The sequence below is a fragment of the Aegilops tauschii genome, chromosome 1 (assembly GCF_002575655.3).
Source record: "Aegilops tauschii subsp. strangulata cultivar AL8/78 chromosome 1, Aet v6.0, whole genome shotgun sequence".
NCBI classification, from domain to species: Eukaryota; Viridiplantae; Streptophyta; class Magnoliopsida; order Poales; family Poaceae; genus Aegilops; species Aegilops tauschii.
In genome coordinates, this window is record NC_053035.3 from 421,221,186 (window position 1) to 421,292,896 (window position 71,711).

The following is a 71,711-nucleotide window of genomic DNA, read 5'->3' on the forward strand; positions in this document are numbered from 1 at the left end:
GTGATGACACAAGTAATGATATAGTTTTGCATCTTAATTTATTTCTATGGCTGGAACGAGCAATTGTTTTGCCACTAATTTGATGCCACTCTTAATGTAATATGTAATTATAGCTACTTGTGCAAACAGGGATCTTCTTTGGAGATACCATATATTTTAGTGGAACTGCACAAGAAGATGTTGGAAACATTAAACTAATCGAGGAGTATATAGTAAGCATGGCCACCACCGTAGATAGCAACAGATGGTTCCGGAGAAGTGCTTCATCTGTATGCTCTACACAATAAGCCTCCTGACAAAGGTTGGTACTCGCCCACTGATTTCATCCATATGATTGAGCTTTGTCATCTCTATTGGTGTTGTGCTACTGTTTAGATACTGTCATGAAAAAGTGGTATTGTCCTTGAGAAGTGCTTCATCTGTGTTGTTTTAAATATTTCCTTTCCTTTTTTTCGAGCAAACAGGGATGCTAGCATTTAGTTGTCCTCTTGTCTTTGCACAACAGGATCATCTTCCTCTGAAGAAGAATATGGAGTACGTGAAGTGACTAGTTCTGATTATGCCAGGATGAAGAAGCCTGTCTATCTTCTCATCAGAAGGAGCAGTTGAAGGATGGTTACATTACTCCCCACAAGACCAAACTAACTTCAGCTCAGAAGGACTGACAAATCTCCATTTTTTCGATGTGATGCACGAGTACAATGTTGTTCTAGGATTCTTTCTGGTGAGTTCCATTTTTCTAAAAGTGTGCTCTACATGGACCATGTATGTGCCTTTTGAAACTGTCAATTCATAGTACAGTTTGCTTTATACTAATCACTTTTTTGCATTTGTGCAAACAGGGGTGCTCAGCTTGATTTTAATGGGAACTGCACAAAATGTTCATGAATACATCGAATCATTCATTTCCACCACAAGAAAGGAGGTGCCGATAAGTTCAAGGCGTTGCAACATATAAGGGCGAAATCATACAAGCTACGCGTGAATTTGGTTGATTTTGGTGGAACTGCACAAAGAGAACAGCTGGTTTATTTAGCACGAGGTGACATGTCAATGTCCAAACTAATGGCAAACCCTGCCCATTCCACAATCGTAGGCATTTGATATTTTGGAATGGGACAACCTTGTCAAATTTTGCCCATTGATTTTAGCAAGACATGCGTTTGATATTTTCGAATGGGACGCCCTTTGCTGTCAGCAGCGTCGATCAATTTTTTCTTTATTCTTTAGTTGTGAAGTAAATATTGCCTCTGACATGTGAGTCGCTGAGATGCATAATCATCGATTGTTTTGAATGTTCTCTATGAATTGCCAGGCCTGTGTGTTTGATTGCAATGTACAGAAACGCTAAAAAGCTGCTCAAACTCTTTGTACTCCTTCTGTTCCTTTTTACTTCGCACATTGTGAAAGTGCATACTTTTTTGTATAAGATTGGTCAAAGTAGAGATACTTTGACTGCTGACAAAACTTGTATGCACGACTAGAAAGGGCCGGAGGGAGTACATGTGAAACTGTTGCAAACGAGGTGATCACCCTAGGAATAATGCTAGTACTTATTGTTTTGCATGTTCATCCAATGCCAGTGATACAGGAATTCGAACTAATCGAAATAAATTCATTCATACACGGTCGGATTTCATATAAACATGTCGGATTTCATTACATTTCATACATTCTTCAACTAAAAAGGGGTGCGCTGGAGGTATAATTAATTAACCGAAGCTACCCACCTGTGTCCCGCTGAGCCGAACAGAAGTTTCAGTGACTTAATTGCAGGTGTAGTTGCGTAACTGACATGTGGCCTGTTGGGCCCACGTGTCAGTCAGCCAACTGCACCAGCAATTAAGTAGAAGCAGCGTTCTTCTCCAGCGCAGCTCTTCGACTCCACGTCGCCGCCAAGAAGCTAATCGACCGTCAATGGTCAACCCGCCTAGCTTGGCTTCAATTGGAGGGTAGCAGTGGTGGCCTTACTTGGACCCGAGCGGCGGCGACCTACCGTGTTCTACTCTTCCTCGTTTTCTGTGTGGCGCGGCCTCGTTGGCAGCGGGGCGGGGCCTCGGCGGAGCCGGCGATGTCCTCTGTCTCGTTGCCGGCGGGCGGCGCCTCAGCGGAGCGGTGGAAATCCTCCCCCACGTTGCCAGCAGGGTGGGGCCTCGGCTGAGTCGGCGATGTCCTCTGCCTCGTTGTTGGCGGGGCGGGGCCTCGGCGGAGCCGGCGGTGTCCTCTGCATCGTTGTTGGCGCCGCGGGGCCTCGGCGGAGCAGGGCCTCGTCGACGCCAGCGGAGCGGGGACTCGTCGGAGCCGGCATTGTCCTCTGCCTCGTCCTCGGTCTCGCCAAACAGCGCCTCGCCCGCTTCATCGCCCTCTTTGCTAGCCTCTTTGTAGGCGGCCGCAGCCTCCGCCACCCGCATGCGGTACCACCAGCGCTCGAGGCGGCCCTTGCGGGCGGAGCGGTATGAGTCGAGCAGCGCCTCCTGCTCCGCCCGCTCCGCGGCGATCTGCTCCTCCGCCTGCAGGTGCTCCTAGAGGAGATGGTGGTTGTAGGCGGCGTCGGCCTGCGCCTCCCGTAACTGCTCCTCACGCAGCTGCCTCACCCTGTCCATATATTGGGCACGGGCCTCGCCGATGGTCATGGTGCAATGCACCAGCGAGGATGGCGCGGATGAGGGGGTTGGCGCCGGATCGTCGACTACCATGTTCTCCATTGGGATGTCGTCGTCCTCCGGCTGCCTGCCGGCCAGCCGGTCGGCAGCAATGGCTGCCATCTCCTTGTGGTCCGTCGTCTGCCCGTCCCGAAGAGCGCTGGAGCGCGAGGAAGCCATGGTGGGCAGTAGTGGTGTGGACAGGAGAAAGGGAACGGATGCGGATGACTGCGGCTATGGCCGGCGCAGCAGTTTATATAGAAATGGTGGGTGGGCGGAGGGACGGATGTGTGGCGCCGGAGTAGCCGCCTCGGCAACCGCGTATCATTAATGTGGGCAACAGATGGACGGACGAACGACACTTGTGTCGTTTGAAGGCGGAGCAATCGCCTGCACCGGGAAGCGGGGCGGGCGGCGCTGATTGTTTCGGACGGAAAGCGCGCGCGAGCGAGGAGATGACTTTACTTGGAGAGGATGACAATGGGGACCCACCAGGTCCATAGCCTCACGTACGCAAGTGCCTCCATATTATATATATATATATAACTATAATTTATTTTGCTTCCTTCTGGTTTCCTGACATCACGGTCCCACACCATTGTCAACCTATGTAGTAGTCAATAAACGAGAGAATTGCACAAGAAGCGGCCGACAGCTGGGACCAAGCAGCTCGAGCAGTATTTGTGTTTTTGAGGTGTGAGCACTGCAGAGTTTTTCGATGTTTAGCCCAGATATTAATTTTTCTCCTCTGAACAACAACGAAAACATCGCTGCAGGTATTAACTGGGCGGGCTGTGGCCCGTCTAGCCCAGGCCAGATATCCAGCCCAGATATTAATTTTTTTCAAGCTGAAAATGGCTAGCCAAGCTATACTATTTTTAGGAATACCCAGGCAAGGTCAAGTTGTATTCTCCGCCCCGCTGGGCTGCAAATCTTTCCTACGAGGGATGCATTGGGCTTAACAAGAAAATGGGCTTTAAGAAATGATAAATGGGATGTAATTATAAAAACTGGGCAGTAACTATAAAAAAATGCACCAAACACGTGATTACTTTATAAAATATTATTTTTGGATATTGAAAATTTTAATTTCATTAATTGTTGCGAGCGCAATGTTTCGTTGGATTTTTACGTAATATAAATTTATATTGAAATTGTAATCTAACTAGAAATTTCGAGATAAAAATATTTCGGATCCCATCAAAATGTGGGAAATTTTATTGAATTCTGTTTTGAACGGTTGGTTGAAATGGGTTGTACTTTTAACAAACTGTAAATGAGCTGTAGTAAATTCCATTAGAATTCAAAAATGGGCTACACATTCTTACAAATCTCAAATGGGCTATAAGTTCTCTGCCACACACTTCTGGCCTTACTAAGTTGACGCGTCCCTAAAAAAACAGAGTTGACGCGTATGCAAGGCTTTCTCAACTTATAGTCAACACACGGTTCTAGCAGCAGTGGCCGTTGTATGTCCATCCAACGGATGCCGTGCTTCTTCTTCAATCTCAGATATTCTAGCTTCACCCGCCCAAAAGATGATTCCTCGCCCTAACATCCCCTGACATCTGGGGCGCACCGTTTCGGAAGCTGACCTATGGGCCTACTAAGTTGACGTACCAAGGGTTTTGTCAACTTAGTCAATATAAACGATTCTAGCTGTAGTGACCGTACGATGTCCATCCAACGGCCGTCGTGCTTCTTCAACCTCTGGTCTTCTTGCTCCAGCCGCCCAAAGCAGCACCGGTCGTGCCGCCTGCTCCTGCCTCCCGTGGCCGGCTGTGCTGCCGCGGAGGCCTCACCGCCCCCTACTACTCCCACCGCTGGCCAGGCCATCCCTCCACTCACCCACACCCCCTAATATTCTGCGGCGACAGCAGCGTAGCCGAACCAGTGAACCCTCGTACTCCTCTCCGCGTGTGCATCCACTGCCGCGTCTTCCCTGGCTCCGCGTCGTCCCCTTCCTAGGCCTCGCCATCGTCCACCGCCCTGGTGCTCTCGGCGCGGCGTGGTCAACGTGGTCAAGGAACGACTTCCATCGGACGTGGACTGTACGTGGAGAGGCTGACAGCTGGGTCCACGGCAACCGGAAGGAAGTGCCTCCTTATTACGCGCAAAATAATTATTCCTCCACCTGACAGCGGGGACCCACCGAACGGGCCACCGTATTTCGTGAAAAAAATGATTCGCCCCCTGACTGCTGCGACCCACGAGCTACATCTTTGCACGCAAGGAAGTGCGTCCGGGAAAAAAAAGATTCGCCTCCTTGACTGCTGAGACCCACCAGCTACATCTTCGCACGCAAAGAAGTGCGTCCGAAAAAAAACGATTCACCCCCCGACTGCTGGGACCCACCAGCTACACCTTCGCACGCAAGGAAGTGCGTCCGGGCAAAAAAACGATTCGCCCCCCTGACTGCTGGGACCCAGCAGCTACACCTTCGCACGCAAGGAAGTGCGTCCGGGCAAAAAAAAATCGATTCGCCCCCCTGACTGCTGGTGATGCGGAGCATCCTACGATCATCCCCATGGACCTACCATCGTCTCATCAAGAGCCAAGAGGACCTATGACACGAGCACGAGCTAGAGCTCTCGAGAACGAGGTGACTTCCTTCCTTAGTGATATCACATATGATCCACTCGAGACATGGCTACTACCTAAGTCCGATATGTTATGCATGATTAGGTTTCAAGAGGAGCCTCCAGAGGATGCACGTGAAGACGGACAAGCCGCCAAGTTCACGGATGAAGAGAACCAACGGAAACGGGCAAGTTCACCTTCCAGGCCCCGGACATCCGGCCATGACCCCGGACATCCGGCCCCTGGAGCATCCACAGCAGCAGCAGCCCAGACGGCCAAGCCTACAGGGCCTGGACATCTGGCGTCCAGCCCGGACATCCGGCGCCACCCTACAGAGCATCCAGAAGTTTTGCCCTCCAGCCCGGACATCCGGCCCCCAGCCCGGACATCCGGCCTCTCCTGAAGCCCCGGACATCCGGCCCCCAGCCCGGACATCCGGCCACTCCTGAAGCCCCGGACATCCGGCCCGTCGCCCGGACATCCGGCCACCACTGTCTGCGCACAGTAAGGGCCGAGGCCCGTGTACCCCTTCGACCCCCTAGACTATATATACTCTTTCTCCTCCATCTTTCTAGGGTTAGCATTGGTTTAGCTCATTTGTGAGATAGAGCATTGCTCATCCATTACGGATCTACTCCACGAGAGAGACCGCGGCCCCTCTACGGAGAAGATCCCCTTGGATTCAAGACCTCCTCACGGAGAAGACCCCCATAAAGACCTCCTCACGGAGAAGAACCGGTTACCCTTTGTATCATCCTTTGTTGATCGTGGATCGTGTATCTCCCTTTGTGTTCTTGGATCTAGCGCATGTGTAATCGAATCTTGTTGGTTTGAGTGATTCTCTTGTGTTTCCCCTCATGTTTCCCCTCGTGTTCTTCGTGTTCTTAGTTGGGATCTGCTCCTTTCATGAAAGGTCGGCCATCTAGGGTTCCACCCTACATCATCTTGGTATCATGAGCCACGTTGATCACGATTTCGGAGCCCCCTCTCTTTGTTTTCTAGCTTGATTTTGTTGTTTTTTCGTCCTAACCCGAAAATTGCCCCACAAAAATACCCCAAATTTTTTTTGTGATTTGTTGGTGTGATGAAGTTTTGTTGGATTTGATCCGCGGATTTCGTGTGTTGCAGGTAGATCTCGCTTTCCCCCATCTTTTTCCCAAATTCCATCCACAAATTCCTCCGAATTTTGCCCCGGATTTGACCTCTCCACGCGGTGTTCATCCACGGAACCCGAGCCCGGACATCCGGCTCGACCAGCCCGGACATCCGGCCCGACCAGCCCGGACATCCGGCCCCTGACAGCATCAACTCCATCCTCCACTCCGTTTACCGCCTAACTTTCGTCCAATTTTGTTCCGGAGCCCACATACACTTCCGCATACCACCACCACTTCCGCATAGCACCACCATATCCTTTCCCGCTACCAACTCCGACAATTTTGACCCGTTTTGTTTTGAGAATTTGAGTTGTGGTTTCCGTGTCCTATTGTGTTTCGGCTATCTAGGTACGGTTTGGCATCAACATCACCACCGCTCATCCTCGCCAAGGACTACTACGAACGGCTACTTTGGTATCACCTTCACCTTCATATCATCTTGGTATAGCGATATCATCATACTCTCTTGCATTTGCATTGATAACCCCATGGCCTTACTTTTGCGTAGCTTACCCATCGAGACTAGCCTTTGAGTATTGCCGGCAACGTGACTTGTGCACATTAGTGTTCATACTTCCCATAGCATACATACCATCATCGTGTTGCATATCTTGGTATCATCTCTTGTGTCACAAAGTTGTCTTCGCATACACAATTGCTATCTTGGTTCGTCAAACATTGCATGAGAAAAGAGCTCAAACAACAAAGAGCCAAACAAGCTTTTAAGCAAAAGGGAAAGATAAGCAAAGAGCTTATAAGCAAGCAGCATAGCATCATACAACATTAAGATTGTCATACTCAATCATCTTGGATCAAAAGCAAAGAAACATCATACCTATAGCATACTTGGGATAGAAGTTGTTGCATTTTTGCTTACTAGGTTGTGCACAAGTTCGTATCCGCCTATTGTGCAATCGTGCTAGCGTCTATCTAGTGTTGTGCAACAAGAGCATCTTGGTGGATTCCACATTTTGGCTCACCCTTGGTTGCCCAACCCCACTTATCTATTTGCGTGTGTGTTTCCGTGTACCATATTTTGCTATTGGTCTACTTGTTGCATTTGCAAATTTGTGAATCTTTTCCAACATTATTGAATCTCACTTACAATTGCATCAAATTTTGTGCCACCATCCTAACCAAGCTCCACCATAAGCTTTTACTTGTGTAGGTGTGAGAACCGACAAGAAACGGTACCAATTGTGCTATTTCTTTGCTACACGTTGGAGTGATCTTTGATCCATTTTCAAGATCGGTCAAGGTACATTTGGTATTGGTTCTTCTCTTTCTCCCACTCACATATGTTTGTTTGGAATGATGGATAGGCCAAGTACTTCTACCAACCCACTCTTCTTGGAGCAAGACGACGACATGTCCTCCTTCGTCACCAAGACTCAACTATTTGGTGCACACCGAGCTTTGCATCAAGAACAACTTGCTTTGGGCGATCGCATCGACAACCTCGCCACCAATCTACGACAATCCGAGCAACGTACAAGAGACTACTTCGACACATCCATGAGTTCCCTCAAAGAATATATCCGAACCATGATGGTCCGCTCTTCTACAACTTCGTCCTCGTCAAGACGGAGCCACGCAAGTCGACACTCCGACGACACCATCTCCGGTTCAAGTACACCGACATCGAACACTCTTCGTCGTGCCGCGCGTCAAGACCGTCAAGCTAACCGCAATCCTCTACACGACACCGACTCTCAAGAGCATTGACATCGTCACACCCAAGCTGCTTTCGCACAAGCACAAGAACGGCAACGCCAACGACAACAAGAACAAGAGGAGCGAGCGCGACAACATCAAGATGCACAAGACACCGAGGCGCAATGTCAAGACCGACAACTACGTGAAGCTCAAGCACTTGAGGCGCAACGTGCTCTTCATGACTCAACTCGTACCGTAGCCAATCGAGGACGACAAGCTCGACTACATCAAGAAGCACTTCGCGACGAAGCTCAAGAAAGGATTTACGAAGCACGCGTGCATCGACAAGCTCCTCGACATGATAGACAAGTTTCTCCTCATGCGAGACAAGAACGTCAAGTCCATCGAGAGCAAGAAGACAATGGACCACCTCCTCACCAAGAGCAACATGAGGAAGACAACCCTCCTCGCCAAGAGCGACATGAGATTGCCAATCCTCACCGACATGGGCGTCATCATCCTCGACCCCAACACAATGAAGAGCAACGATATGGCAAGCTAAAGTTCACCATGCCCAAGTTTACCGGAAGCAATGACCCCGAAGAGTACATATCATGGGCATTGAAGGTTGACAAAATCTTCCGCTTGCACAACTACGAAGAAGAGAAGAAGATCGCAATGGCATCCCTCGAATTCCAAGACTACGTCCTCATTTGGTGGGAACAAGTCATTGAGTGCCATGCGGCAAGAGGTGAACCACCCATCACCACTTGGGCACAAATGAAGGATGTCATGAGAGCACGATTCGTGCCAAACTACTACAACCGCAACCTCTTCAAGAAACTCCAACAACTCAAGCAAGGAACCAAGAGCGTTGAAGAGTACTACAAGGAAATGGAGATTGCCATGATCGAGCCAATGTCAAAGAAGATGATGAGCAAACTATGGCACGTTTCTTGCATGGACTCAATCACCCTATCAAGAAGATTGCCGACTTCCAACCATACTCGAACCTCATCGAGCTAGTGCATCAAGCTACCAAAGCGGAACGGCAAGTACAAGACGACTTCAAGTATGCCAAGTTCTCATCCAAGTCCTATGGCCTCTCCAACAATCAAGCTTCGACGACTCCCACCACGAGCAATGGCGGCAAGTCAAGTTACAAGAAAGCTTCGACAAGCTCAAGTCGTCCTCCTACTACAAGAAACTTCAAGCCGAAAGCTTCATCATCATCTACTCCAACCGATGAGACCATCAAGACAAGTTCCATCAAATGTTTCACATGCGGAGGCTGAGGCCACAAGTCCTTCGAGTGCACAAACAAGCGCACCATGATCCTCAACGACGACAGAACCTACGACTCCATGAGTGAAGGAGAAATGGAAGCTCTTGAGCAAGTGGCCATGCACCGACAAGTGAACAATGAAGAAGAAGATGATCACATCTTTTGTGACGAAGACTCAAGTCCCGCTCTTGTTGTCTCCAAGGTCTTGACTCTTCAACATCAACAAGACGAAGATCAATGATGCCATATCTTCCACACAAATGTCGGCATCAATGGACGGTCCGTCAAGGTCATCATCGATGGAGGGAGTTGCCATAACTTGGCAAGTGAAGAACTATGCTCCAAACTCCAATTGGTCAAGATGAAGCACCCGCACCCCTACAAGGTTCAATGGCTAAGCGACACTGGCACCATACAAGTCGAGCATAGAGTACAAGTCTCTTTCAAGATCAGTGCCTATGAAGACACTTTGGAGTGTGATGTCCTTCCGATGACCATGTGCCACATCCTTCTTGGACGGCCATGGCAATTTGACCGAGGTGTCATTCACAATGGGCGTACAAATCACTATAGCTTCAAGATGAAAGGGAAAGAGTTCGTGCTACGTCCTATGTCTCCAAGCCAAGTGCTCACCGACAAGCAAAACACCCATCGTGGAGAGAATAGCGAGAGAGTGAACCACCAAAAAGAGAGTGAGCGCCACAAGCCCAAATTGAGTGCCTCCACGATGAGCGACAAGAAAAACTTAGTCCTATTTGCCACCAAACGTGAGATGAGAGAAGTGTGTGAGAACCCATCAAGTGTCCTACACTATGTCCTATTGTGCAAGGATGAGGCACCAAAAACTAACAACTCTCACGATCTACCTTTGGTGTTATCTTCTTTATTGCAGGAATTCCAAGATGTTTTCCCCGATGAGCTACCTCCGGGTCTACCTCCACTACGAGGCATTGAGCACCGAATCGATCTCATCCCCGGAGCGCCGCTTCCAAACAAAGCTCCCTACCGCATCAACCCCGAAGAAACCAAAGAAATACAAAGGCAAGTAAAGCATCTCATAGACCATGGTCATGTGCGTGAAAGTTTGAGTCCTTGTACCGTACCGGTCATTCTTGTGCCAAAACGAGACGGTAGCTTTCGCATGTGTTCCGATTGTAGACCTATCAATGCCATCACCGTTCGCTATAGGTACCCCATTCCACGCCTTGATGATATGCTTGATGAACTTTGCGGTGCCACTATCTTTTCCAAAATTGATCTTAAAAGTGGTTACTATCAAATCCGCATACAACAAGGTGATGAATGGAAAACCGCTTTCAAAACAAAGTTTGGTCTATATGAGTGGTTAGTCATGCCTATGGGTTTATCGGAAGCACCCGGTACTTTCATGCGTCTTATGCATTACGTGTTTCGCCCTCACCTTGGTGAATTTGTTGTTGTCTACTTTGATGATATCCTTGTGTTTAGCAAATCTCTCAAAGAGCATGTCACCCACCTTCGCATCGTGCTACAAACTCTTCGAAAAGAGCAACCTTATGCTAATATGGAAAAATGCCTATTTGGTGTTGATAAGCTTGTTTTCTTGGGTTTCGTAGTATCTTATAAGGGTGTTCATGTTGATGAATCTAAGATCAATGCTATTAAAACTTGGCCACAACCAACCAATTTGCAACAAGTGCGTAGTTTTCTTGGTTTAGCCGGTTTCTATCGTAGATTTGTGAAGGATTTTAGCACCATTGCTTCACCTTTGCATGCTTTGAGTAAGAAAAATGCACCGTTTGTTTGGGGAACATCGCAAGATATCGCTTTCAATGAGCTTAAGAATTTGCTTACTCATGCTCCCGTGCTTGCATTACCCAACTTTGACAAACCTTTCGAAATTCATTGCGATGCTAGTGGTAATGGCATAGGAGGTGTGTTAACGCAAGAGAAGCGCCCAATTGCTTATTTTAGTGAGAAACTCTCCGGAGCGCAACTCAATTACCCTATCTATGACAAAGAGCTATATGCTTTGGTGCGAGTTTTGCATGAATGGGAACATTACCTACGCCCTCATGAGTTCATCATCCATACCGACCATGAAACGATTAAATACCTTAAGGGTCAAACTAAGTTGAACAAGCGTCATGCTAAATGGAGTGAGTTCATTGAGTCGTTTCCTTATGTCATCAAGTATATTAAAGGTAAGGAAAATGTTGTGGCGGATGCGCTTTCCCGTATATGCACGCTTGTCACTCAACTTGAGTTAAATGTCATTGGCTTTGAGCATATAAAAGACTTGTATGAGCATGACCCTACATTTGCTATTCCTTATGCAAAGTGTTTGACGCATACTTCTTGGGATCGATACTACATCAAAGATGGATATCTTATGAGAGCTAACAAACTTTGCATCCCCGAGTCCTCTCTTCGCTTGTTGCTTTTGCAGGAATCTCACGGAGGCGGACTCATGGGACACTTCGGACGCGACAAGACATTTGCTATGCTCTCCAAGAACTATTTTTGGCCCAAGATGTTTCGTGACGTCAATCGCGTCACCAACCGATGTTCTACATGTCGCAAAGCTAAGTCTAAAGCTCAATCTCATGGCCTCTATATGCCTCTTCCAATTCCATATCACCCATGGGAAGATATTAGCATGGACTTTGTGCTTGGTTTACCTAGAACTAGGAATGGCAAGGATTTCGTTTTTGTTGTTGTGGACCGATTCTCCAAAATGGCACATTTCATTCCTTGCAACAAGGTAGACGATGCTTCACATGTTGCCAATTTGTTTTGTAGGGAAATCTTGCGCCTTCATGGAGTACCAAAGACGATTGTCTCGGACCGCGACGTCAAGTTCTTGAGTTACTTTTGGAAGACATTGTGCGCCAAGTTCGGAATCAAGCTTTTGTTCTCTTCGGCATACCATCCACAAACCGACGGCCAAACGGAGGTGACCAACCGCACGCTTTCCACTCTACTACGCGTGTTGATAAAGAAGAACATCAAGGAGTGGGAGGAGTGCCTACCTATCGCCGAGTACACCTACAATCGTGCAAGACATTCGACTACCGGCAAGTCCCCCTTCGAGGTCATCTACGGATTCAACCCATTGTCCCCATTGGACATTCTACCTCTACCGCTACAAGAGCGCACAAACATGGACGCGAGTGCCCGAGTCAACTTCCTCAAGAAGATGCATGAAGATACAAGGCACACCATCGAGCGCCAAGTACAACGACTCGCGACCAAGCTCAACCTCAACAAGCAACCCATGATGTTCAATGTTGGAGATCTTGTGTGGCTACACCTTCGCAAGGATCACTTCCCCAAGGAAAGCAAGTCCAAGCTACTACCCCGAGCGGATGGACAATTCAAGGTGCTTGCACGCTACAACAACAACGCATATAATATCGACATCCCACGAGACAAGTACTCCGTGAGCGACATCTTCAACATCAAAGATCTCTACCCGTACCATGGTGATGAGGATTTCGATCCGAGGTCGGATCTTTCCCAAGGGAGGGAAGATGATGCGGAGCATCCTACGATCATCCCCATGGACCTACCATCGTCTCATCAAGAGCCAAGAGGACCTATGACACGAGCACGAGCTAGAGCTCTCGAGAACGAGGTGACTTCCTTCCTTAGTGATATCACATATGATCCACTCGAGACATGGCTACTACCTAAGTCCGATATGCTATGCATGATTAGGTGTCAAGAGGAGCCTCCAGAGGATGCACGTGAATACGGACAAGCCACCAAGTTCACGGACGAAGAGAACCAACGGAAACGGGCAAGTTCACCTTCTAGGCCCCGGACATCCGGCCATGACCCCGGACATCCGGCCCCTGGAGCATCCACAGCAGCAGCAGTCCAGACGGCCAAGCCTACAGGGCCCGGACATCTGGCGTCCAGCCCGGACATCCGGCCCCAGCCCGGAAATCCGGCCAAAAGCCCGGACATCCGGCGCCACGCTACAGAGCATCCAGAAGTTTTGCCCTCCAGCCCGGACATCCGGCCCCCAGCCCGGACATCCGGCCTCTCCTGAAGCCCCGGACATCCGGCCCGTCGCCCGGACATCCGGCCACCACTGTCTACGCACAGTAAGGGTCGAGGCCCGTGTACCCCTTCGACCCCCTAGACTATATATACTCTTTCTCCTCCATCTTTCTAGGGTTAGAATTGGTTTAGCTCATTTGTGAGATAGAGCATTGCTCATCCATTATGGATCTACTCCACGAGAGAGACCGCGGCCCCTCTACGGAGAAGATCCCCTTGGATTCAAGACCTCCTCACGGAGAAGACCCCCATCAAGACCTCCTCACGGAGAAGAACCGGTTACCCTTTGTATCGTCCTTTGTTGATCGTGGATCGTGTATCTCCCTTTGTGTTCTTGGATCTAGCGCATGTGTAATCGAATCTTGTTGGTTTGAGTGATTCTCTTGTGTTTCCCCTCGTGTTCTTCGTGTTCTTAGTTGGGATCTGCTCCTTTCGTGAAAGATCGGCCATCTAGGGTTCCACCCTACATCAGCTGGGACCCACCAGCTACATCTTCGCTGGCAAGGAAGTGCCTGACAGTCGGGACCCACCTAGTCGAAGCGTACGTAGCGTTGTCATTCTGGTCGCGAACGTGTACGTACATACTGGTCGATGTAGAGGCGCGCACGTGTCGTAGTAGAGGCGCGCACGTGTCATAGTAGAGGCGCGCACGTAGCATGTTCACGTACGTACAGTGGCCAGGGTGCAAGAAAGAAAATACGGCAACGTATGTGTACATACGGGCAGGGTCTCGAACGCCTACTCGCGCATACGTACGGCCAGGGCTCGTGTACATGGCTGGGTCGGAACGGAGAAACAGCATCGTCGTCGTGTTCATGGGGAGGCAACGGAATGCGTCGTGTTCATGGGGAGGCAACGGAATGCGTCGTGTTCATGGGGAGGCAACGAAATGCGTCGTGTTCATCGGGAGGCAACGGAATGCGTCGTGTTCATCGGGAGGCAACGAAACGCGTGGGAGCCAACCGGCTGGGTCGGAACGAAATGCGTGGTCGTGTTCATCGGGAGGGCTTGGACGGAACAGGCGATGGAAACGAGGCCTGGCGTACCGCAGAACGGAGGAAACGGACCTCCTACGTTCGGAACGGGGTCCTGTTGATCGGGAGGGGTGTGGCGTACCGCAAAACGGAGGAAACGGACCTCCTACGGTCAAAACGGGGGTCCTGTTGATCGGGAGGGGTGTGGCGTACCGCAAAACGGAGGAAACGGACCTCCTACGGTCGAAACGGGGGTCCTGTTGATCGGGAGAGGTGTGGCGTACCACAAAACGGACGAAACGGACCTCCTACGGTCTAAACGGGGGTCCTGTTGATCGGAGGGGTGTGGCGTACCGCAAAACGGACGAAACGGACCTCCTACGGTCGAAACGGGGGTCCTGTTCATCGGGAGGGGTGTGGCGTACCGCAAAAGGGGACTCCACGGGATACTGTTCATCTCCACCGTCGACCTCCTCCGGCCTCCACGGGCTACCGTCGACCTCCTCCAGCCTCCACGGGCTCCTGTTCATCCAGCCTCCACCGCGCGCTACTCCACCGGCTACTGTTCAACCACCCCTCCACGGGCACCCCTCCACCGTCTACTGTTCATCCAGCCCTCCACCACACCACGGGGTCCTGTTCATCCAACCCCCCCCCCCCCCCCCCCGCGCGCAACGCTCACTGTTCATCCAATCGATCGGCTTCAGTTAGCAGCAGTAGCGGAGGAATCGCTCGATCGGGTTCAGTTAACAGCCATCGATCGATCGCTCGGGTTCAGTTAGAGCCCAACGCCTCGCTCGGGTTCAGTTAGAGCCAACGCCTCGCACACGCGTGCGTACGTGTACGAGAGAAACGCGCATCGCTCGGCCCCCGACCTCCCACCGTAACCGGGAACTCCCCGAAATTTTCCTCCCCCTCGCTTCTACCACGGTTTTTTTCGTCATGGACGGCCCAAAGAATGTCATGCAGCTGCGTCTCCAGCCCGCCCAGGACGAAAAGCCCATTTTCTGTCATGATTTTTTGTCATAGAAGTAGGAGCCCACCACATCTATGATGATACCGGGTTTTGTCACAATTATCGTCATAGAAGTGTCATATGTATGACAGAAAAAAAATTCGTTCTGCCCAAAATGTCACGGATGTGTCTTTTTTTTGTAGTGTGTACAATGTATTTGTCATGGGGATTGTACAACTAACATGTAGTTGTACATGTTTTTCCATATTATTATGCTTTCATGTTTTATTTATGTTTGGTAGCGACGGAAGATGACTGGGCAGGAATTCCGCGTCAGATTAAATTTACAAAAACAACCAAAGGTAAGTATCCAAACATATCATGCAAAGATGCTCCGGTGCCACCAAGATATCTGGTACCGGAATGCTATTGTCGCAAGCCTTTGTACATCACACAATCTACGCACCCGTCTACATCAGGCCGTTGATACTACGTATAGATGACCCTGTGAGAATTTGCTTAGCACATAATAGAGGTGTATTTAATCTTTATTCATGATTGCCGTCTTATTTGCTGAAGTTGATGGACATGATTATTGTTACTATTACTTTTTTCCAATGAATTGATGGTCCGGAGTGTTATGAGGATTATTTGGCTGGTGAGTATGTGGGTATTCGTTTGGGGCCATGGCCGACACACACGTGGAAGCGCCTTATCCATCCACCTCCATCTCCAGCCATGGTTTGGGCAGTAAACCAAACCACTCCCAAGGCGCCTCTGTTGGTTTTGTGTGAGAATTGCCAAGATATGACATGGTTGTGTCCTCTTTATGGGCGTGACACTTTGGAAGAGTCTTGGAAGGTTTTGGATGAATAAAAATGTATTAAAAAAGAGGCTTTGTGAGGAGTACCAGAAGACAGATGTTGAAGAAGAGGTGAAACGCCGGCATTTGGAGGAAGATATAGAGGATGGACGAAAGAAGAGGCGTGTGGAAGCCAAAAGACTTAAAAATAACCATTTTGGGCATGAGAAGAGAAGAGGCAGAAAGAGGAAGATGAAAAAAAGAATTGGTTGGCTAAAGCATAATCGCCATTTCACCTTCATGGATGATGTTATTATTGTTGTACTAGACTTGTCTGCAGTGATGGACTTATTGCTAGACCGGATTGTTGTAATTTGTCATGGATGGACCGATGTGACTTCCTATTAGATGGCAACGTGGTATTTTTTTATGGGCGAACTAGTGGATCATAGGGCATGCCATTGCATTACCATAGTGAAAACTATCCAGACAAAATACAGTGATTGGCGCTCGAGAAATGTAAACAGTATGATCATATGAAAAGACGATACTAGAGCGCTTTTTAGCCTCATGGTATTTTTCGTAGAACATCTTTTTAGCACACCATGCCTTATGCTCTTCTTACCATGCCTCATACTCTGTATGTTCTAGTTGTGATTTGCCTAATGGTCCTTTCTGTTGGCCATCTTTTTATAACACCATGCCTTGCACTATTTTTTGTAGGTTTCTTTGTTGTCCTTCTTCCTTTTCACCTACAACCGCTTAGTCTGTTGATTCTCCACGTATGTTCCCATACCATTAGAGTTTGAACTCGCATTGGTTTTCTAGCCCGCATTGTGTGGCACATGGGGCTCCTTTCTGTTTAAGAAGAACCGGTTTTAATTTTAGTTTTGTATTTACCTGTGTAGTTGGTCAAGAAGGCACTTATGAAATTTGACATGGGGCTCATGGTGTGGCCGCATACAAACTAACGGCATCCAAGATATCCACTGGATTTGATCTTGTCTTCATTTCCAGTGTAGCAAGCCTTCACAGCATAATCACAGTTGATAGATCAACGGACATGAAAATCTAGCTCCTCTGTTAGTGGCATATCTAGTGGCATGAATGAACCACTCAGAGTACCTACAAGTTCAAGTGCTTTCTCTTTTCCTTTCGCACTCCTCGAAGATGATCCTGCATTGGCCATTGTGTGTGTGTGTGTGTGTGTGTGTGTGTGTGTGTGTGTGTGTGTGTGTGTGTGTGTGTGTGTGTGTGTGTGTGTGTGTGTAAGACTTGCTTGGCTGTAGTGAAGAAACCCCACAACTGATGCTATTTATAGAGGATAGTTGGACGCAAGTAGCGGAACTAAAGTAAATTGAATACAATAGCTACATTCACACAAATGATATATTGGTCTATGCTTTATATTATCATGGAAATATTAGAAGAGTTGAGAAGAGTGCTCTAGATACATCGCGAAGGACCATAGATTGTGCTAAAGGGGCACCAGGGGTACATGACCACAAAGGTACGACTCCCCACCAAGTGATCTAATATGAGCTTTCAAATTTTCTATCCTAAAATCACTGGTCGGTAATGAGGACTCGTGCTTCAACTTTAAACGGATCGTTTCACCACTTCCAGAATCCACATTGCATGTTACCCTATCACTATTTTTAAGCAACATTAGTACTAAGCAAGTGCATGAACTAGCTCCCTTCTTGGCACTGCATGCCATTTGTGTCCCACGGAGTGGAGTGGTGGTGGTGGGCAAGATCGATTGGCATTGCGCCTTCAGTTGGAGCTGTCGTGCTCAAAAGAAGGGGAGCCCCAGGAATAGTGTGTGACCAGTGAGTACAAAGAGCAGGATTGCTATTTTGGGAAGAATATTAAAGGTGTGAGCTTCGCTGGTGGTGTGTGAGGAGTTTCTCTTTGATGGCACCATGGAACGGCTTGTGGGGCGGCAGGGCCGCCATTGCTGGCGGCAACGCCTACCGCGACATGCCGGTCATTGTCAAGATGGAGAACCCCAACTGGTCTATCTCGGAGATCAACGGTGGCGGTGACAACGGCGAGGACTTCTTGGCCCGAGTAGGCGGGCAGAGGCGGAGGGTGAAGAACACGAAGCAGATCACATGGGTGTTTCGTCTCAAGGCCCACCGTGCCGCCGGTTGCCTGGCGAGGCTCACATCCGCTGCGGTCGCGCTGGGCGGCACTGCACGCCGCCGTGTTGTAGCCGGCCGGACGGACTCCGACGCTGCTGATGGGGAATGCGAGGATGTGGAGGAACGGGACCCTGCTTCGAGGCGGTCTCGGTTCTACACGCTCATCAAGGCCTGCCTCATGATGTCCGTCTTTCTCCTTGTTGTCGAGCTCGCCGCCTACTCCAACGGCAGGGTGAACCTCGCTATCTTCATCAATTCTTTCAACACGTCGTGGATACGCTTTCGTGCCACCTACGTGGCCCCACCGCTCCAGCTCCTCGCCGACGCATGTGTGGTGCTCTTCCTAGTCCAGAGTGCCGACCGCCTCTTCCAGAGCCTCGGTTGCTTCTACATTCTCGTCAAACGCATCAAGCCTAAGCCCCTCTCTCCAGCATTGGCTGATGCAGAGGACCCCGATGCCGGCTATTACCCCATGGTGCTCGTACAAATACCAATGTGCAACGAGAAAGAGGTTTGCGTCACTGCCACCACCTACAATTGCCCCCACAGTTTCAATATATTAAAAAAATTATCATGATGGTCGTCTCTTGTTCTATTTAGGTGTATCGGCAGTCGATTGCAGCGGTCTGCAATTTAGATTGGCCGAGGTCCAACTTTCTTGTGCAGGTGCTAGACGACTCCGATGACGTGGCAACTCAGGCATTGATCAAAGAGGAGGTGGAGAAGTGGAGGCATAGTGGTGCACACATTGTGTACCGCCATTGTGTCCTTAGGGAGGGCTACAAGGCAGGTAACCTCAAGTCGGCGATGAGTTGCAGCTATGTGAAGGACTACGAGTATGTCGCCATCTTTGATGCCGACTTCCAGCCATACCCCGATTTCTTGAAGCGCACCGTGCCCCATTTTAAGGTGGAGTTCAGTTCTTGAAGTATGTGAATGTATAGACTTTAGTGATTCTAGATTATGAACTCTTTCATTGGGTGGGTGCAGGACAACGAGGATCTGGGTCTCGTCCAAGCCAGATGGTCATTTGTGAACAAGGATGAGAACCTATTGACACGGTTGCAGAACATTAACCTATGCTTCCACTTTGAGGTGGAGCAACAGGTGAATGGTGTGTTCATCAACTTCTTTGGGTTCAATGGTACAGCTGGGGTGTGGAGGATCAAGGCCGTGGAGGACTCAGGAGGGTGGATGGAACGAACAACGGTGGAAGACATGGACATTGCTGTCCGTGCACACCTAAAGGGCTGGAAGTTTGTCTTTCTCAATGATGTTGAGGTGCATCTTGTGCCTACTTACTCATGGATTGCATTATTACATCATTGCTATGGTAGATTAAATATCTTATGATATATATTATGCTAATTTGTGTGTCATCTCTGGGCAGTGTCAATGCGAATTACCAGAGTCGTACGAGGCTTACCGAAAGCAACAACACAGGTGGCATTCGGGGCCGATGCAATTGTTCAGGCTATGCTTGCCAGATATCATTAGATGCAAGGTATTGCAAGTGCTCTTTTCCTGCTCTAGAATCTAGTTCATAATTTTTGAGATAGTTGTACATTGTGATTAGAAATGCTACCAACATCGCAATATGTTTTATTTCTTGTGACATTCGTAGATACTTCTTTTTCTGGACTTTTGTTTACATACTTATGATATTAGGTGCATTTGTGTGTTTCTTAAGGTTCTTTTCTTGAATACATACCTGGAATTCATGTCATTGTATGTGCTGCTCACTCAAGGTTTTTTGTTTTTGATTATGCCGGCTATCCGTTAACTTTGGATAACATTATTCTTTGTCAAAGATAGCAAGGTACTGCTCTAATGGTAGCTAATTTTGTTATGGCAGATTGTCTTCTGGAAGAAAGCCAACCTGATATTCCTTTTCTTCTTGCTACGCAAGCTCATCTTGCCTTTTTATTCCTTCACACTCTTCTGCATCATCCTCCCAATGACAATGTTTGTGCCTGAAGCTGAGCTTCCTGATTGGGTTGTATGTTACATCCCAGTGCTGATGTCATTTCTAAATATTGCCCCTGCACCGAAATCATTCCCGTTTATCATCCCATACCTGCTCTTCGAGAACACCATGTCAGTTACCAAGTTCAATGCCATGATCTCTGGACTGTTCCAGCTAGGAAGCACATATGAGTGGGTCGTGACCAAGAAGTCCGGCCGATCATTGGAGGGCGATCTCATTTCCTTGGCGCCAAAGGGGTTGAAGCAACTAAAGTATGGCTCAGTTCCAGCCATCAACGTAGCAATCAAGGAGCAATCGAAGGCCAAAAAGGAATCCAAGAAGTACAACCGAATATATAAGAAGGAGCTTGCCATGTCACTACTCCTCCTGTCCGCCGCCGCTCGCAGCTTACTATCAAAGCAAGGGATCCACTTCTATTTCCTGCTGTTCCAAGGCATCTCCTTTTTGCTGGTGGGACTCGATCTCATAGGTCAGGACATCAAATAAATCAACCATAGCATGGACATAGAAAGTAATTTGTCACTAAACTTGCAATATGTGGGGTCGTGGATGTTGTTGTACCTTCCATCGTCAGAGGGGTGTAGGAGCTAGGACCCCGAGGCGAACATGCGGCATGGTAGTCAAAGGATTCTTACAACAGTGTATGTATGTCATGTGTAGATATATATTGGATTAGTCATCTTGTTGTTCTGTGAATCTGGCTAACTGTTTCTGCCTTTCTGGTCAATCACATTCTTTTGTAACATGTTGTTCTAGATGATGTTCAGGTTAGAATTATATCATAGTTCTGAATCCCCTATAGATATGATTTCCCGACCTTGTTTCAGTTGTGTTGATCGATGCGTCTGTTAGTACCTACCCTGTTTGACTCGTCAAAAGCTTGCTACATTTTTGCATCATCTCAAAATTCCACTCTAAAAAGTAGCTGCATGACTAGAACTGACGAGTAATTCCATGGCATACAATCTGAAGTTTTGGCTAGTTTCAAAAAAAAATCAACAAGGAGAAATATATTAGTATTAAGATGATACCATTTACACCCGGCCTCTGGGACAACACAATATCATGACCTTGTCGAGACATCAAAGATGCACAACTAAAAAGGGCCAACAAAACCAAGGACTTGCAACATACAAGCAGTAATGCCACTCATCGTCCTTGGCAACAGGCACCGAGGGTAGTGGCGACCAAACCGGGCCACGACCCGTCCTTGCGTTTGGATTTTTCTTAAAATTGGTCCAAATTTGGCCCCCAAACCAGATATGGCCCATTGTGCAAGCTGTTAGCCCATCCTTAGCCCGCTCTACGATTTCCATCGCGTTGTGCCTCTCTGCTTGAGTGCTGCTATTGAGGGATTCAGCCACCGTTGTCGGAAATACTCCCTCCATTCCATATTACTTGTCGCTGATTTAGTACAAAGTTGTATTAAATCAGCGACAAGTAATATGGAACAGAGGATGTATATCTTTAGGCACCACCATCGCGTATGCGATTAGGACAAAAGATAAGTCTTTGCATTAGGGGCAGATAAAGAAATAAGTAGAATATCGTACAGTACAAGCTACCAAAAAGGATTCCTGACCGGATATAGTGGCTTTTTTTAAGCTTTAATATAATGACTGCTATATACTAGTCTACCATATATGCTAGAACATGGCAGTAGTTACAAGGCACCATTACCACGCAACTTATAAAAATTGATCATGCCCCTAAAACAACTCTGCAAAATATGCATGCTTCAGACCTTCAGTGCTTCTAAAAAGGATCTTGATGGGTTTCATGTACCGCTGCTCAGTGATCACCTTAAAGTTTAACCCGGCAAAAACATACGTACAACATATATACAATTTAATAATCCTAGCCTAGTACTGCATGCAACCATGTATATATTCGAAAAAGTGATTGCCTACGTCGGCCATCATGGCAAATACACGGATTGCTTTATATAATAAGAATATCCTGAGAGAATTGCACACATTTCTTCCAATTAAATTGCCGTGAAGGGAAGTATTGTTTATGTTTAGCAATCACATGCGGATCAAGAGAAGATGCAGACGAGCAAGCAAAGATGAGCTAGCGCGTATATATATATCCTTTCCCGCCATAAGTTTGTGTGCGCGCCGCTTTCCCATGCGCCATCTACACGGCTACTAATTTCAAGTTTCCAGCCAACCGCCATTGCTTATCTACTCACGCCGAACAAGTGTAAATAATTTAACATATCCTATAAAAAAGAGGGTGAGATCGCACATCCGTTTGTCCTGGCCGAAATAATAAATATAATATATTAAGGGAAACGTTTCACACCGGCGGACCGGCGGAAACTTCGGCCGGTCCAGTCCACGCGCGCGCGCGACCCACTCGCGAGCAACCACGTGGCGTTGTGGACCCGAGTTGACTAGTCCTCCTGCATTATCCCTTCTTCTCTTCCAGGCCGCTCACTCTTATCCCCTTCTCTCGTATATTTTTTTCTTCGAGCTCGTGTGCCTCCGCCTGCACATCCTCCTCACCATGGCCAGCCTCTATTCTTCTTCCTCACATCCTCCGTCCATGCCATGGCCATGCGCCACCTACCCCTCGTCCTCATGGCGCACTCCTAGCCCCCCAACTCCCTGGCCGTGCTACTATGCCATTGGCGCGTGCTACAACCGTTTGATTCAAAAGCTTCAACCCGCTGTATATTAAGCTTCAACCGGATACCACGCATAGAAAAAAGCTGCAATCGTTCATATGAAAGCTTTAGCTGTAGTTTGAAAAAGCTTCAACCAGCGCCGGCTGGAGGTGGAAGAAGATGACAAAAAAAGTTGTAGTTTTGCTACATGCTTCAACTGGCATAGATTTTGCTACAACAGGCATATCATTTTGCTACAGCTAGGGTCACGTTTTGCTACAACCCACAGCCGGCGTCGTGGTTTTGCTACAACTAGCATCGCTTTTTGCTACAACCGGCATAATGTTTTGCTACATCCAGCACAGCCGAGTTGCAACCCGCGACGGCAACGACGACTTTTTTGTTGCAACCGTCGTAGGTATTTGCTACGTCCGGCAATGGGTTTTGTTACATCCGTTCATTTATGCAAATGTTGCTGCCTGCAATGGCGAGCTACAACCAGCGAAAGCGGCGACGTATCTTTTTTGCTGCAACCGTGTCTCCATTTTGCTACGACAAACAACGAAAAATGCTACAACAGGCAATTCTATTTGCTGGAACCAGTCAATCGCCAACGAGGCGGAGCTGCATCCATGGCGAGCGCGGATCTCGGGCAAGCGCGGACGGCCGGCGAGGGCGCCCACCGGCGACGAGGAACGCCGCGGTGGTGCTTCAAGCTCGGGTGTTTTCTCACGGGGATATGGCGTGGTGTCGTCGGCGATCAGGCCGTTGCAATTTTTTTTTTGAAAAATTGACTTCTAAGGAGGACAAAGCCAGGGACAGATCTGACAGTCTAATCGCTGCATCGGGCGGCCAGGGCTGGACCGGCCCAACTGTTGGGCCGGTCCAACTGTTGGGCCTAGCGTCGCCCATATATTAAGCGTAATATTTCTTTGACTTGGCCTGCTATTGTAGCTACTCACCTACCTACCGAGCGGGTGTGTTTCTATTTTCCAAACCAGTCATGTAGATGTTGCTCATTTGTGTGGTTACTATATAAGTAGACATTTTGGCGAACCATATATAATTGGAACATTTCAAGGTATAAATTTGGGAAAAAAATAATGGTTCACATTTGCCGAAATGTCTATCGTGAGGGCATGATCGATTCACATCACGTGCCAACTCGGGGGGCTGCTAAAATGTGTGCGCCCGTGCGCATTTAATTTTCCCGATTAGGAAAGTTCGTGCGGAGGATTAAATAACGGGCCCCACAATTAAGTCGGGGGAGACAGATTAATACTGGGCCCGTAGTTGAAAATCACGGGTCGTGGTCCCTCGGAGTACAATCACTCGCGAGAGTGTTTTCGGCCAACTTGTGGGCCCCACTTTAAGATTTGATTTATAATTCACCTTGTGATTCTTCCTCAGGATCATGTCTTTCCCCGTCCCCTTCCAATCTAGCGAACCACTATGTGCATCCTCCTCATGGTGGTCGCTCTTCGCCGGAGCTGACATGCTCGTGTCTCGCACACCGTTCTCCCCCGTCAAGTGTTGTGTTGTCGTTGAAGACCATCAATCAGGAGAAGTCCATACTAGCGTTTTTGCATCTGGTGGCCCATCAGATGCCCCACCACCTAAGCCATAGGAGGTGTCGCCATTGTCGTATTGTTGTCGTCGCCGTCCATGAACTTAAGCAACTTACCCACAACGACGGTGGCCAACGATGGTGGAGGCAAAATGGAGGCAAACCAACTAAAGGGCACGATGGCACTCGAGAAAAACACCCCCTGCATCGTGTCTAAACGGATGACCAGGGTGGCGGCGGGATAAAGGGACATGCAGTGGCGGAGGACCCAGTTGGGCAAGGGTTGGCGGCCGCCCTACCTTAATTTGTTCGGTGCAGGCAGGGTGCAAGGCTGTGCATCGGCACGATGGCGTTGCCGGTGGCGAGTGACCAAAGCCCGCCCTACCTCAACTTTTGTCTGTCCTCCGCCACTGTGACGGGGTGGCAAAGTACTCCCTCCGTCCTGAAAAACACGTCGCAACGGTATTTTTATGAAAAAGTCCTTCAGGTTTATCCGACCGAACCCGCAGTCCAATCGTCTCCTCCGCCAGCTCGCTCAGTTCCACTAGCTCCCCCGCAACGCCGGCGACCTCGCGTAGCTCAAGCACACCGCGCTGCCGCGCAGCTCCACTGCAACCCCGCGCGGATCCACCTCTACCCCGTGCAGCTCCACCGCTCACCCGCGCAGCTCCCCCGCTCCCCTTTCCCGCATCCCTAAATTTCCAAGCTTTCCCCCATCCCCTTCCGGAAAATCGGCGCTTGCTGCCCGTCGATTCTCCACTACCACCACCAATCCCGGCCACCGTCGAGAGGGGAGAGCAGGAGGAGGAAAAGGTCACTGGCGCCGGCAAGATAGGGAAGAGCAGGAGGAGAAAAAGGGACCAGACGAGTGGCAGCGGGTGGTGGCGATGCACGGCACGGTCACTGGAGAGGCGTCTGCGGCGGAGCTCGTCGGCGTCGCGTATGCCAGGGCGTCGAAGCCGACCAACGCGTTCGCCGCCTCGTCTCCTGGAGCGGGCGGCCACAACTACAAGGGCGCCTCCGCGTCCGCCGTGCTGGCCCGCCTAGCCGGCGGCAACAGGTGGCACCAGGACGACGACGGCGGTGAAATGGATGAACTGCAGGAGGTTAGCCGTCCACATCCCTGTGCCTCTGTTGGTGAACATCGTGGAGTAATGTTGTTAAGTTATCTGCTGCTGTTTGTTGTCCTGTTAATTTCAGAAAGAATTCCAATCCATCATGGTGTGCGCATGCAGTTAATTGATCTCCAGTTAAGTGATCTGCTGTTGTTTTAGTTCCAGCGAAGTTTCTTGTCCTTTAGACAATTTTGGAAACATTTTCAGTGAGAAATCTATCCAGTGGTATCTCATTGTCATTGAGTATCTTGCAGTATCTGAAAAATAATGAAATGCAAAGACTTAGTTCTGCTGGCCGGAGGATTATAATCAAAGACTAGCTTAACAATTGATGGAACATGTCAATTACACAGCAGTTTATAGTCAAGAAAAATATGACATGGTCTTACTTTCATGTGTATGGACACCACATCCTGTAACACTCATTCCTCTGTACCATGGAGCTGATCCATTCAGATTCCAAATAGGAGGCCTAAACCTTCCTTGCTACTCACTGCTTAGGCTTGTAACTGCTTGGTGCTTTGCTTGGCCATTCAGATTCCAAACAGGAGTACAATCTGATTAGGCTTGTAACTGCTTGGTGCTTTGCTTCATCACTGAAGGGTTTCTATCCTAGAATTAGTACTGTTTCCTTCATTCAGATTCCAAACAGGAGTAGAGTGCAGTAATGTTTCCTTCACTCATGTGCCAAATTTTAACTATGTTTCTTGTATGCTGTTGTCATGCCAAGAAAAATGCCATGTGGCAGCAGCACTTGTGGTTGTGGCTTATGCACTAGAGCACATGACCAAAATATGGCACTTCTTCACCGAATCCTCCTGTGGTGCCACTGCCAGCAGCTGCAGTTTCTAATCTTGGTGCCATTTCTGATGAGAACCAACCAAGAGGGATTGGCATGCAGAGAGGAAGATGATGGCCAAGCAGAGCTGGACCTCACTCTCCTCTGCTCTGCTCCAGTCCACCATCATGGGGAGAAAGAAGGCCAAGCAAGATGCCCATGCTGTTGCTGCAGTTCTAGTGCAAGTGCAAGCATATGGTCAAATAACTAAAATTAATCCAAATCATTTCAAATAAATCAAAAAACCCAAATTAATTCAAATAATCCAAATTAATCCAAATAATTCAAGTAATCTAAATAAACTAGGTAATTCAATTAATCTAAATAACCCAGATAATTCAAATAAATCCAAATAACCCAGATAATTCCAATAAATTCCAACAAGGAGTTGATATACAAGGATTAGACAAGGCATACACAAGGAGATGACATAAGGGCCTCTTTGTCCCCTCTTGACACAAGATTACACAAGACATACACAAGGAGCACCTGACTACATGACATAAGGGCCTCTTTGCCCCCTCTTGACTACATTCTTTCTCTGGCCACTTCTTCCATTCCCTTCCCTTTACTTTTCTTTCTTTTCCCTTCTCTAGCTAATTCTTTCCTTTCATTTTCTTTTCCTATTGCAATTTCCATTTCTTCTATAATGGCCCTAGTATCAACAACTACCCGACTGTCGCAATATACACCGGTTATTTCCATTCCAGCATTCTGAACACGATCCTTGTGCAAGTGGGGCAACTATATTGATTTCCTCCTTTGTCTTTCATAACTTCAAACATAACTGCTTCTAATGTGATAAAGCTTCTGTGCAACTTGTCGGGATCGTAGTTCTCGAATTCCTCTTCCACACCCTGTACCAGTTCCTGGATGTTTGTAGGTGACCTGCAGTCGGTTAGAGACTGGAGAGAGCTATGGAAGCAGAGGTCCAAACAATTTAACTCGGGGCTATTTGGGGGCTGTTGTAGCAATCGGATGTCAAGATCAGTTTGTTCCACAGCTTCTCGAAAAGCTACATCATTGGGAAGGACATGAGGCTTTGCGTTATCCTGTTGGATGAATATTGTTGCTCCCTCATCATCGTCAGGCCACTTATCTTGAATTGCCGGGATAACCTTATTGATTAGATAATCTCTGCACACAGGCCTGGTTACTTTCACTGATGTCAACACTTTTGTTCCCTTTGTTCTGTTCTGACTTGTCCGCTTCGCCTCAATCTCTTCGACGAATGCCCAAATGCTGATCTTCCCATCGAATGTTAGCTCCCCCTCATTGTTATATCGAGGCTTGGCAACAGCTGTTAGGAACATCACCTTCCCAATGTTGTGAGTGTTTGACACGGTGCGCTTCGGTTCAGGTTCTCCTGGAAGTACATAGTAACTATTCTTCACTCTCGTCATATCAAACCACTTCTCATCAATGTGAACCATATTCGTCATTGGTTTTAACATAGACCGAGAAGTTGAGATCGAATTGTCATTGACCATGGACATACAAAATTTCAATCTCGCAAGCTTGTTCTCTAGCTTGAGATGAGGCTTCACGGTGCTTGTGATGCGGTTGAGCTCATTCAACTGGAACCTCTTATGTAGGGTCGATCGGGCCACACCTAGAGACCGTGCCAGAGATCGAATTGTTCTTCTTTTATTCAGTGGGATTGTTGAGGTCCTCTCTAGATCTAGCTCCTTTCTCTTTCTGCCGGATCTTCCTGGATTCTTGCTTGAGACATCTACTTCTTTGCCATCGGCAATTTGCTTTTTAACCTCTTCCCAGATTCTTTCAACAGATCGTACACTTATGTCCAACAGGTTTGAGACTAGCAGCTTGTCGTCTGGTTGAACAGACCCATCTCTGAGCTCGATTACCAGCAAGGCAAAGTAAACACCATGCCTCTCCTTATCTGACAATTCTCTTCTCTTCTCTTGAAGTATCCAATTCATAACTTCATCCTCTTCCTCTTGAGCTTCATCCTCTTGAGCTTCATCTTCTTGAGGCATCCAATTCATATCTTCATCGTCTTCCTCTTGAGGCATCAAGTTCAAATCCATAACTACATTCTCTGCCACTTGAGGTTCCTCCTCTTGAGGCATCAAATTCAAATTAATACCTTCATCGTCTTCCTCTTGAGGCATCATGTTCAAATCCATACTCCTGCTAGCAATGACAAAAGATGAGTACATCATGGTACCATAACAAGGATATACACACAGAAAATGAGTAGAATGACAGGAGCCTTGCAACCATTACAAAAATGTGAACTACTGACTAAGAAATGCTATGACAGGAGCCTTTGTAACACCATTTCATTTCTTGTTCCTTTCTTGCTTGCTTGCTTCTCTACTTACAGTAGTTTCTATAGCCGTTCTCTTGTTTGTTCCTCTAGTACTGATAGAGGTCCCGGAGCTAGTAGCAGTTCCTCTAGCAAGTGCCATTAATAAATTTTACTCTACTTACAGTAGTTCCTCTAGTCACAGTTCTAGAGACAGTGTTTGTTCAGATCATAATTGCTCTGCATCTACTGATTTTTTCTATGCCATGTCAAGCATAGATAGGTTCAATTAATTTGCTTGAATTATCAAAATTACTGTCACTACTACTGTATGCTTTGACACTGTCGAAACTGATTTAGTGTGAATATGTGCCTTATGTAACCAATAATTTCTGTATTAAGGTTTTATTCAGTGTTTCTCTGAAGAAATCTGAACATTATTTTCATTTAACTTGTACTTGCAGCACAAGCATGGCCATCCACCAACATGCAAAACAAGTTCAAGACCAAAAATATGTGTTTCTTGCTGTTTACTCAACTGAACCAGATTTGGGTATTCAAGTTCCAAGGTTTCTGCTAACAGCATACAGATTAAATTGAAAAGCTGGATTCATTTAAATCATGGACAGTTCAAAACCAATTATTTCCAAACCAATTATTTCTAGCTTGCTCCCTCCACCCCCCGGATATCTACTGATTTTTATTCAATTAACACTAATCATATTCAGTTAACAGGAGCAGAGCAGTTCTTCCTGACGAACAGGAGCAGAGCAGCAACTCCCGTACACTGATCATATTCAGCACAGGGAGCAGAGGAGCAACTCCTTACGGTACCTTCTTCCTCTTGACGAGCAGGAGCTCTGGCGGCAGCACGGGCAGACGAGCAGCAGCAGCACCGGCGGTAGGGGAGAAGCAGCCGCACGGGCGCGCGGGCAGGGGAGAAGCAGCCGCACGGGCTCGCGCGGAAGATTGAGGAGGGCGCGCGGGCAGGGGAGAAGGAGGACACGCGCGAGCTCCTGGTCCACCGGATCGTGGAGGCAATCTCCGGCAACGCCCGTAGGGGATTGCGGCCGGGATGAATTGCGGCGGCGCACGCGCGGGAGCTCGAGGACGATGCACTGGAGCTTGAGGAGGATGCGCTGGAGCTTGAGGAGGATGCGCGGGAGTTCGAGGTGGACGCCCGCGAGCTCGAGGAGGACGTGGCCGGAGGTCCCGACGATGCCCGCAGGTAATCGAGGCGGGAGGGGATCGCGGCGACGCAGGTCTGAGCGGGAGAGGCGGCGGAGCAGGTACTTGGCGACGGCGGCGGCGGAGCAGGTAGGTGGCGACAGCGGCGGAGCACTTCCTGATGGGCGGCGAGTCGCGCAGCTGGGCGGCGCCGGCCCCTATCGACGGCGGAGGAAGAAGACAGCGGGCGGAGGGGCTTGTTTCAGACGATTTTAAAACTACAAGGGCTTTTTTGCAAAATCAACTTTGAACTGCGCCTGCGACATGTTTTTCGGGACGGAGGGAGTAACACGTTAGTGATGCCACGTGGGTGGCAGAAGACAACCGGATGGCCGGTTTACACTTGACAAAAGAAGCATTGTTGCTGGATGTGGAGAAGAACAACATGGTGGAGGTGATTTAGACGTAGGGAGAGTGCGTCGGTGGCTTTTCTTCTTCCTCTTCGTGGAGGGAGGCGGTCGAAACCGGGCACAGTGGTCAATAATTTGAGTGGAGGCAAGTAATGTGATGTGTGGCACTTATATTAATTGTATAAATTCACTGAATATATTTTGGTTTGAATACGAACATACTCTATTCAACTGAAATTGAATTCCGAGTGAGGCCCCTCCCCCAGACCAGACCCCAGTTGTACTTGGGTCAGCTCCTGCCGACAGCGGAGTACACGAAAGTGGTCTGAAGTCGGCCGTGCACGTACGTATAGCGTCGTCGCAGACCGTAGTAAATTGGCTCTCCCCAGAAATTGCAGCCTGGGATGGATACAGCCCTTCACGCACGTAAGGAGTAATTCCAGACGTTTTTAATCAAAACAAGATGTGTTTTGCCTCGATTTTTTCTCCTCTTGTTTAAAGTTAACCCCGGGAGGTGGGATTGCTTGCATGCATGCACGTACCCCCTTGTTCGATTGGAGTTTCTCCTACTAGACAAGGGTCGGAGAACGGCAGCCGACAAACCGACGCAGGAACAGAAGGAAGCCTTCCGGACTATGTTAATTTACCGTGAAGCAGAAGCTATCAACTGTGCGGCCGGCCGGCCACCAGGTCGCTGGATCTCGTTGCACCTATGACCTAGCTAATCCAGACCAACGGCAGTACGTGGCCAGGTCGGTAGCGGTCGCATGGAATTATAGGCCCGCCTGGTTAGCGTGCATTGACCTCCCGTACGCGTGTGTGTACGCATCATATTCATATTTTTTTAGGGGACGCATCATATTCATATGTAAATATATCGTTCTCAGTGCCGTCATGCAGTATTGTGTGTTGCGAAATGACTGTTGTATTGTACCAAAGGGCAGCAATAGTATCATTCTGAAAGAAAAAAAGGCCGGCAATACGAAGAGCATCTTTGCAATGAGATGGGAGGAAAATGTTTCGCGACACCGATGGTTCTTTGTTGGGTACCCACTGTCTCTGCATATATGTGGCTGTCGGGTTGTCGATCGATCGTGACAATTTTGTTTAACTGCAAACTAAACTGTGTACAGAGTATTATCCGAGTGCAATAATGTACGACGCAGACTCGTATTTTCTTTTAGCCCGTGAATGACCCAGGAGGTACGTTCAAGGGAATCACGTGACGTACTTCTGGGCCTGCGAAGGTCGCTTTGCATGCATGGTACCCGCCAAAAAATAGAAGAAGAAAGATGTGGTGCACATTTGCAAAGCGGGTCTCGTCACATGGTGGTGCTTATTAGTTTCTCCAGGACAGACAAAATCGGCCGCCATCAATGTGTACGTACGAGTGCTACACGTACGCCGGATGACCGATCAATAGTCGACGATGGGAATGGGATACCTAAATCAAGTTCGCTGCGCCATTAACAAGCAGAAGCAACACGATATCGATCTGCAGCATAAATTATTTTATTTCCGTTTTTATCGGCCACGTCTTTTTTTGTAGTGGAAACAAGCAGAAGCAACCCCCTAAAAAAACAAGCAGAAGCAAGCGATATCTGCCGTGTAAATGATTTATTTCCATATTTGCACGCAGTTGTAACTAAGCAGAAGCAAAGCCATATCTGCACCATATTTCCATTTTGTATCCGCAGTTATAACCGAGCATGCGGAAGCGACCGATATCTGTAGCATAAATGAATTATTTCCATATTTAACCGCACTTATAATCAAGCAGAAGCGGCCGGTATCTGCAGCATATAAACTGGATTTATTTCCATATTTAAGCGCAGTTATAATTAAGCAGAAGCAAAGCGATATCTCTAACATAAACGATTCATTTCCATTTTTTATCCGCAGTTATAATCAGGCAGCAAATCTTGTGGCTAACACCCCGGCCGGTCGCGATCCACCGTATCGTACGCACCTAAGGGAGGCTGATACGTGTATGAATGGTTCATTTCCATATTTAGATTAACACACACACAAAAAAGCACAGCCCAAAATTCTATCGAACCATCACCGCCGAGCGAAGACGGATCCTTGCCACGTGGCACGCCCTGGCGTCGGCCGATCGTCCATCTCGACGGATTTGGTGGTCTGAACGTAACCGCCGCAGCCCGGCGATGGAGGCGACGCAGTTGGCCGCACGCATGCACGTACAGGCGCAGGCGCATCGATCTGCATGCAGTCGTGCGGTTTGGTGGCTTGCCGTTGATATGGCAGGCGCACGCCTCCCACCTCTCACGTAATCTATCCTTCGGCAGTTTGCACCACTCGCGCGCATTGCCTTCTCTCCGTCCTGAACCTTTTCCTATATAAAGGGACCAGCCCCCCACGGACATCAGGAGATTACAACAGCAGCTACGATCGGCTACTGCGCACCGATCGATCCCAGAGTCCACGAGGCATTAGCTAGAACTAGAGGAGGACAGAGCTCAGGGATAGAATTCAGATAGTAGAGAGGGAGATCTCCTCGGCGATCCATCCAACATGTATCATGGTGGCCCGGGGATGTCTCCTGCTGCGGCCGGCGGTCGTGGCGGCACGGCCAGGAAGGTCGCGCCGTGGATCCTCGCCTGCGGCTTCCTGCTCTGCTCGTCGGTCCTGTTCCTGGGTGAGTTAATTCAGCCGACGAACCATTACCCACCTCTACTTTCTTCTTCTATTCGTTTCCTTGAGCTCGATCGTTGATGAACATACTCGCATCTTCCTCATACAGTCATACGCAAGTTCGTAAGGTCGTCTCCTAGATCGCATCCGGGCGAATCCAGTCAGAGTCAGTCATCAGCTCGCCCGTATTTTCTTCTGTTTTCAGTCTGCAGACGCATGTTGAAGAGATTGTTACGACTCGTGTTGCCTTCTTCCTTTCCTGTTTTAGCACCATGAATGCCCCAATCTGCTCATCAACATGCCTGAATTTTCCTTTCTGTACACCCAAACCGGTAGTTATCCGTCGATATTCAGTGACTAGCTAGGTTTTTTACGTATGTTCAGTTTTCTGGAAGAAATTAGTAGACTCGTGTTTCATTGTTCCTTTCCTGTTCTGGCATGAACGTCCCAATCTGATCTCCACCTGCCTGAAATTTTGCTTTCTATACCAAATTCTTGGCGATTTGATCGAGTTTATAATCTGATCTGTCCTTGGTTGCACCCTGGTTAGGATAAAGGATTTCTGTTTATTGGAGGGAGGGAGAGGATCCTTGAGGATAAAGATGGCGCCAACGGCCAAAATGCTTGCGTCCATTAATTATGGCTTGTGGTGTAGGTAGTCAGTAGAGCCGTAGAGGCGGTGGTTGTCAGGCTTAATTATTCCTTGTGTTCTTGGTGGGGTTTCTGTAAAGAATATAATCCCGGGTAGGGTAACAACAACGCATGCATGATTGGATGATTGCTTTCATTATTATGTGGAGTATTGTATATTCTATTCCATTACGGCTGGTATTTCTTTATGCAATTCCATAGCGTGTTAAGCAAAAGCAATCAGTTTTAGGTAGCTAATGACATCGATTAAATTAAGGGGCGCCCCTGCCTGTCTGAACGGAAACTGCAAATTGCAAACATAGTTTACGCTACTGGATATGAATGATGCACCGAAAATAGGTGTGCTTAGACCAACCCTGTTCTCACCATGAATCGTGCTTGCGTTGCAAACATGTCGGCCAATAGATTAGTGATCACAAGTTTGGCTAGGCCTACCTAGAAGACATTATGAATCTTTGATTGTCATTTATTTTGTATTAGTAGCGGTTGCATCTCGACCCAATAGAGTATTCTGCCAATCATATTTCTGCGTGACGTCCAAAGGCAACCCTCTTTTGCAGCGATGCTTAAATCAAACGTGATTACTTGTTAGTCTCACTCTCATCCTAATATGACAATGAAAGAACAAAAGGCTTCTGTCTTTTTTTCCCTTGCAATGTCGTCTGGATTTGTCAATATCGGACAGCCTAAGCCCTAAGTCAAATGTTTGTTGTACTAAATATATAGCATCGTTTCTGTCTATGCCCAAAAGCACAATGGGCAAGAAAGATTGTAGTCTTTGCTGACAACTTGATCCCCATGCATCATCATGTATCTTATCGTTGAGCTCTCATGAACCTACTGCTCAAATTTGTCTATATTTGCACATATCAAACATCCTAAGCCCAAAGTCAAAACTAAGCTAGTTTGTTGTACTCCTAGATAGCATCATTTCCATATTAAAACACAAGAGGAAAGGTTTATGCACATTCCTAGCTGACAACTTGATTCCCATGCATCACTATGCATGTATCTTATACTTGAGCTTTCATGGACCAACTCTAATTAGGCAGCTAAGAGATGCTATGAATCCAGATAAGACCATTAAGCCATTGATTTAAACACAATAGACCCCTATACGCTACAAATTGGACTACAATTAATCGCAAGAGTGAACATTACTGAATTAGAAAAACTCTGTTGAAAGCGAAATGTTTGGACCATGACGCATGCATCAACTTGCCCTTTTCTTTTTTCCCAACCATGTCTCCGACTTCAACCCTGACATCGACTGATACTGTTGACACCGAGTTGAAAAAGTGTTTATATCCATCGCATGCTCACCTAAAGTTGAATGGATGCATGGTAGGGTTGGCCCATTTCAAGTCCTAGGCAGGAAAAAATGTTGCACTAAGGTTGGCTGTGTACAGACTAAACTTAGAACTTTTGTGGACACGATCAATTCTTCTCTCGTGTGACTAGAACCGTTCCTTCTACTAAACTAGGGTGTAGTTCGTTTAAGCCTAGTCGTCGACCTACTCCTTAGTTCTTCGTTTGATAATGCTTCGGAAATATGATTTGAAATTGTTGAATGCAATGCTACGCAACCTACCTATTCGAGAAACATATATATGAAACTGGTTAGGTAAAACATGAATTCGAAGACGGTTAATTAAAGATTGCATCTATGATATGGTTATAATTCCTTTGATGTTACGTGTAAATTATCTATGATGCATGATGGCTAAATTAGTTCTCATTCATGAAAGAGCAACAAAATTTAATACTTTTTCATGTGCAACTAATGCAGGAGCTGAAGGCGCCATTGGTGTGAACTACGGCATGATCGCCAACAACCTGCCGACGCCGGACAAGGTGATCGCCATGTACAAGGCCAACAAAATCAGCTACGTCCGCCTCTTCCACCCTGACACGACCGTCCTCACTGCGCTCGGGGGCACCGGCATTGGTGTCGTTCTCGGCACGTTCAACGAGGACCTTGAGCACCTCGCCTCCGACGAGTCATTTGCCGCATCGTGGGTGGCCTCCTACGTCAAGCCCTTCGCCGGCACCGTCACCTTCCGGTACATCACGGCCGGCAACGAGGTCATCCCGGGCGACCTTGGCACGCACGTCCTCCCCGCCATTAGGAACATCGAGACCGCGCTCAAGGCGGCGGGCGTCACCGGCGTCCCTGTCACGACGGCCGTGGCCACATCCGTGCTCGGCGTCTCGTACCCGCCGTCGCAGGCCACGTTCTCCGAGGCCTCGGCGCCGGTGATGGCGCCGCTGGTGGCGTACCTGTCGTCGAAGAAGGCGCCGCTGCTGGTGAACGTGTACCCGTACTTCGCGTACGCGGCGGAGCCGGAGACGGTGCAGCTCGGGTACGCGCTGCTGGCCGGGTCGAGCGCGACGTCCAAGATCAAGGTGTCGTCGGTGACGGACGGCGGGCTGGTGTACACCAACATGTTCGACGCGATCCTGGACGCGGCGCACGCGGCGGTGGAGAAGGCCGGGGCGCAGGGGCTGGAGCTCGTGGTGTCGGAGACCGGGTGGCCGTCGGGCGGCGGCGGCACGGGCGCCACCGTGGAGAACGCGGCGGCGTACAACAACAACGTGATCCGGCACGCGGCGTCGGGCGCCGGCACGCCGCGGCGGCCGGGCAAGGCCGTGGAGACGTACCTGTTCGCCATGTTCAACGAGAACCAGAAGCCCGAGGGCACGGAGCAGCACTTCGGCCTCTTCCAGCCGGACATGAGCGCGGTCTACCCCGTCGACTTCGCCGCCGGCTCCTACTGAGGACTGAACGACGACTGGGACCGTACAGCGCCGAGATTTAGTTTTACTGCTACCACACAGATTAATTCATTTACAGTTTACTCGCTCGTTTATTAGTCACAGGTTTATCGCTTTACTTTACAGCAGCTCTGTACATGTGTAGTGCATGATGGTACACGGCATATATTATATATACTACGGGTAAGAGCTCATTGCTCTTTGGTTATGACGAGTGCGTTGAATCTGATCTGTGTTGCTACTGATTCTGCCTTTGTTCAATGTACTTATTCAGTTCAATTTGCGCTCCTGTGTGTTTGATAAGTAAAATTCAGATTACCTCGGAAGAATTTAAGACAGATATCCCAGATACTTGCACCATTTTTATACAGTATACTTCAACATTTTCCATATGAATCTAAGAAAAATCATGTGAGCCAGAGTATTACTGCTACTTATCTTTTTTGTTCTGCGCTACATTTTTTTGCGGGTGTTTTTTTTTTGCGGGTGCTTGTTCTGCGCTATCAACTGCATAATTGCTGCCTGCTAGTGCTGATCGATCCATCACCCGTATGAGTAGCTAGGAATCAATTTCTGAAGCAGGAGATGTTTTTTTGTAGCTGTTCATGAAGGTTAGGAGTCTGTTTCTGCTCTTTTGTACTCCCTCCGTAAACTAATATAAAAGCGTTTAGATTACTACTTTAGTGATCTAAACGCTCTTATATTAGTTTACAGAGGGAGTAGTTGATTTATATGCTCTATTTTGACACTCAAGGGGACAAGGGAAGTCAAATTAATCACGGCACAAGTAAATGTAGCAAGTTTCGGTGAGAGATGTAATGCAAAAATTCAATCTGTGAACAATAGGCTTGAGGCTGTGATGAAGTATTTCACACTTATGCCAAGAGGTCCTCTAGGTTCAACATGACCATTTTGCATTGCCCTGTGCACGGATAAGGTTTGCCTCGTACAATTCTTCCCCAGACCTGGTGTGGGAGGTTCTAGCATTGGGGGCTAGCGTGATGCTAGAAATTGGGGGCTACGTTTTTAACTGAATTGGGGGCTAGCGTGATAGACCTTGTTTAGTTGAAACTTCCATACTACAACTAGAAGCCAGAGCTGGAATAATTAACATTGATACTTTATGCCATGGATTGGGGTTATAATCCTTTCATGAACTCTACGTACCAAAATCCAGAATTTGATTAGCTTAACGAGGATACTTTATTTGCAACTTGTCAACAACTTATGAAATTTTGATTAAATACCATTTAAAAGGGAAAGAATTTAAGCATGATATTACCATGCACAATGTGGTATCTTTTTTCAAGAGGGGAAATCCCGGCCTCTACATTCGTGTGTGGTATCTTGATACAGAGTTTCATATATATTGTATCATTGCACACAAGGATAGGAAAGACTTGGGCAGGCTCAACAAGCTAAATCATATGCTGAACATGGAGGCTTCCATCTATATGAGCCGACAACTTGGGCACGAAATATGACACCAAAGTCTCCTGCCTATACTAATGAACTCCACTGACTTCAAGGACTCGCCATGGGACACTCGTGACTATGGAGGCATGAATGAGCAGGTTTCGAGCCCCCGACTAAGTTATAAAGCAATCGAAGCTGAAGCCAGAAGCAAGTTGTAAAACATGTCGTGACGGTGATCACGCTTCGTTGTGCAATTTTACCTTCAAAAGGGGAGAACACATTGTCCATATGTTCTGCTTGTGTTCCTGGAGTTTCAAGCTTCTAAACTACGTGCTTTATTGGGAAACATTAACACCAGGCTTTGGTGATGGAAGAATACGAGCTGATGAAATATGAGCGGTTTTCGGTTTTCTTTATCATTAGATCACGAAGGTCTCTAAAGAACCATCTTGTTCGTTGTTGTGTCGCGTTTGGTTTCCAATCGCTAGTCAGGCTTCAAAAGAAGGGAATTCGCCTACTTGGATAAATAGAAAAACAATGCATTCTTTTATTGGAGAAGAGGCAAACCTTTGCCATATTTCATTGAATAGGGAGAGTTGCTAAGTTTTATGAGAGGAAAAATACCACCGCTCATCGCAGTTTGCATAGATGCCGCCACATTGACCGATTGGAAATGATCATAAGTGTGATGTGGGTATTCTGGAGAACCAGGAGACATTGAAGTCACCATGGATGTAGCAAAGAAAGTGTTGCGGTCATCATTCCTAACAAAAACTCATGGAATCATCTCATGTACACACTCTGAACTTGGACTCATATTCTTAGTGCATCCCATGCCTACCAGTGATCATAGTCTGATCATAGTCCACGTAGACCAAGCTAGCATCATTTCTCTACCCACCCACTGAGTGACAACAACCAAAAATGGGCAAGCTTACATTTTTGCAGTGCTTTGAGTGTTCACCTCCTATGAATGGGACTATGTGTAGGTAGTTGCAAAGGAGTAACTCGAAGTTGTATTTATGGGCTGGGAGTTGTTGATTTTTGCCACCTCCCCAATCACATGTCCAATTGTTCTACCAATGAGTACATTTGCTATAAGATCTACCAACCCTATTGACATATTTTATTTAGATAGCTAGCAAGTTCGTTTCATGAGTCGGGTATTATTGATTTTTTTCACTTCCCAAGTCGCATGTCAAACTATTTACCCTTGGACTGCTCCACTCAGAGCCAGCTACTTTGTCCGACTACATCGAATGAGAATCTTCATATTTCCTTCTCGATCCGCTAACCTTGCACCGCTCCATCCATCCTCCTCAGACCGCTGGCGTTGTTGTCATGGAGGAATGCAACCACTACCTACAAACTCCTATACACCTCCTCTAGGCTTCCTAAAAGTGTAGGAGCAAACACTGATGCAACGCAGTTTGATGGTAGAGTACAAAACTCCCCACATCCAGGAATCCAAAGTTCCGTTGTACCAATGGACTGATGGAAAATGACTCATAGAGAACCTGGACCGTCGTCGTCGAGAGCGGTACTGACACAAAGGCGGGATGGGAAAATATTATTTTATGCACTATCGCCTCTGTCATCGTAACACCGACGTGACACACACCTACCATAAGGACTAGTGTTTAGTCCAGGATACCGCCATATTGGGATCATGGAGGGCCCATTTCCCCTTCTCCCGCCGCTAGAATGACGAAGGGAAGGAGAAGGGACTCGTGACCTCACTGGCAAAAGGCAGGGGAGACCGATGGCCTCCCTTTTTGCCTTTTCTGCAGAAATACCGTGGAGGAGAAGAGTGTGAGGCACCATCATTCGCAGTCCTTTGTTCTACTCCATCCAACCCAGTTTCAATCTGGATTGTTTGCGATGCTTCCGGCAGCATGAAGACAAATCTTTTGTGGCAACATATAAAACATTGATTTTCACAATAAGATGTGAATCAAATATGTCTTGAAAGATTCAAAGGCGATAGTAAATCTACTTTTCATATCATTGTCCTCTTGCGATGCAAAACCAATAACAAGGAATATGTATTGTCTTCACTACAAAATACATGGCGTTTTTAGATATGGATAAAGTCCCTAAGGTGAAATTTTATTGTTCCTTTTTTATGTACACGTTAGCGAAAGTTATAATAATAAACATTTTAAAACTATTATTGCTCGAGTGGTTGGCTAGATACCCATAAAAACAAACAAATTGTGCATGGGCTATAGTAAAGCACGCCCACATGTCGGTGCAAGTTTAAGTGGAGAGGTATATCAGGGCATGAGATTTGTGACCACGACGACCACCATCTCTCCTTTAACAGTAAAAAGATGAATATAAAAAATTCATGTGCACTAGCCTGGTAGTTACCATATTCTTTTTTGTTGAACTGCCAATTGCATCTCTTCTGTACTTTCTTCCAAGGGTATTTAGCATTTGTTGAGAGAGAGAAAAAAAAGTTGGCCCAACTGAAATAAACAAAAGCCTAACTAACTAGCCCATGGGCCCAAAAGGGGCAAGCACAGTGCCACGTTACCCCTTCTTTCGCTGAACACGTGGTGATCCAACCCACGAGAGCACTAGACTAGGAGTGACCTGGCCGAGCGAAGCGAAGAGGGGATTGGATTGCCTCGGTAAAAAGAAAGGCTGCGTGGAAGGAGTGGGAAGAGGCGAGCTCTCGAATCTGCGGCGCCTCGTTTCTTCGCCGACTCGATCTGCCGGCGGTGAGTTAGGTTTCTTCCGCTCTCTCTCTCTGCTTGATCTGTTTAGCCCCCGTCTGGTCTTCTGCTTCTTCGTATGGATCGATTCGCACGAGTAGCGTTCATATAAAGTTAGGAATCTGTTTCTGCAGTCAGTGTGATTTGGTTTGTGGTTGCTCCGGGGAATCGATCGAGCAAGGAAAAGTAGGAGGCGCAGGTCGCTGGAGCAGTTGATTTGTGCTCTGTTCTTAGATGAAGAAAAGGGAGTCAAATTAATGTTGGCGCTAGTAGAAGTAGCAAGTTTTGGTGAAAGGTGTAATGGGTACATTATAAGGTGAGATCTGTAGCATCGTGATGTTTGATGGTTTCTGTACAAAAGCGCGCGAGCAAAGAAGAGATCACTGCGTTTCTGACTGAACTGAGCATATCGCTGGAGTAATTAACATTGATACTGTGCCATGGATGGGTGTTATACCTTCCATCAACCCTGCAGTAGCTTCTCCTGCAGTTTCCTTTGTTCCATATAATCAGGAATATGGATAACTTGCCAAGGAGGAGGGTACTTTATCTGCATCTTGTCAAATACTACTTCTGAAGTTCTGATTAAATATCGTTAAAACAGGAAAGCATTTAAGCATGATGTTACTGTGTATAATGTGGTTTCTTGGCATGGAGTTTTCATATCTAGGGCCATATCATTGCAGGCATGGATGGGAAGAACTTGGGCAGTGGGCAACTAGCTCAGCAAGCTAAGCCAGATGCCTTGACAGACGATCAGGGGACCCTGAAGCACACTGCGGATTCTCACACCGAAAATCCGACTTCAGTGAATGGTCAGAGTTCTGTAGATATGAACATGGAAGCTGCGATCTCAGCCGATGATGTCATGCGAGCCGGCGGCTTCGGCGCCAAAGACGACATCGGCAGCCTCCTACCAACGGCGATGGACTCCACCGACTTCGAGGCCTCGCTGCGGGACGCCCGCGACTTTGAAGGCGAGCAGGAGCAACCGGCGCGCCCTGGGCTGGGTTACAGGGCATCGGAAGCTGACGCGGGAATCAAGCCGTCGGACACGCCACAGCAGTGATCCTGCCTCCTTGTGCAACTAATATTTCAGAAAGACAAAGCACGCCATCCATGTTTCTGTAGTTTTCCAGCTTCTGTTGTGCTTCAGTTGGTAGCCCTGACATCTTGTTGTTTTGGTGCTGGATGAATATGAGCTTATGAACACACGAGTTATGCGAAAGTATGGTTTTATTTGGTGTTGTGTTGCCAGATGTTTACAGTATATGTTGTTATCCCTTTGGTCAGAACTCAACGTTTTGTTTTCAGGAACAGGGGATTCTCCAGCCTAGACAAATAAAGAACCAGTGCAATCCTTATTTAAATAGCTGCAAAAGCTTCATTGAAGAAAGCGAGTTGCAAATATTTACGAGAAACCCCAAAGAAGTACCACTCTCACAAGATCAGTGTTTGTGGGTGTTCTGTTCTGGGCTCTGGCTAACAGCCAAGTTAGCCAGATGGGAAGTACTATTCTCATTCCGTTTCTCCCTTGAACGAGCACCAGGCACTTCTGATCTTCTTCACACACAGCATGCATTGCTTGACTTAAAATGAGCATATGTGTCATCTCGGCTCTTCAAAGGAACAAGAAGCGTTCCAGTAGCTTTGCCTATGTCAGAGGAAATTTGTCAGCCGTTGAAGATATCGTCACTAGATCGGTTCATACACACACACTCTCAACTTGAACTCATGTTCCTGGTGCATCCCATGCCTACCATTGATCATAGTCCTCACATACCAAGGTAATACCACTTCTCTATGCATTTAGTGGCAGCAATAACAGAAAAGATGGGCAACCTCACATTTTTGCGGTGAGGAGTGTTCACCTTATATGCTCACTAGAATTACGTAGAGGTGCAAATGAGTGATTCAAAATTGTATTTATGGGCCATGTGTTATTGATTTCACTACCTCATCAGCCATTTGTCCGCTTATTTAACTCCATGAGTACAGTTGCTATAAGAGCTACCAATTCTAGCTATATATTTTACCTAGATGTCTAGCATGGTGCTATATGTAATCAAGGTGTAGTTATGGACTTTAATGTAAAGATCCTGCACAAGATAACAATGACGGAGGCGCAAGATAGACCATTGCATTTTTGTTTTTCAGAATTAGACCATTGCGTTTCTGACCGAATCGGAGGCTACGATGAGAGCATCGTTCTTTTGGAATTTTCGTTGAGGCAACTAGAAGCCAATAATAGAATAACTGATGGTGATACTTTGTGCAATGAAGAGATGTAATCTTTTCGCAAAAAAAGAAGAGTTTATAATCATTCCATGGACTCTACAGTAGCTTTGCCCGCATTTCCGTTTGTTGTAAATAATCTGGAATACAAATAGCTTGCCAAGGATGAGGATACAAATACCGACGGCGATGGACGCCCATGACTTCAAAGGTGTGAAGGAGCAGTCGTAGTGACCCAGGCTGGGTTACAGCTGATGGTGGACGCAAGCCTTTGGATGTGCCACGACAGTGATCCTATTTCCTTGCGCAACTTTTGGCTTCAGAGAAACAAAGCACACTGCCCATATGTTTCTGTAGTGTGTCTGGATTTAGCTTCAAAACTATCTGCGTCAGTGGGTAACGATAACGTTAGCAATATTCAGTGTTGGCTGGTGTTGGGTGAATGAGTTCCGAACACATGAATGGTTTTCAGTTTCCTTTGCGTTGGATTATGGAGGTCTGCAAGTGCTAAAGGATGGTTTTATTTGGTGTTGTGTTGCATGTGTTTCGAGTTTATGATGTTGTCGCTTGGTCAGGATATGGCCTTTTTCCATAGGCAGGTGAATCCTGCCTGGACAAATCAAATGGTGCAATCCTTTATGGAAATTGGTAAATGCGTATGTGCAATGCACGTTGATATTAGGAAGGCAATTAATTACACATTGATATTAGGCATGATATCAATTACACATTGATTTATGCGATTAACACAAACATTCATATTGATATGATACTAGTTACGTGCTAAACATGTTGAGCGCTTGCCATCAGCAATCTAGATCGCTAGATTAACATAGTTTGATAATTGAGATTAATTAGATCCACCCCTTTGGATCTTTTAATATTGGTATAGATAGATAGGGGCAAAACTTGCATGTTGAAAGGGAAGTTGCCGAGAAGCCAAAAAAAATAAAAGTCTACTATCTCGAGATCAATGCTCCCAGGTCTTTGGCAGTGGCTGACACCCAAGTTAGGAAGATGAGAGGTACCACTCTCATTCAGTACCTCCTTGAGACGAGCACCACCGAGCCCTCTGAGCATCTTCGCACAGAGGCCGCATGCTCCACCGCCTGTGGGGAAATGAGCATAAGTGTCATCTCGGCTCTAAGAGCATCTCCAACAGCCGCGCTATATAAGCGCCGTGCCGGAAATTTATGGTTTTTAGCGCGCGCACAACCGCTAAGCGAGCTCCAGCGGAGGCGCAATAACCGCGTGCGCGGCATAAAGAGTTCAGTGCGCGGTCCGAAACGCCATCGCGTGCCGTTTATTTGGTGCGCCCGCTTCCACGCGCCGCACACTCGAGTGCTCGCGCCGCACTCTCTCCGCCGCGCCACTTTGGCCCCGCCCGCGCCGCCGCCGGCGAATTGACCCGATGGACGGCCGCGCCGGCACCCCCTCACCCCTCCCTACACCCGTGACCCCTCTGCCGCCGCCGCTGCAAACCCAGCGCGGGGAGCTTTGGCTTCGCCTCCGCAGGTGCTCCTCCAAGCACCAGTATCGCGCGCGGCCTTTTCATGCCGCCACGGACGACCTCGGCGGCGGGTGGCGTCACGCCGGCGCCCGCCGTGAAGCCACGTGCCCTCGATGAGCGAGCTAGGTTGTTGGAATGGGAGAAGTACTTGTTCTTCATGGACACATCTACCCTCGATGAGAAGCAAAAGGAGTACGTCAATCTTGTCCGTGAAGAAGTCTTGGTCCAAAAAAAGAGCCATGGTTGGCCGTGGCATAGGCGGCATTGATGGCGGTGGCATGGGTGGCATGGGTGGCGGTGGCATTGGCGGCATGGGAGGCGGTGGCATTGGCAGCATCGGTGCCTTCGGAGCTACCATGGGCGGCATGAGTGGCATCGGTGGCTTTGCAGCTACCATGGAGGCCATGGGAGGCATGGGTGGCTTCGAAGCGACCATGGGAGGCATGAGTTTTGCGTCTCTCATGGGAGACATGGGAGCACCTCCGGGCGGCATGGGCGGAATTTCTTCTGGTGCGCCTCATCACACACCTTCCGTTGAAGATCCTGCCAACACCTTCCGAGGTACACATGATGATGCGGCTTGCGACAATGAAGAGGAGGAGGAAAAATCGTCTTCGGATGAGGAAGATGAATCGGAGGAAGAGGAGGACGAAGACGAGGATGAGGCATGATTGTTGATGTGCCATTCGTTTGTGTGAACTTTTATGTCATGAACTTCGTTCGGATTTTGAACTTGGTTGGATGATGTTGTGGGCATGAATTTGAATATGTCATGAACTTGTTTGGGTGATTTTAAACTATACCATGTGTTTGTTTCATGTTTCAAATATCATCATCGTCTCCAAAACGCAACATATGGCAAGCGCCGGCTGCTCGCACGCGCTGCAGTTTAGTGCGTCAGCTGGAGCGGCTCGCGTGCGGTCTTTGCAACTGCCGCAAGAGCAAGCGCTCTGCGCTGCGCAAAAACTCACGAACAGCTTGTTGCAAAGACTTTTTTAGCGCGCGGTTGTTGAAGATGCTCTAAGAAAGAACAAGAAACGGTCCAATGGCCTTTCTTTGGCACAGGAAGTTTCTCATCCAGATGAGAAATCCTTACAGGACCGACTCATGTACACGATCTCAACTCGAACTCATTTCCGAGTGCATCCCATGCCTAACACTGGCCTCGTCGTCATAGACAAGCTAGCACTACTTCTCTACACACCTGGTGGCAGCAAGCCAACTTACATTTCCACGGTGGAGTTTTGAGTGTTCACCTTCTCTATGCTCACTGGAACTATCTAGGTATGTGAAAATGAGTGATCCAAATTGTATTTATGGTCTAGTTGTTTTTGGATTTTACTAGCTCACCAGCCGTATGTCCGATTATTTAACTATGCGAGTACAGTTTCTATAGAGCTACCAATTCTAGTATTTTTACTAGTAAAGGGCCCGTGCGTTGCAACAGGAGAAACAAAATTATAATCTCCAACGGTCAAGACCATATTTTGCTGCATGACCGAGATACACTATGACTCTCAATTTCGTGAGATCATGAACATTTTTTTAAACTCGTGCACATATTTGAAATCGTGAACATTTTTCAAATTCATGAACTCCTTTATAAATTTACAAACATTTTCAAAAATCAAGATCATTTTGAATCATCAATATTTTATACTATTTTTATTAAAAATAAAAATTGTAGACAGTTTTTCAACAATTTTCTTGAATAGGTGAATATTTCTAGAATTGACAAACATTTTTTCAGAAATTTGATGGAATAAATTTTGAAATTTACGAACATTTTTTTGATTAAGTGAACATTTTTTGAAATGCAAGATCAGTTTTTGAATCAGTGAACATTTATGAATAAATAAACTATTTTGTAAGTCACAAACAGTTGTAAAAAATTTAAGATATTTTTCCATTCTTTATTTCTTTTAATTAGCAATTTTTTTCGATTTCATTAACATTTTTTAATACACAAACTTTAAAAAATATGAACAATGTTTGATTTCCTAAATATTTGTTTTCAAAAATTGAGGACATTTTCTGAATATGCAAACATTTTTTGAAAAGTCATGAAATTTTTCTGAATCCACAAACATTTATGAATTATAAAATATTTTATTGAAAATTCTCACTTTTTTAAAAAAATAGGAACTTTTTTATATCCCAAAATATTTAAAGTAGAAACAAACGTAGATGTAAAAGGAAAACGAAAAATAAAAATGAAATGTTAGTAACGGACTGCCCGAACATGGGCCAGCCCAAACAGGCGCGCTGTATCTTATTCCAGCATGCAGAGCGCGGTATAGTAGGAACCTACTACATGGGCCGGCCCAGGCAGGATTCCCTCTGTGAAACGTTTTTTTATCACTTATAGGTGGCATCAGTGGGTAATATTCTGTAATTTTGAGGGCAATTTAGGCGAAGCAATAGCCTGTATTATATCTAGTATCCTATATACTTAAGAAGTTCACCCCCACTACTTGATTTATCTCAACATGCAACATAGACACATCAGCATCCAATCACACCAAGCCACGTCACACCTCCTGAGGTCATTTTCCCTGAAATGAAAAACAAAATCTATTCCCATCATTCCCCACGCCCCACGCCTGCACATAATGGCGACATCAGCCTTCGGTTACTAGGGCACCCACCAGCCACCACAACATGCTGATGCGTACAGAATACACGTCTTTTAAGCATTGGCGCAATTAACTCTCCCACCCAGTTCCTCAATTAACTCCACCGTCCATTGATTTCCATAACTTTCTATTCATCTTCTCCACCGAGTAACTCTAACTGATGCAGCGGTTCTCCCCTTTAAGCTTCCATCTCCACTCACATGGATCCCCCTTGCTGTGGCTGGTCGGACTGAGGTGAGGTTCCCCTCTCGGTGCCGCGCGCGCCTCTGCCGGTGCCATCGACTGCCTCCCTTCCCCTGCCCCCTCAGTAATCCTTGGTGGCCTCCGCCGGACACCGCTTCGTCCATTGCTCCCCGCAGATGGAATACAGAATACATGGAGAGGATGTTGCAGCATGCGGTGGTGGATTTGTGGTCGTCTTACTCCACCAACATCACCTGCACCAAGGTGGGTGCTCTCCCGCCTCAATCTTCTCAGATCTGACTGCTTTTTTGAGTTAGGTTGGATTGAAAAGTCTGATGTGTTTGTTGTAGGAGCCACTTTTTGGAAGGAAGCTCTGTTCGGTCTCCATGCACCTCCTACTATCAGCAAGTCCGGTTAGTCTCTCATGTCCACAATCCTTGCAAACTCAAGAACTGCCGGCAAGCATATGTCGAGATATGATAGATCGTGCTCATAACTCCGATCCGGTTGATTCTAATTGGAAGCGCTAACAATTTCCTAATTTTTTTCAGATCTTAGAGCATTGTTTGTACAGCTTATGTAATATTTTGCTTTGAATCGATGCATATGGATTTTTGTGCATTACTCGCTGTGGCTCTGTGTTGCTTACTAATCAACCCACCAGCCTTTTCAGACTTGGATATTTGTCATGTTGATGAGCTTGCTTTTATGTATTTTGCCAAAGCAACACCCATGAAAAGTTAATCAGATGTACTAACTCGTGCAATTATTTTCTAGGATGAGGAGCTGTAGTGTCAACAACTCTACCTACTGATCAACAATAAATGATATGTCCAATGAAAAGTTTCTTTCATTAGAATGTTCTAGGCATTTTGTTTCGAATCTTGAACTGATAGCAAAATGTTTCAGATAATGTCCTCTCTTCATTTCTTATATTGAATAGTTAATGATAAATCCAGCCACATTTCTCTCTACTATGCTTATTGATACAAGCTTTGTATTTTTGGAACACAACTGTTTTACCTTCGACAATGCCATCCGGGCATCAGCTCCCTATATTTTGCTATATATAATATTTTTTAAAGTTCGTACTCTACTGTAGTTTTTTATCACGAACTAATTGGGGTTTTCTCTATAAGTAGCGCTTTTTATACAACTCTGACCTCTACTATTTTTCTTGGTGTAGATTATCATCTTTCTTCTACGATGTTACAGATTATACTATTTGAGCATTGCTTCCTTTGGTTCCAATGCTCCAGTTTTTATGGCATGACATTAGAGCCTGTAATAAAGAAATTACAGCTTCAGTTGAAACCCAACTCTGATGACATAGTAGATACAAATTGCATTGAGATTTAGATCTATCAGTTAGGAGTTTAACTATTTGTCATGCCTCTTGAATATAAAAGCTAACATAATTTTCATTGATGGAGCATGTATGAGTGTAGTTATTGCATTATGCAGATGTAAAATTTATGATGAATGAACAAAGTTGCTTCACTTGGTAATATTAAATATGAACACAGTTCTGGTTTTTTTTTTCTACTGTCCGTCAATCCGGTTTTGTCCGGCACCCAACATTGTATAATTTTCATTAGACACAGTCTATCTTTGTAGATGTTTGGTGAGTTCATCTATTAAAGAGATACTTAGTATTCAAGTCCACATGAAACCTAACTTGAAACAAGTGATTTTTCATTGGTAAAGCAAATATTACGGCAAGTTGTACACGGATGTCCCCGCAGCAACGCGCGGGAAGTCATCTAGAAGTTTCTGTTCAAGTACCAACTTGTCAATGGTTCCAGTTTATGTTCTTTATTGCGGGAGATGCGTTTTGGAGGCCGAGCTCCATGGTGGCCTTTATTTTTGAAAAATTCAAATTCAAACTTATATTGTTAAAAAAATCTGAAAAAAATATATGTGTATGTAAGGATGTAACCCACATGTGTGTAAAATTTCATGATGAAATACCTTGAGTTGTGACCTATATAAAAAAGACAAATTCATGGCCTAGGAGAATGAATAGTATCATGTGTTAAATAGCCCCAGATTAGTCTTTTTTGCACAGCCCTCATTTCAATGTATTTTGAACTGAAAATTTACACACATGTGTGTTATGCCTTCATGTATATCTATATATTTTTTAGAATTTTTTGAAATGTAAAAATATGAATTTTAATGAAATTACAAATTTGAATTTGGAGGCCGAGCTCCAAAAGGGATTTCCGCTTTATTGCCCTTATGATCTCAATACAAACCTATAGTGTGTGTTAAAATATATATTCATGAATGGATCCAATTTTTGTTCTTTGGTACACTTCTGATCTCGATACAAAGCTACAGTGTGCACTAAAGTTGAATGGATCAGTTTATATGTATTTTGCTATTTTCAATTACCATATTGTTCAACATTTGTCCATATGTATTTTCAACTTTTCAATTATCATATTGTCCGTCCAAACATTGTCTTCTATAGAAAAAAGATCCAAATGTATTGCATCCAATTCCCTCCGCAACACGCGGGGTATTATCTAGTTTTATTTACATAGCCAACTGTCGGGGAACGTAGTAATTTCAAAAAAATTCCTATGCACACGCAAGATCATGGTGATGCATAGCAACGAGAGGGGAGAGTGTTGTCCACGTACCCTCGTAGACCGAAAGCGGAAGCGTTAACACAACGAGGTTGATGTATTCGTACGTCTTCACGATCCGACCGATCAAGTACCGAACGCACGGCACCTCCGAGTTCAGCACACGTTCAGCTCGATGACGTCCCTCGAACTCCAATCCAGCCGAGTGTTGAGGGAGAGTTTCGTCAGCACGACGGCGTGGTGACGATGATGATGTTCTACCGACGCAGGGCTTCGCCTAAGCACCGCTACGATATTATCGAGATGTAATATGGTGGAGGGGGCACCGCACACGGCTAAGAGATCAATGATCAATTGTTGTGTCTATGGGGTGCCCCCTTGCCCCCGTATATAAAGGATCAAAGGGGGGGAGGTGCGGCCAGCCTTGGGGCGCGCCAGGAGGAGTCCTACTCCCACCGGGAGTAGGACTCCCCCCTTTTCCTAGTTGGATTAGGACTTGGGAGGGGGGAAAGAGGAGAAGGAGAAGAAGGAAGGGGGGCGCCGCCCCCTTCTCCTTGTCCTATTCGGACTGGGGGAGGGGCGCGCGGCCCAGCCCTAGCCGCCTCTCCTCTCTTCCACCTAGGCCCACTAAGGCCCATTATGTTGCCGGGGGGTTCCGGTAACCTCCCGGTACCCCGGTAAAATCCCGATTTCACCCGGAACACTTCCGATATCCAAACATAGGCTTTCAATATATCTATCTTCATGTCTCGACCATTTCGAGACTCCTCTTCATGTCCGTGATCACATCCGGGACTCCGAACAACCTTCGGTACATCAAAACATATAAACTCATAATATAACTGTCATCGAAACGTTAAGCGTGCGGACCCTACGGGTTCAAGAACTATGTAGACATGACCGAGACACGTCTCCGGTCAATAACCAATAGCGGAACCTGGATGCTCATATTGGCTCCCAGATATTCTACAATGATCTTTATCGGTCAGACCGCATAACAAGATACGTTGTTCCCTTTGTCATCGGTATGTTACTTGCCCGAGATTCGATCGTCGGTATCTCAATACCTAGTTCAATCTCGTTACCGGCAAGTCTCTTTACTCGTTCTGTAATACATCATCTCGCAACAAACTCATTAGTTGCAATGCTTGCAAGGCTTAAGTGATGTGTATTACCGAGAGGGCCCAGAGATACCTCTCCGACAATCGGACTGACAAATCCTAATCTCGAAATACGCCAACCCAACAAGTACCTTCAGAGACACCTGTAGAGCACCTTTATAATCACCCAGTTACGTTGTGACGTTTGGTAGCACACAAAGTGTTCCTCCGGTAAACGGGAGTTGCATAATCTCATAGTCATAGGAACATGTATAAGTCATGAAGAAAGCAATAGCAACATACTAAACGATCGAGTGCTAAGCTAACGGAATGGGTCAAGTCAATCACATCATTTTCCTAATGATGTGATCCCGTTAATCAAATGACAACTCATGTCAATGGCTAGGAAACATAACCATCTTTGATCAACGAGCTAGTCAAGTAGAGGCATACTAGTGACACTTTGTTTGTCTATGTATTCACACAAGTATTATGTTTCCGGTTAATACAATTCTAGCATGAATAATAAACATTTATCATGATATAAGGAAATAAATAATAACTTTATTATTGCCTCTAGGGCATATTTCCTTCAGTCTCCCACTTGCACTAGAGTCAATAATCTAGATTACACAGTAATGATTCTTACACCCATGGAGCCATGGTGCTGATCATGTTTTGCTCGTGGAAGAGGCTTAGTCAACGGGTCTGCAACATTCAGATCCGTATGTATCTTGCAAATTTCTATGTCTCCCACCTGGACTAAATCCCGGATGGAATTGAAGCGTCTTTTGATGTGCTTGGTTCTGTTGTGAAATCTGGATTCCTTTGCTAAGGCAATTGCACCAGTATTGTCACAAAAGATTTTCATCGGACCCGATGCACTAGGTATGACACCTAGATCGGATATGAACTCCTTCATCCAGACTCCTTCATTTGCTGCTTCCGAAGGAGCTATGTACTCCGCTTCACACGTAGATCCCGCCACGACGCTTTGTTTAGAACTGCACCAACTGACAGCTCCACCGTTTAATGTAAACTCGTATCCGGTTTGCGATTTAGAATCGTCCGGATCAGTGTCAAAGCTTGCATCAACGTAACCATTTACGATGAGCTCTTTGTCACCACCATAAACGAGAAACATATCCTTAGTCCTTTTCAGGTATTTCAGGATGTTCTTGACCGCTGTCCAGTGATCCACTCCTTGATTACTTTGGTACCTTCCTGCTAGACTTATAGCAAGACATACATCAGGTCTGGTACACAGCATTGCATACATGATAGAGCCTATGGCTGAAGCATAGGGAACATCTTTCATCTTCTCTCTATCTTCTGAAGTGGTCGGGCATTGAGTCTTACTCAACTTCACACCTTGTAATACAGGCAAGAACCCTTTCTTTGCTTGATCCATTTTGAACTTTTTCAAAACTTTGTCAAGGTATGTGCTTTGTGAAAGTCCAATTAAGCGTTTTGATCTATCTCTATAGATCTTGATGCCCAATATATACGCAGCTTCACCGAGGTCTTTCATTGAAAAACTCTTATTCAAGTATCCTTTTATGCTATCCAGAAATTCTATATCATTTCCAATCAGCAATATGTCATCCACATATAATATCAGAAATGCTACAGAGCTCCCACTCACTTTCTTGTAAATACAGGCTTCTCCAAAAGTCTGTACAAAACCAAATGCTTTGATAACACTATCAAAGCGTTTATTCCAACTCCGAGAGGCTTGCACCAGTCCATAAATGGATCGCTGGAGCTTGCACACTTTGTTAGCTCCCTTTGGATCGACAAAACCTTCCGGTTGCATCATATACAACTCTTCTTCCAGAAATCCATTCAAGAATGCAGTTTTGACATCCATTTGCCAAATCGCATAATCATAAAATGCGGCAATTGCTAACATGATTCGGACAGACTTAAGCATCGCTACGGGTGAGAAGGTCTCATCGTAGTCAATCCCTTGAACTTGTCGAAAACCTTTCGCAACAAGTCGAGCTTTATAGACAGTGACATTACCGTCAGCGTCAGTCTTCTTCTTGAAGATCCATTTATTTTCAATGGCTTGCCGATCATCGGGCAAGTCAACCAAAGTCCATACTTTGTTCTCATACATGGATCCCATCTCGGATTTCATGGCCTCAAGCCATTTTGCGGAATCTGGGCTCACCATCGCTTCTTCATAGTTCGTAGGTTCGTCATGGTCTAGTAATATAACCTCCAGAACAGGATTACCGTACCACTCTGGTGCGGATCTTACTCTGGTTGACCTACGAGGTTCAGTAACAACTTGATCTGAAGTTCCATGATCATCATCATTAACTTCCTCACTAATTGGTGTAGGCATCACAGGAACCTGTTTCTGTGATGAACTATTTTCCAATAAGGGAGCAGGTACAGTTACCTCATCAAGTTCTACTTTCCTCCCACTCACTTCTTTCGAGAGAAACTCCTTCTCTAGAAAGGATCCATTCTTAGCAACGAATGTCTTGCCTTCGGATCTGTGATAGAAGGTGTACCCAACAGTCTCCTTTGGGTATCCTATGAAGACACATTTCTCCGATTTAGGTTCGAGCTTATCAGGTTGAAGCTTCTTCACATAAGCATCGCAACCCCAAACTTTAAGAAACGACAACTTTGGTTTCTTGCCAAACCACAGTTCATAAGGCGTCGTCTCAACGGATTTCGATGGTGCCCTATTTAACGTGAATGCAGCCGTCTCTAAAGCATAACCCCAAAACGATAGCGGTAAATCAGTAAGAGACATCATAGATCGCACCATATCTAGTAAAGTACGATTACGACGTTCGGACACACCATTACGTTGTGGTGTTCCAGGTGGCGTGAGTTGCGAAACTATTCCGCATTGTTTCAAATGTAGACCAAACTCGTAACTCAAATATTCTCCTCCACGATCTGATCGTAGAAACTTTATTTTCTTGTTACGATGATTTTCAACTTCACTCTGAAATTCTTTAAACTTTTCAAATGTTTCAGACTTATGTTTCATTAAGTAGATATACCCATATCTGCTCAAATCATCTGTGAAGGTGAGAAAATAACGATATCCGCCACGAGCCTCAATATTCATCGGACCACATACATCTGTATGTATGATTTCCAACAAATCTGTTGCTCTCTCCATAGTTCTGAAGAACGGCGTTTTAGTCATCTTACCCATGAGGCACGGTTCGCAAGTACCAAGTGATTCATAATCAAGTGATTCCAAAAGTCCATCAGTATGGAGTTTCTTCATGCGCTTTACACCGATATGACCTAAACGGCAGTGCCACAAATAAGTTGCACTATCATTATCAACTCTGCATCTTTTGGCTTCGACATTATGAATATGTGTAGCACTACTATCGAGATTCATTAAAAATAGACCACTCTTCAAGGGTGCATGACCATAAAAGATATTACTCATATAAATAGAACAACCATTATTCTCTGATTTAAATGAATAACCGTCTCGCATCAAACAAGATCCAGATATAATGTTCATGCTCAACGCTGGCACCAAATAACAATTATTTAGGTCTAATACTAATCCCGAAGGTAGATGTAGAGGTAGCGTGCCGACGGCGATCACATCGACTTTGGAACCGTTTCCCATGCGCATCGTCACCTCGTCCTTGGCCAGTGTTCGCTTAATCCGTAGTCCCTGTTTCGAGTTGCAAATATTAGCAACAGAACCAGTATCAAATACCCAGGTGCTACTGCGAGCTCTAGTAAGGTACACATCAATAACATGTATATCACATATACTTTTGTTCACCTTGCCATCCTTCTTATCCCCCAAATACTTGGGGCAGTTCCGCTTCCAGTGACCAGTCTGCTTGCAGTAGAAGCACTCAGTCTCAGGCTTAGGTCCAGACTTGGGTTTCTTCTCCTGAACAGCAACTTGCTTGCTATTCTTCTTGAAGTTCCCCTTCTTCTTCCCTTTGCCCTTTTTCTTGAAACTAGTGGTCTTATTGACCATCAACACTTGATGCTCCTTTTTGATTTCTACCTCCGCAGCCTTTAGCATTGCGAAGAGCTCGGGAATCGTCTTATCCATCCCTTGCATGTTATAGTTCATCACGAAGCTCTTGTAGCTTGGTGGCAGTGATTGAAGAATTCTGTCAATGATGCTATCATCCGGAAGATTAACTCCCAGTTGAATCAAGTGATTGTTATACCCAGACATTTTGAGTATATGCTCACTGACAGAACTATTCTCTTCCATCTAGTAGTTGTAGAACTTATTGGAGACTTCATATCTCTCAATCCGGGCATTTGCTTGAAATATTAACTTCAACTCCTGGAACATCTCATATGCTCCATGACGTTCAAAACGTCGTTGAAGACCCGGTTCTAAGCCGTAAAGCATGGCACACTGAACTATCGAGTAGTCATCAGCTTTGCTCTGCCAGACGTTCATAACATCTGGTGTTGCTCCTGCAGCAGGCCTGGCACCTAGCGGTGCTTCCAGGACGTAATTCTTCTATGCAGCAATGAGGATAATCCTCAAGTTACGGACCCAGTCCGTGTAATTGCTACCATCATCTTTCAACTTTGCTTTCTCAAGGAACGCATTAAAATTCAACGGAACAACAGCACGGCCCATCTATCTACAATGAATATAGACAAGCAAGATACTATCAGGTACTAAGTTCATGATAAATTTAAGTTCAATTAATCATATTACTTAAGAACTCCCACTTAGACAAACATCCCTCTAATCATCTAAGTGATCACGTGATCCAAATCAACTAAACCATAACCGATCATCACGTGAAATGGAGTAGTTTTCAATGGTGAACATCACTATGTTGATCATATCCATTATATGATTCACGCTCGACCTTTCGGTCTCAGTGTTCCGAGGCCATATCTGCATATGCTAGGCTCGTCAAGTTTAACCTGAGTATTCTGCGTGTGCAAAACTGGCTTACACCCGTTGTAGATGGACGTAGAGCTTATCACACCCGATCATCACGTGGTGTCTGGGCACGACGAACTTTGGCAACGGTGCATACTCAGGGAGAACACTTTTATCTTGAAATTTAGTGAGAGATCATCTTATAATGCTACCGTCAATCAAAGCAAGATAAGATGCATGAAAGATAAACATCACATGCAATCAATATAAGTGATATGATATGGCCATCATCATCTTGTGCTTGTGATCTCCATCTCCGAAGCACCGTCATGATCCCCATCGTCACCGGCGCGACACCTTGATCTCCATCGTAGCATCATTGTCGTCTCGCCAACTATTGCTTCTACGACTATCGCTACCGCTTAGTGATAAAGTAAAACAATTACATGGCGATTGCATTGCATACAATAAAGCGACAACCATATGGCTCCTGCCAGTTGCCGATAGCTCGGTTACAAAACATGATCATCTCATACAATAAAATATAGCATCATGCCTTGACCATATCACATCACAACATGCCCTGCAAAAACAAGTTAGACGTCCTCTACTTTGTTGTTGCAAGTTTTACGTGGCTGCTACAGGCTGAGCAAGAACCGTTCTTACCTACGCATCAAAACCACAACGATAGTTTGTCAAGTTGGTGCTGTTTTAACCTTCGCAAGGACCGGACGTAGCCACACTTGGTTCAACTAAAGTTGGAGAAACTGACACCCGCTAGCCACCTCTGTGCAAAGCACGTCGGAAGAACCAGTCTCGCGTAAGCGTACGCGTAATGTCGGTCCGGACCGCTTCATCCAACAATACCGCCGAACCAAAGTATGACATTCTGGTAAGCAGTATGACTTATATCGCCCACAACTTATTTGTGTTCTACTCGTGCATATAACATCAACGCATAAAACCAGGCTCGGATGCCACTGTCGGGGAACGTAGAAATTTCAAAAAATTTCCTACGCACACGCAAGATCATGGTGATGCATAGCAACGAGAGGGGAGAGTGTTGTCCACGTACCCTCGTAGACCAAAAGCGGAAGCGTTAACACAACGCGGTTGATGTAGTCGTACGTCTTCAAGATCCGACCGATCAAGTACCGAACGCACGGCACCTCAGAGTTCAGCACACGTTCAGCTCGATGACGTCCCTCGAACTCCGATCCAGCCGAGTGTTGAGGGAGAGTTTCGTCAGCACGACGGCGTGGTGACGATGATGATGTTCTACCGACGCAGGGCTTCGCCTAAGCACAGCTACGATATTACCGAGATGTAATATGGTGGAGGGGCACCGCACACGGCTAAGAGATCAATGATCAATTGTTGTGTCTATGGGGTGCCCCCTTGCCCCCGTATATAAAGGATCAAAGGGGGGAGGTGCGGCCAGCCTTGGGGCGCGCCAGGAGGAGTCCTACTCCCACCGGGAGTAGGACTCCCCCTTTTCCTAGTTGGATTAGGACTTGGGAGGGGGGAAAGAGGAGAAGGAGAAGAAGGAAGGGGGGCGCCGCCCCCTTCTCCTTGTCCTATTCAGACTAGGGGGGAGCGGCGCGCGGCCCAGCCCTAGCCGCCTTTCCTCTCTTCCACCTAGGCCCACTAAGGCCCATTATGTTGCCGGGGGGTTCCGGTAACCTCCCGGTACCCCGGTAAAATCCCGATTTCACCCGGAACACTTCCGATATCCAAACATAGGCTTCCAATATATCAATCTTCATGTCTCGACCATTTCGAGACTCCTCGTCATGTCCGTGATCACATCCGGGACTCCGAACAACCTTTGGTACATCAAAACATATAAACTCATAATATAACTGTCATCGAAACGTTAAGCGTGCGGACCCTACGGGTTCGAGAACTATGTAGACATGACCGAGACACGTGTCCGGTCAATAACCAATAGCGGAACCTGGATGCTCATATTGGCTCCCACATATTCTACGAAGATCTTTATCGGTCAGACCGCATAACAACATACGTTGTTTCCTTTGTCATCGGTTTGTTACTTGCCCGAGATTCGATCGTCGGTATCTCAATACCTAGTTCAATCTCGTTACCGGCAAGTCTCTTTACTCGTTCTGTAATACATCATCTCGCAACAAACTCATTAGTTGCAATGCTTGCAAGGCTTAAGTGATGTGTATTACCGAGAGGGTCCAGAGATACCTCTCCGACAATCGGAGTGACAAATCCTAATCTCGAAATACGCCAACCCAACAAGTACCTTCGGAGACACCTGTAGAGCACCTTTATAATCACCCAGTTACGTTGTGACGTTTGGTACCACACAAAGTGTTCCTCCGGTAAACGGGAGTTGCATAATCTCATAGTCATAGGAACATGTATAAGTCATGAAGAAAGCAATAGCAACATACTAAACGATCGAGTGCTAAGCTAACGGAATGGGTCAAGTCAATCACATCATTCTCCTAATGATGTGATCCCGTTAATCAAATGACAACTCATGTCAATGGCTAGGAAACATAACCATCTTTGATCAACGAGCTAGTCAAGTAGAGGCATACTAGTGACACTTTGTTTGTCTATGTATTCACACAAGTATTATGTTTCCGGTTAATACAATTCTAGCATGAATAATAAACATTTATCATGATATAAGGAAATAAATAAATAACTTTATTATTGCCTCTAGGGCATATTTCCTTCACCAACACGGTTCGATGTGTAGTTATAAACTTTAATGTAAGGATCATGCACAAGGTTAACAAACGACGGATGGCTTTTATGGTAAACTAAGCGTGAGTGTGGAATAGCTTATTCTACACCCTTAGTAATGCTCTATACAAAATATAGTAACGTAGCATATAAAATATAGTAATTTTTTTGACAATGTAGTAAATTCAAAACTTGGATAGTAAAAAATTATTTCGGAATTACTATATTTTATACCGCGTTTTACTAGATTTTGTACATTGCGTTACTGGGGTGTATAATAAGCTACTATTCTACACTCACGCTTAGTATAGCGTAACCCTATATATATTTGTGGCGTCTAATTATAATTGCGAAATCTATCGGATGCGCTAATAGTTGGATGTGATATGTTTACATGTAATTATGATCATTTGACAGCTACCCCGTTGGTTCAAAATAATAATAATTACCTGTTTATACGTGAAGATTTGTCGATTGTGGTCTATTATAAAAAGAGGTCCAACAATTATTGTTTGGATGTTATAATAGTACCATGAACTCTCAATACCTTTGCCTGCACTTTCCCTGTTGCAAGTGATCCAGAACTGATGCTCTGTTTTGAGATAAAATGAGAGTCAAATTCATATCAGTGCTTTTAGATGTAGGAAGTTTTGGTGAAAGATGTAATGGAAAATCAATAAGGTTAGGCTTCTAGCAGTGTCATGTTTGACAATTTTCGTACACACACGGACACCAGGCGGAACCCTCGTTTCTGACTCAATTCGTTGTTGCGTGAGACGTTGTTCCTTTGGAATTTTCATTGATGAAACTGGAAGCCAATGCTGGAATAATTAACAGTAAGAGTTTATGCCATGGATGCGTGTTATAACCGTTCCATGAACTCATGCTAACTTTGCATGCTCTTTCGCTTGTTGCATGCAAATAATCGGTTATCTAGATAGCTTACCAACGAGGAGGATGTTGTATCTGCACCATTTCAAAGTTCTGATTAAGCATAGTTAAAAAACGAAATCATTTAAGCATGATAAAGTGTGGTACCTTATCAAAGATTTGAGATTGCCAACCACCTCTTCAACATGGTTGTGTGGTGTAGTCTCTTGCAATTTTCACATCCAGTAGAATCTCAGTGCAACATGGATGGGATGAACTTGGGAAAGCTCAATAAGCTAACATATATGCTGAACATGGAGGCTTCCATCTCCGCAACTCATGTCATACGAGCTGACAACTTTGTTGCAAAAAATGACAACGGTAGCTTCCTACCTAAGGCGATGGACTCCACTGAGTTCGAGGCTTGCCATAGGACGCCCACTACTTCAAAGGCAAGAATGAGCAGGTGTCGAGCCCCTGGCTGAGTTATAAAGCATTCAAAGCTGACACCAGAAGCAAGTTGTCAGAAATGTTGTGACAGTGATCCCGCTCCCTTGTGCAACTTTACCTTTAGAAAGATAGTTCATCTGCTTATTTTGTGTTTGTGCTTTATTGGGCAACATTAACATCATGCTCTAGTGCTGGATGAATATGAGTGGTTTTCAGATTTCTGTATCGTTTAGATTATGGAGGTCTCTGAAAGAACGGGTTTGTTTGTTGTTGTGTTGCATGTGGTTTTCAATGACTAGTTAGGGCTCAAATTTTTTTTCTTTCAAAACCAAAGAATATGCCTCTTTGGATAAATAAACAGACAATCCATCTTTTATTTGAAAAAGGCAAACCCTTTGCCATATTTGATTGAACAGGGCAAGATCACTGCTTTTAGGTCTTTTGCTATCGCTAACACCGAAGTTCGGAATTTAGTCTGAAACTTGAGCTTAATTCCGCTATGAAGGATGGGATATACCCTGTCCATTCCATACCCCCTCAAGGCAAGAAATCTGGAACCATTGTCTTCGCACGAATGCTACATTACCCAATTGGAAATGATAATAAATGTGGTGTTGGTTCTATGGAGAAACACAAGATTTTGTAGTCACCATGCATGTAGCACAGAAAGTATGGTAGCATCCTGTTGTAACAAAACCTCACCAAATTAGCTCATATGCATGCTCTCAGCTTGAACTCATATTCTTGGTGCATCCCATGCCAAGCACTAATTAACATTATTTCTCTATCCACCCATTGAGCGGCAACGACCAAACGATGGGTGAGCTTGCATTTGCATGATACAGTTTTGATGTGTAGGTAGTTGCACAAGAGTGCTTCGAAGTTGTATTTATGGGCTGGTTGTTGTTTTTTTTACCACCCCACGAACTAAATGTCCAATTATTATACTCATGAGCACAATTGTGATAAGAGCTACCAACCCTAGTGACGTATTTTATTTAGATAACTGGAAATTTATTTTCACGGGCCAAGTATAATAGATTTGATCATTTTCGCAAAAAAGTGTTATTGATATTTTCGCTTCCCCAACCACCTATCCAATTATTTAACTTTGGATCGCTCCACTCAAATACGGCTCCTTTGCTCGACCTCATCGAAAGAGACTAGTCAAATCTGCCTCCTAGATCACTTGCATCACTTCGCACATCCTCCTCAGACTGCTGGCATCGTCACCATGGAGGAAAGTAACCACTGCCTACCAACTTATGTACACCTCCTCCATGCTTCCTAACATTGCTGAAGCTACTGCCGATGTGACTCGGTTTACGCTAGAGGAAAAAAATCCCATGGCTAGGAACCCTAGATCTGCCATACCAACGAACAAACAAAAGATGGCTCCTTGAGATGATGCACCGTCATCGCCGGGAGCGCATGAATTGCAAGTTGTCCGCCTTCCCCATGACATATTTGGGGATATCGTTGTCTGACTCGAGGGTTTTGCTGAACGAGTTCGCATACTTATGGGAAGGGTCGCGTGTCACGTAGAACCTTGGTGCGGCCGTTTTACCTCAAAAGGTAGTAAGTCGGCCCTGATTGACACCAACCCCTCCCCATGTATATGATGGGGTTGTATATCTTGCCAGAGGGGTTCCTAGCTCGTTTGATAAAGACCTTTTAGGGTTCTTCTAGTAGGCAGCGGACGAGCGTAAAAAATATCATATGGTCAAGTGGGCCAACATTTGTATGCCCAATGATCTGGGTGGGTTAGGCGTCGTTGCTTTCCATCGCATGAACGTGGCCCTCATGTTGTGTTGGGTCTGGTGGATGATTTGAAGGTAGGGGGCTTGTGGCTGCAGCTTCTTCAGGCTAAGCATATGCGGGGCGAGCCCTTCCTTGCTTGCTCGCTCACGGAGGGATCCCAGTTCTAGAAGTCCATACAGTGGATCAAGTAGAAAATCCTCCTAGGGGTTTCCTGTTCCATCGACAATGGAGAAGGAACCTATTCTATCTTGATCCATGGGTTGGGGTCCCGTTATGTTCAGGATTCCCAAATTTGTATGCCATCTGCGTAGATCCGACGGTGTTGGCCTCGGGGGCGGCCTAGAATGGTCAGTGAACATCTTGTTCTAATAGTCATTTGGTAGGCGGAGACCGCAGAGTGGACTAGTTTGCAGGATGCTCTACTGCCAGTGCTCGCGGATTATCCGGACGCCGTATCTTGGAGTCCATCACCTTTGGGTGTTTTCTCCGCTAGCTCAGCATGCCATGCTCTGTGTCATAGGAATGACCACTATTCCTTGGATCTGCCATTGAAGATCATCTTTTTTGTGGCAATTGTTGAGGGATTGGCTCCCATCAAGGACGGAGGTGCTTAAGAGACACGACCCTGACAATTGCTTGTGTCCCCTCTTTGATGTCCCAGAGGGGGGGGGGCACATCCTTTTTATCTTGCACGATGACATAGGCTCTCTGGAGTTTCGCCTGTGAGGCTCTAGGGCCTAACTGGGAGGCCTTGGACCTGGCAGACTTCCTTGAAACTGGAGCCAACCAGACCGGGTAGAAAAGTCGCATATTTTGGTTTTTGTTTGCGGCATTGGCTTGGATGCTATGGACAACTCATAATAAAATCATTATTGAGAGGGTCTTCCCTCAGGGTCCCTATGACTCATTCTTCAAATTGATTGCTTTCTTGCAGCACTCGCACCTGTTGTCTAGGAAGCGTGACCGCGAGCGTCTAGGACTTATGGAGGATGCACTTCTTGCTACCGCTCACCGCCTATCCTCCCATCCTCCATATTTGTAGTTGAAGGCGCCCCGTTTCTTCGCCGACTCATCTGCAGGCGGTGAGTGCGATGTCTTCTTCCGTTGGTTAGTTTCTTCCTATCTCTGCTTGATCTGTTTACTCCCCGTGTGGTCTTCTGGTTCTTTATAGCGTCGTTTGGATCGATCCATAGCAGTAGCGTTCATGTAAAATTAGGAGTCTGTTGTTAGAGTTAACCTTGTTGTATGGGTGATTAATTTGTTTAGTTAGTTGAGATAGTCCTGGTTAAGATAGAGAGGGTGCATGTGAGGGCATCCATCAGATGTTGCATGCATGTACGTGTGTACCGTTGCTTGACCAAGCTCCATAGCTATTAGATAGGCTCAGATGTGGACCGAGTATTCAGCTAGGAAGGAGGGTGCCAGCCGAATCGTGAGGCGTTGCCAAGAGGTTGTTACTCGTGGCCTAAGCTGCCGGCTAGTGGAGAGGAGATCAGCACTAGTATAGTACGTGTGTGCCTCTATTTAAGTGTTGTATAAGTTAATGAGAGAAGGGTGGCCGTGAGGGCTGGGGCAAAAATGTAGCCATTGTGATAGCCAAGGAAGACAGCCTATGGCAAAGCCTATTTGTGTCCTTCCTTGGTACATGCGTGTGTATGTGTGTGTGTATGTTTTCTTGAGTTCCACCATCGTGTGCGTGTTCTTGAGAGAACCCTTGAGCTGAGTGAGTTGAGAGGTAGGAGAAGAGCGGCGCTGCAACGAGGCGGCGCCAACATCTGTTTCTGCAGCTGGGGTGGTTTGGTTTGTAGTTGCTCTGGGGAATCGATCGAGCAAGGGAAAGTAGAAGGCGCAGGTCGCTCGAGTCAAATTAATCTTGGCACTTCTAGAAGTAGCAAGTTCTGCTGAAAGATGTAATGGGAGAATTATAAGGTGAGATCTGTAGCATCGTGATGTTTGATAGTTTGTGTACACAAGTGGGCGAGCAAAGAAGAGACCACTGCATTTATGACTGAACTGAGCAGTGTTGCTTTGGAATTTCTGTCGCTGCAACTGTAAGGCACAACTGGAGTAATTAACAATTTAACATTGATACTTTGTGCCATGGCCCATGGATGGGTGTCATAATCATTGTGCCATGAACGCTGCAGTAGCTTTCCCTGCAGTTTCCTTTGTTGCATATAATCAGGAATATAGGTAACTTGCCAAGGAGGAGGGTACTTTATCTGCATCTTGTCAAATACTACTTCTGAAGTTCTGATTAAATACCGTTAAAATAGGAAAGCATTTAAGCATGATATTACTGTGTATAATGTGGTGTCTTGCCATGGGGTTTTCATATCTAGTGGCATATCATTGCAGGCATGGATGGGAAGAACTTGGGCAGTGGGCAACTAGCTCAGCAAGCTAAGCCAGATGCCTTGGCGGACGATCAGGGGGCCCTGAAGCACACTGCAGATTCTCACACCGGAAATCCGACTTCAGTGAATGGTCACAATTCTGTAGATATGAACATGGAAGCTGCGATCTCAGCCGATGATGTCATGCGAGCCGGCGGCTTCGGCGCCAAAGACGACATCGGCAGCCTCCTACCGACGGCGATGGACTCCACCGACTTCGAGGCCTCGCTGCAGGACGCCCGCGACTATGAAGGCGAGAAGGAGAAGCCATCGCGGCCCGGGCTGGGTTACAGGGCATCCGAAGCTGACGCCGCAAGCAAGCCATCAGACGCGCCATCGCAGTGATCCTGCTTTCTTGTGCAACTTCTGTTTCAGAAAGACAAAGTGTTAGATCTTAAACGAGAGAGACGAGAGACAGAGATGTAAAGAGTGAATGCGTGTTATCTTTATTGATGATGTGATCACATATATATACAGTTTGAGGGGATGCCATTAGAGAGGTGTCAGAGAGACGCCTGTCCGGTGAACCGACGCGACAGTTGCAAAAGCAACTGCCTGCGGTTAGAGAAAGCAGGGATTAATCCCTTAATTAATCCTAACACTCCCCCTAATCACTGCTTTATCTTGTTAGTAGACATCATCTTGAAAAGCTCCTCGAAAAACCCTGTGAGAAAAATGTGAGGAGTATAGTGTTTGATATGTTGCCAAAACTCCTTCAAACCCAGTGGGAAAAATAAGGAGAAAATTATGCAACATATAATGGTTATTGTCTCTTTCAACTCAATACGAGAAAACTCATAGAATCAAGAGGACAATAAATAGGCCGTATATACTTTCCCAAAAACCCCGGTGGGGAAAACAGAAAGTATGACATATGATCTCATGTTGATATTACCTCATTAAAAACCTTTATGAGAACCTGTATAGTAAACTCATGAAGAGAAAAAGAGTATAATATGATGCATTGAACAGGAACAATTTAGGAAGATACTCCCCCTGATTCTTGCAAATTCCTAAGTCGTCATATACCAATTCCATGAACATGTTTCTAGAATGTAAAAGTTGGTAGAGACTTGGTGAACAAATCAGTTGCATGATTTGACTTGCAAGATATGCAATATAAAGATATTGCTTATTAGTAACATGTTTGCATCCGGGCAACACAAGCAACATTATCTTTGAGATAATGGTTGGTGGATGTAGCCATGAGGTCTGTTTTGAACACTCTTCATGAGAGGGCTACCACACCTAGTAGGAACACTACGCTTGTCTACGATCTGATGTAGTGGGGATCTTATCGATGTATCCAATATATCGGTGTTCACATTTTTGTGAAACTGAAAAACTAGGACAAGATGTTTGATGCCTTGGAGATATCGAAAGATATTCTTGAGTACCAACCAATTGTGTTTGGTGGATCCAATGGAATTATGGAACGTTGAGTCCCAATATCTCATTTCCATCATCTCTTGGTCTAAATAGATCTTTCTCTACGTCTAGAGAATGGACTACCATGAGAGTTATGGATGGATAAGATTTGTCCACAATGAATTTCTCCAATATATTATGGATACAGACAACATAGTATACCATAATGTATGAATGAAGGTGCTCAATTTGCAGTAAAGAGCGGTATTTTGGTTTACCCAAATCCTTCATTTTAAACACCGTCATTTAGATGATTACATGTGTCATCATTGTAGACACACAAACATGGATAATCATCGTTGTAGGAGTAATCCTTGTGTATAAGGAACTCACTAAGTCGGTTGTACCATATATACCGACAACAATAAGTTGTATGGTGACTTACTGATTTTTACACAATGTATGTTGCATTTTGCATTTCGATTCAGAAGTGAGATTCCATCGGGAATCAATCATATATGTCTGAATCTAGTGATCCACATGTATATGTAATCACTACATCTATCAACTGCACAGATAGATGATTTTGTACTGCCAATGATATAAGTTATCGGAAAGAGATTCCACCTCTGGAGAATAGTTGGGTATCTGCGTGAACCCTTGTGCTACAATACTTGCTCTATGTTTCACCACCTCATTGTTCTCAATTTTGTTTCCAGAAGAAAACTGGTGTATGTATTGCTTATGAATACCTTCCCATTATTGAGCAATATTATTTCTACCTAGATTATACCCTTTGCTTGAGTTCAGTCCGAGTGTTGTTCACACTTTGCCATGGCCATGGTCTTTGGACCTGAATCATGTGAAAGGTTTTGCAATCTAGTTGAGAAATGTATGTCGACAATTGTAGACTTCCGGTTATATGTTTCTCCAGAATCTATATGTCAATATAGAGTTGATGGAAATATCGTTACCCAAGGTGTCTGCTCGCGATTTCCCAATGCGGTTGAGTCGGGTATTCCGATATCCCGGTCATTGTGTGCACTATGACCTGGGTTGGTGGAGGTTTCCCATCCACTGGGTATACTACCCATTAGGTGTCTGTCAACGTGAAGTTGACCTGCATTTACTGATTCAGAGGCCTTGATATCCTTGCTTGCAAGAAGCTGAATCCTGATGTATTTCTGCCATACATCTCCCCCTGTTGCATTGAACGGGCAGTGGAGTGGATTTTTCTGGTACCTCCACTCTTTCAAGCATACTTTTGCAGGAATGTAGGATTGTGGGACACCTTTATAGTCAGTACATGAATCTGGCAGGTTATTTGCAATGTGTTGCAAATCTTCTGAACGCATAGTTCAGGTCTTTGAGTTCGTGGATTTGAGGCAGAAATGTGTTGAACATTCCACTAATTTCCTGGCATTCTTTATGGTACTTGAAATCTCCCCCTAATGCCTGGAAATGTTCCTCATTGAATCAACATACTGGCCTTGAATAACTCCCCATGTGAGGGGCTTGAGGTATTGACGGTAATACAATTATTCCTCACATAGATCCCAACTATATGTTGAGGGGCCAATGATGTATGCCGGGTGGTGATATCGGTATGCAACCGAATTACCGCAGATAGGAAATGCTTGGTAGATATCCACATATCAAAGATAGAGGGGAATAATATTATGCAGTTCTGTCATGAGCGTGTAAAACTGCATGACTCCAACTAAAGTTGGCAAGTTGCAATTCCAAAGTAAAGATAATGCAATGAACTTAATTCTTTGGATAAAGGATTCTACCAAACCATTTTGAGTCTAGACATTAGACAAATTGCTAAACTTCAATCCAAGGGCCATAGGGAAGGCATGAGGAGAATTCTGCAATATTGTCCATTCGATTTGCTTGAAATCGATGTCAGGATAATGAGCCATTGGTTTCATGTGAATAAAGCACACACTTAAGACCATCGTGAAGATATGTCCTTTAGAACCATGGAATACCTGAATAGTCTACTCTATGGTTGGGAAGAGCCACTTACCTCGACTTGATGCATTCAAGGAGTCTAAGTGGTTCAGCGTAGACTTTAAGGTGCGTGAGCCTTAAAATTGGTTCCCCTGTGTCATATGTAGTGCACACAAAATCCAAATATTGTTACAATTTAGCATCATAATAATCATAAACTATTGGATTGCTGATAGTTTTGATTTCAAACCAATGTCAATGATGACCAAAGCAGGAATGCCAAGTTTGTCATGCAAAAGACACTTTGGAAAACTATCTCGTATGCAACATGTGCTACGGGTTTTGTAGTATGTGTAGTGCAATGCCGATGATACATAGAGAATGTGCTTGCCATATCCATTGCATATGGTAAAGAGAAGATATTCCTCTTTGTTGTCATCATAAGTTTCGCTATGAAAACTATTTTGACGGATACCTCTATAGTTTAGTAGGATACGAGCTAAACCCAGAAGCAATAAAGCATCCTGACGTTACTCGAGTACCCACAGGGACAGTAAATATGACTCGAGTTGAGCCAACAAATACATCATCGCGTCTAGCGATTTTAAAATATCCCTTTCTCTCAATGAGAGTGGAAACATTTCACTTTCCTTAGTATATAGTTTGTGGTGTATATGTCCACATGGCACAAATCATCTTTCATCATATTGACCCCCGTAGAAATCTATATATAGACATGAACATTCTCAAGAAAATCACTGTCAGATATATAGAATACATACAAATGAATTTGTACCAAAGTGCTGATACAATATATTGTGATATACAATATGATGACAACAATACATATGTTCTTATTACAACATCGGAAATGGACATAAATTATATAGATCACTCAGGAGACTAGGAGACTATACATAGTCTCCAAACATGTCGGTTGAGGCATATTCAACCACACGTTCTCCATGCCCATAGGAACCCGTCATTACTAGTGATGTCTACTAGTGCTGTCGGGTTGAAGGTTGAAGTGAGCTTCAAACCTTTGTCCTTGAGTTCATTGTATCCCAGGGATTGCTGATACAGAATAACTAGATGCTGAGATCTACATCTAATGCCTTATAATGTATAAGACAACATTTTTCTGTTAGCGGTGTGATCCTGACCAGAAGTGAATCCTGGATTGCACACATTATCCCACAAGACACAAGAGCGATCATGATGTCCATGGCCCAGATAGGGCAGTGGTGGCCATTGAGGGCGAATGCCTCAAATTCTATAGCTATACGTTACCTCTATGGGTAAACCAGAGATAATTAATTTACAAGAAGTAAATTAAAAACCGTCATGATTTTGTAATAAGAATGCAAAAATTTGACTCAAGTGTATAACTTGAAAATGCCCATCCTCAATTGTGGGAACATAACACATTGAAGATCATACAGATCTCACAGTAATAGAGATAGTCTGCAGATGGGTAGTAGATCCAACTCATTACCTTGTGTTTTCCTAATATAATGAGGGAGATGTTATTGTCAAAAATTTACAAGTTTGTTGTGTGGGAGAAATAAATCTCGACCGCTGTGACATGTTCATGAAGAATGGCAATGTGGTAAACACATAGAACATATCATCTCTGGTGAAAAACCGGCAATTTATTTATATTACAGATTCGTAATATAAATACATCTTAATATTGCAAAATTAATAGATTTCAAGAAGATGGCTCGAAATCATTAGTGTGAATCTCAAATTGCTTAGGATGACACCTTGAATTTTGCATATGTATTTGCAAGAAATTGAAAATCTCAATTGCAAATAGATGTATTAATTTCGACATGTGGTTAACATGGAAATAGATACATCATAGAAATATTCCGGAATACCTCGTACTCAACGGAGAAACAGTACTGCAGAGGTACTGAATTTATCTTTGCAAGAGATAAAAAATCTCAATTGCAAATAATAGACGTACTGAATCTCAACATGTAAGAAACATGGAAATAAATTACATCACGTTCTGGAATACAAGGTACTCTACAGAAAACCACTACTAATGCAATGAATAATAATGTTGTTGCAAACTTGATGCTCAAGTGTAAAACTTGAATTGTATAGACCTCAAATTGAATGAGATGATCTTGTATCAAGTTGCAAGATAATTCAGCGGGGTGAATTAATATTTTGCGAGAGAAAATTAATCTCAATCGGAATGAGATTGTTTTGCAAGAAAAATAATATATTTCTCAATCGCAAATCAATATTGTTGTGCGAGAAAATTTAATCTCAATCGCAAAACAATGCTGTTGTACCGGTAAAGAACATGTTATAGGAATTGCTATAGAGCAAATATATTGAACATGTCCAATTTCTACATAGAATATCTGGAATAATCATTTACATATTGTAAATGTGATATGGAGCTTCAAACGTAAAATTGCTGATCGAAAAATGCAGCAAGACAGATGCCTAGGTACAAAGCTCTATTAACCTGGTCATCAATAGAAATATATTGGCACTTGTACGGAGAGCATAACTGGAGGGCTAGAATGGAAAAGAGTTAAATACATCATGAGTGCCTAAACTTGTTCGTTGCGGTCAGTTTAGTGCCTAAATTTGTAAAATACATAAAAATGGTGCTACAACTTGTCGCATTGTGCATATACGGTGCCTCCATCCGTATGTCCGTATGCCACCGTATTTGCTCTCGCTGTGGTGTGACAGCTGGCGGCTGGCCCACAGATCAGTGGGTGAGCGTTGCCTGCGCTGGGTGAAATGCGTACGAGTTTTTTTGTGTGCAGAAAATCCCGTGAGATTTAATTAAAGTCAGAAATAAGCCATTAAAAAATATACTGCATCATTGAATTGGTTTCGACCCTGGGACCTCCACGTTAAATAGCACGCACGCTAGACGCTAAGACACTGCAATTTCCATTATAATTTTTCAAGTTACTGTTTGGTTTTTACAATATATTTTAAATGTCCAATATACAAATATGCGACTATTGTCTATTAAATTATTTATTCTATTTTTATTATTTGTAGTTCGAAGAGGTAAACATGAACTGTTTGTAAAATTTATGTGGATTTAAAAAGTTCAACGTACATTATGAAATATTGCGTAATTTTTTTGTATCTTCATTCAGGACCACAAGTATGGAGAATTATTTTGTATCTTCATTGTATTTTTAGAATATATAATTATTAAAAAATTAACAAAGTTGTATTTTGAAAATTGTTCAATACATATTAAAAATGATTGTGTAAAAACAATAAATCTATAAATGGGTTAAAACATATTAAACGTGTTTGTAGAAATGTAAGAATAATTTTACACAATAATTATTTTAATACATATCAAACATTTTATGAAATAGATGTTGTAATTTTTTTGAATGCGTGACGGGCATTTTTCAAATACACGTTTACAATTTCTTAATACAAGTGAGAATTTTCCAAAATATCTTGCTTTTTAGAAAAATGCAATAACACTTTTTTAAGTTGATGGCAGGTAATATGTTGAGTTGTTCTCTTTTTTTCAAACGTGAGAATTTCTTAATAATTTTCGAAATTTTCTGCAAGTCAACCTTTTTCTTTTTTATTTCTCTTTATTATTTCGTTTGATATCCCTAATAAATAGTACTGTATCTGGATATTGTGTAGATAACTATTCTTGGCTTATTGGTTAGCACATGTGAACGTTGTGCGTGAGGTGATGAATTCAAACCCTGCCGGTGTGCTATTTTTTTATATTATACTTTATTTTATCCCACATGCTAACATGCGGGGCCTAAATCTGACAGGTGAGATCAATGCAGTTTGGCATATTTAAATAAAATATCAAGAGCTTTTTGTGAAAATTATTTAAAGTACAAGGAATTTTTTGTAAAACAACCAGCCCACCCCTCTCACAGGAATTGACATGTGGAGTCGACGCCATGTTGGCCCATCATGTGGGCTATGCATATGCCCGGATACGGACGGAGGAACCGTATTTAAACGTTCGGACAAGTTACGGCACTAGTTTCATGTATTTTACAAGTTTAGACATCAAAATGATCGTATCGGACAAGTTGAGGCACCCATGGTGTATTTAAGTCAATGGAAAACCTTCCAAGAGATAAGGTTCGCATCCTGTGTGTGGACTGGAAACCGTACACGAACCAATCGATTCGGTTTAGTACACAGGAACCACCGCCGCTGCCGGGAGATCGAGTTACGATGCCTTTGCCGCAGGCGGGCGCTGACTTGCCTCGTGCTGGAGTTCGCCGGCGTTCAATGAACACCGCCACGGGCACCGTGCCGCGGGGTGTGAAGGGCTGCGTCGATACGGGCCGAGGCCGTAGCCGTCGCTCGCTCCGTGTCACCGCGCCACGGCTGTGGCCGAGGGCCACGCCAGGACTGTAGCCGCCTCTGGCTGGTGCGGGAGGCCGCTACCGTGCAGGGAGGTCGAGGCCGCGTGACCACGCGCCAGCAGGTGGCCTGCGCCGTCGTGCTCGCGCCGCATGGTCACGAGCGCTGCGGCCCAGCCGCTGATGCAGGATCGGGGGCTGCGGCAGGCTCGGATGTGCGCGTGGCTGTTGCCGCGGCGGGTTCGCGCGGGGTCGAGGCGCAACCAGGCCGCCGCTTTCG

General features: G+C 45.5%; 4 protein-coding genes and 1 long non-coding RNA gene across 9 annotated transcripts in view; all 5 read left to right on the forward strand.

Moving 5' to 3' along the window:
* Positions 1–18,015: 18,015 nt before the first annotated feature.
* Positions 18,016–20,718, forward strand: LOC109783723 (probable xyloglucan glycosyltransferase 9). The gene is made up of 5 exons (XM_020342321.3): positions 18,016–18,756; positions 18,846–19,154; positions 19,236–19,526; positions 19,636–19,749; positions 20,101–20,718. The coding sequence occupies exons 1-5, from the start codon at positions 18,016–18,018 to the stop codon at positions 20,716–20,718; spliced, it is 2,073 nt and encodes a 690-aa protein (XP_020197910.3).
* Positions 20,719–32,444: 11,726 nt separating this feature from the next.
* LOC109783730 (putative glucan endo-1,3-beta-glucosidase GVI) lies at positions 32,445–36,501 on the forward strand. 4 transcript variants are annotated; one of them, XM_020342331.4, is made up of 3 exons: positions 32,567–32,871; positions 32,977–33,033; positions 35,308–36,501. In XM_020342331.4, exons 1-3 carry the CDS (start codon positions 32,748–32,750, stop codon positions 36,294–36,296), a joined length of 1,170 nt encoding a protein of 389 aa, XP_020197920.1. In that variant the 5' UTR covers positions 32,567–32,747; the 3' UTR covers positions 36,297–36,501. The 4 variants fall into 4 exon arrangements, with proteins under 4 accessions (XP_020197921.1, XP_020197920.1, XP_073356169.1 ...); XM_020342332.4 differs by lacking the exon at positions 32,977–33,033 and having other exon boundaries at positions 32,445–32,871; XM_073500068.1 differs by lacking the exon at positions 32,977–33,033 and having other exon boundaries at positions 32,601–32,871; positions 33,418–36,501.
* Positions 36,502–40,285: 3,784 nt separating this feature from the next.
* Positions 40,286–41,671, forward strand: LOC109783721 (uncharacterized). 2 transcript variants are annotated; one of them, XM_020342312.3, is made up of 2 exons: positions 40,286–40,435; positions 41,116–41,671. In XM_020342312.3, the coding sequence occupies exon 2, from the start codon at positions 41,118–41,120 to the stop codon at positions 41,496–41,498; it is 381 nt and encodes a 126-aa protein (XP_020197901.1). In that variant the 5' UTR covers positions 40,286–40,435; positions 41,116–41,117; the 3' UTR covers positions 41,499–41,671. The 2 variants fall into 2 exon arrangements, with proteins under 2 accessions (XP_020197901.1, XP_020197903.1); XM_020342314.3 differs by having other exon boundaries at positions 40,297–40,444.
* Positions 41,672–63,567: 21,896 nt separating this feature from the next.
* On the forward strand, positions 63,568–64,159 carry LOC109748467 (uncharacterized). Its single transcript, XM_020307491.3, has one exon. It carries the CDS (start codon positions 63,723–63,725, stop codon positions 64,101–64,103), a length of 381 nt encoding a protein of 126 aa, XP_020163080.1. The 5' UTR covers positions 63,568–63,722; the 3' UTR covers positions 64,104–64,159.
* A 7,099-nt stretch (positions 64,160–71,258) lies between these two features.
* LOC120964265 (uncharacterized) overlaps positions 71,259–71,711 on the forward strand; it is a 1,073-nt gene continuing 620 nt past the window's right edge. The window contains exon 1 of the long non-coding RNA XR_005755996.3: positions 71,259–71,711. This exon is cut by the window's right edge and continues 135 nt beyond it. This is a non-coding gene — a long non-coding RNA (uncharacterized lncRNA).

Excerpts from the sequence above, each read along its gene's own strand:
- LOC109783723 (XM_020342321.3), top strand. The coding sequence starts at position 18,016 with ATGGCACCATGGAACGGCTTGTGGGGCGGCAGGGCCGCCATTGCTGGC. Across the intron at positions 18,757-18,845 it reads CAATGTGCAACGAGAAAGAG|GTGTATCGGCAGTCGATTGC; the intron begins GTTTGCGTCACT and ends TGTTCTATTTAG. Across the intron at positions 19,527-19,635 it reads TCTTTCTCAATGATGTTGAG|TGTCAATGCGAATTACCAGA; the intron begins GTGCATCTTGTG and ends ATCTCTGGGCAG.
- LOC109783730 (XM_020342331.4), top strand. The coding sequence starts at position 32,748 with ATGTATCATGGTGGCCCGGGGATGTCTCCTGCTGCGGCCGGCGGTCGT. Across the intron at positions 32,872-32,976 it reads CTCGTCGGTCCTGTTCCTGG|TCATACGCAAGTTCGTAAGG; the intron begins GTGAGTTAATTC and ends TTCCTCATACAG. Across the intron at positions 33,034-35,307 it reads TCCGGGCGAATCCAGTCAGA|GAGCTGAAGGCGCCATTGGT; the intron begins GTCAGTCATCAG and ends CAACTAATGCAG.
- LOC109783721 (XM_020342312.3), top strand. The coding sequence starts at position 41,118 with ATGGATGGGAAGAACTTGGGCAGTGGGCAACTAGCTCAGCAAGCTAAG.
- LOC109748467 (XM_020307491.3), top strand. The coding sequence starts at position 63,723 with ATGGATGGGAAGAACTTGGGCAGTGGGCAACTAGCTCAGCAAGCTAAG.